Here is a 72,089-nt window from a genome sequence, read left to right as displayed (position 1 = left end):
TGAAACGTTTTCGTTTCATTTTTTCAGAGCAGGTAGTGGTCCATAGGACCACTACCTGCTCTGAAAAAATGTTTTTACTGCCATTCACAAAGGGGAAGGGGTCCCATGGGGAACCCTTCCTGTTTGCCAATGGGTTAGCACCAGTGTGACACTGGTGCTAACTGCAATTGTTTTGCGACCGTATTTGTGGTCACAAAACAATCATACATGGAACTGCGACTCACAATTAGGAAGGGAACACTCCTGCCTAATTGCAACTCGCAATCCCTTTTCGAGATTCAGTAAATAGTTTACCGAATCACATAAATGGGTTTGTACATGTCAAAGTGCATTTTGCACGTTGTAAACGGCCCAATTTGCTGTTTGCGATGTGCAAAATGCTACGCACATGTAGCCCTATGTTTTGTCTTTGCATATTTCATGTCTGTTTTGATTTGTTTGTGAATTATGTTGTTTTACCCGGTTATGGCAGGATTGCTGCTTTTGTGCAGCCTTACTATGCATTAGCACATTTTCAAACCAGCACATTGATGTTGATTTCTTATTGTAGGTCATCATTACTATTTAGGGGTTTTATGGCATTACAACGTAAGCCTTTACCATGCATGCCTTTACCACACAGTCTTTACAATGCACATACCATAACCACACATGCTTTTACCACCAACATATATATATATATAAATCCATTATATGAACCATTGCCACGTGACCCATTACCACACATGCTTTTACCATGCAACCCTTTACAACACAACTTTCTTTATTAAAAATGTAATAAATATGGTTTAAAATATTAAAAATAATAAATTCATTTCCGATAAAATTTTAATGTCAGTTGCCATATTTTTTGACAAATCTTTTCAGCTTTTAAAAATATATACACTGGGCAGCTCCACACAACAAAAGATGACACATCACAACACATCACAAGTCAACACAGTAATTTGAAACTCTATGCAACTTTCTCCAAATTGCTATTACAATGCATCAGAATGAAAAACAGCATAACAGTATGTACATTTCTTTTACACCATTGTAAAAACACACAACAGAAGACAAATAGTTCCAACACAATAAATATTTCTAAAGACTAATAAATATGAAAGCAACACACCATAACATGGCACAGTCGTTTAGTCCAGAGGCTAAACAGTATTTGCATTTAAGAAGTCGTACATTCTTCCATTTTGACAACTGCAGAAACCTTGTCCCCAATCAAGATGGCAGACAAATTCTGAAAAGATCAAAAACACATTACGTGTTCAATACAATGACTTTAGTCATGAGTTACTTCATAAAAAAGGTAGATTTCGAAGGTTTTTTTCTGTAAATTATAGTATACATTAAAAACATAAAAACAAGTGTTAACCATTTTTTAGCTAATGGCACACTGCCTACAGACATGACCACATGCACCAGAGAGATGAGGAGGGACAGTCCAAACAGTGCCATCTACCTATCCAAATAAGTATTACTTACACATCTAATATGCCTAGAACATTCAACGGAAATCAAAGCATCAATCATTTTAAAAATGTGTGCTTAATTTTGAAGCTTGAGGACTCACAGAGCTTTATAAATTAAACATTGATGTAAGTAAAACTATAATCTTATTTTTTAAAATTTGCAATTTAAGAGAATATCTCTGCAAAGCAAACAATGATAACTTTCATAAAAAAACAATACATGCTACAAACTACTCATGATAGGTGCTGGACAGTAGCTAGGGGAAAATTACTATTCTAACTCTGCCAAGTACTTACTTCAGGGAAGGTGCTGGAAAATGACTTGGGGGTGAGGGGGAGCTAAATTTCTTTCATACGTCTGCCAAGTACTTACCTCAAGGAAGGTGATGGACAGTGACTGGGACAAAATTATTATTCGAACTCTACTAAGTACTTACCTCAAGGAAGGTGCTAGACAGTGATTGGGGGAGCAAAATTACTGTTCTAACTGTGCCATGTACTTACCTCATGGATGGTGATGGACAGTGACCGGGGGGACAAAATTACTATTTTAACTCTGCCAAGTACTCACCTTAGGGACGGTGCTGGACAGTGACTGGGAGGCAAAATTGCTATTCTAACTGTGCCATGTACTTACCTCATGCCTGGTGATAGACAAAGACTCAAACATGAAAATTATCATTCTAACTCCACCAAGGTGTTATCTCAGAGAATACTTTTTTTTCTGTTTTTTGCAGATCATTGAAAAATGGAAAACACAGGGCAAGACAGCTTCATCAAATCGAAATGTGGCAATAGACTGTTAATGTATGGCAGCTACATTTATTGTAAGGAGAGATTAACTGAGCGTAGGAGTCATAATAGATGTGTTCAGTATTTTTCATCCCAGTGAAAAGAAAGAGCGGTTACTCGGTGCAACAATAATGAGACCACAGAGCTTAAACTCTCTGCCTCTGCAATTGAGATTAAATTTAGGGAAAGTATTCAATAAGTAAAGACAGTTGAATCCACCTCCAATGAACCTTGTAGCTCAGTTTTGAGGGAGGTAGCCCAGAACATCCCCATGCATGTTGCCAGTACAACATGCCCACAGTCCAAAATGTAAACAGAATGATTCAAAGACAAAAGCAGGTGAGAAATCCCCAAAGACTAAGGGCCTAATTTACAAGGAAATGGAGCAGTCCGGTGCTGCGTCATTTCCAAAACACAGGGATGCGTCATATGTACCAGAATATGGCATATTCCGGTGTTTTCCCCTGAACAACATTAAATCAGCTGCCCAGCATCAGCGCAGCTACCCTTTGGCCATGGTGCAAGAATGCCTGCATTGCGGAGGTGATTGTTTATGTGCTGAAAGACATCTTACTGTACAATAATATTCATTAATAGTGATTTGCTTCTTCTGTGTGTGCTGCATAATGCAGCCCACTTAGAAAGAGCAAAGAGCAAGGAGGAATAAAAGTATTTCTCCTCATTGCGCCACTCAAACGCCACCCCTGGGGAGGCATTTGTTTTTGCCGCTGCCTCAGGTTTACACTTCCTTCTAAATCTGGGGCAGTGTCAAAAAGCAATGGGTGTTGCATGGGTACCCCCATAGAAACACCCATTGCACACCCCTTTCCTGCAGAAAACTGGGCACAGAGCCACCAGAGCGTTGCAAAAAGTGATTCTCTTGTGGCATAAGAGGGTTGTATATGAACCCCTAAATCCTCAGACCAATTGTGACATTTAAATTTCCCCAGAACTAATTGTTTCTTTTAATAACTAACTTTTTTATTTTTGATAATGAGAACCCTCCGAAGTGAATATGAATATTTAGTACAGTACATGACACAGTAACTCTGCAGAAGAGTGACATTTGGATGATGGATGGAACTTTAAATTAACTACTCGTCCATTCACCCAAGCACTAACAAAACTACCATCCTTTTAGCTTATGGTTTACTTCTTAACAAACAATCTTCAACTTAGACTGAAGCTTTAACTGTTGAAAAATGGAAAACGGTGAATAAAAGTCCTAGGAAATAATAATTGACTTTTAATGACAATACCCTAACACAGAAATTCAAGTATTTTCTTTCACTTTTCCCAGGCATATTGGTGAAAACTTAAAAAAAACATCCTCAGCTGAGGATTGCTTGTCAAAACTGCAATATGAACTAAAAAACTAACAGCATTGTGTTTTGTATCTCCTGAGCATGCGGATGACTTCTACACTTCAATTATACAATCAGAATATTTTTCATAAGCTGAGGAAAGATTGGCTACACTTCTAAATTACTTTGAAGATACTTCGATAGGCCATCTAGGCAGGTCAGGTCCCAAACGGAATCCGCAAGTTCCTATTGAATAATGTAGCTGTTACTTGACCTGCTTAAATTGGCTTTTTGGAATATTATTTTTTGGAAACGTAAAACATTTTCTGAGCCCCTCCCTTTATCTGTTTTTTTCTTTCAACTCTTGGTGATATTTTATGAATCCTCCCAACAAGAGTCTCAAATAGTCCAACAATCTAAAGAGATGAACAAAAATCCCAAAATGCCCACCTGCATAAACATTTGTAGAAAAAAAAAAAAATTGCGTTCATTCTTCGACAATCCATAAACAAGGTAATCCAAAACACATAAAAAAAGCTTTTTTATTAAAAAAAATGTAAAAATGTATGCATTTTGCAAAATGAAATCAACTGAGAAATAGAAAACCAATCCGAAAATCCAGAATTTTTCCTTCAAGGAATTGTCTTCTTTCAAAATCGAAGAATGATAAAAAAAAACACAAAACAAATGTAAAAGATGCTTGTTATTCAAACAGGTTTTGCTAAAAAATGTTAAACTTAATTTTTAGCTACTGTTTTAAACCTATGTTGAAAAATAACACAACTGTCCAGACGTGCGCATAAAAACACAACATGTATGGGGATTTAAAGCTGGCTAAAAGTCACATAACATACATTTCTTTATTGTAGAACTCCTGTCTTCTCCACCAGATTATGAGCCACAAATCACCACAGTGGTTCTTCCATGGTGGAAAACCTTTGGTGGTGTGAACCACCATGATTAAATCCCACATCAGGCAGAACACCACACCACACTGGATAGTGTGATTATCCCACACCTGACACACAGCCATACATCTTTTGCAACAAAAACACCATTCAGATACCTAGAATTTAGGAGAAGATAATTGAAATAACACTTTCACACATTAGATGCACATACATATCACACTCAGCACACACCAACATCAGCACAACTAACACAATACACGCATCACAAGCACACACAAATCACGACAACTGTCACACCCTCACAACGCAACTCACAATACCCCCACACACTGTTGACACAAACACTACCATGTCCCCACAAAAACACCCACATTTCTCTGATGAGGAATTGAGGGTCATGGTGGATGAAATTGTCAGTTTAGAGCCACAACTGTTTGGAGCACAGGTCCAACAAACATCGATTGCCAAGAAAATGGAGTTGTTGCAAAGGATAGTTGACAGGGTCAACTCAGTACACAGCCATCCACGCACAAGAGACAGCATCAGAAAGAGGTGGAACGACTTCTGGAGGAAAGTGTGTTCTGTGGCATCATACCACCAGATAGCTGTGCACAAAATTGGTGATGGGCCCCCACCTCCACCCCCTCAGTTCATATCATGGGAGGAGAAGGTCATGGGCATACTGCATACTGAGGGCCTGACTGGAATACCTGGTGGACTGGAGTATGGTAAGTAACCACAACAGTCATGTCACACAACTGTATTGTCGTACATGTTTCCTCACCACCCGCATACTCCCTAATTAACTAAATGTCCCACTGTACATCCCATCTAATCACCTAATGCCCCTCTCCTGCATGGAACCACTCCACCCAGCCCAACTGCCCCACAGCCCCTGGCAATGGCAACTTAACTGCCGGCAAATCAAATCAATACAACTCCCAGAATGCACTAACCCAATATTTTGAAAACCTGGCATGTGCACAGCACATTACATTTCATGCATGTACAACTAAAGTACTAGCTACACCATTTAGATTGAACTAGTGAGGACCACTACATGGCAATGACAGCAATGCAATAGCACACTCACAATCTTAACAAAACAACATACAGCTACAGGTGAGTGACCATTCCTAATGGCCACAGATCAAATATCCCAAATAAGAAATAGACTGACCTAGGTTGGAAAGTTAGATGGCTGAGTCAATGCACATGCACAACATCTAGATACAGGACTATTACCCTTGCAAACTCACATAATGTATTCCTAATAGGACACACGTAGGCATTGTACAGCTTCAATTTGTGACATCTAGTAAGCCTCACTATTCACTAGGTAAAAGAGGTGAACAGTCATGTCATTTATCAGACAAAAACAGAATCCATCTGCAGTGCAATCTGTACCAAACTTGTATGACAGCTCCCAACATGGAGTATGACAATCAAGTCTCAGAGTAGTATGTACAACAAAGGTATACTGTGCAGCATCTGTCAATGTTGTTGCAGGGAATCAAGTAAAACTACTATTTGCATCTCATAAAGAGGAAATCAAACACGCGTTCCAACCTGAACTCTGTGTCTCACTTCCTCCACAGGTAACCCAGACATTGCCACCATGGAGAGGATACCTGAGACTACCAGTCCCCCTCAGGATGAAGGTCCCAGTGAAGACAACACACCTAGATGTCTGGACAATGATGAACAACTTGGCCCATCTGGGACACCTGGTGAATCAACGACTTCCTGCCTCACCATGCCCACATCAACAGCACCCAACTCTGCTACAAGGACATCACAAGCAACCATTCTTCCCCCAGCCTATGTCCTATGGTCTGTTCAATCTATTGTGTGCCCCACAGCACAAGGACCTGAGTCAAACCTTGACATCCCTGACAGTGAAGGCCCTGTTACCACTGGGAGTGGGCACACCATGCCAGAGGCACAGGCAGCTGGGGTAGGGTGTGTGGAAAAGATGCTGTATGCCAGAGGAGGGGGCCTCTAAGGGACTCCACTGACTAGGAAACCATCTCCAAAGTCCTGGGAGCACACCAAAGTTCCCAGGACAGGATGGGCCAATTAATCACCATGTTGGGGGAGAATCATGCAGCAGTGGCAGGCACATAATGCTATCATGGCTACCATTGCAGAAGTGTTGAAGGACATCAATATTACCCTCACTCAACAACCCATCAGGCCTCTCCTAATAGCAAAGAAACACCTGCCCCATCTACATCTTTGGCAGCTAGTGGAATGGAGGCCCTGCCAAGGGAACAACACGCATCAGACACCCCTCCCTCTATAGCTGAGGAACCGCCCCGCAAATGTGGATGTCCACCCAGACATCCAGCTGGAGCAGATGCCAAGACCAAGCTCACTGCCAGGAAGTGAACCTCTTTTGATATGTCACCTTTGTGTACCACTGAGACACCCTGCAGACTGTTCTGAGACATGACTCCATGTTCCCATTGTACAAGGACACTGGAACTGTGTAACTAAACTGGTGTACCTGCTACTCTGATGAATCCATCTACCATGACCTAACTCTTCACCCTACGTTTCATTTAAGCACTTTGATTTTGACCTTTAGTATCTTGATGTGCACAATAAATCACAATTGAACACAACTACTGTATACGTGCCTTTTATAATACATCAACAATTGCCATGCTTGCCAACTTTGGTGAAGTCATGCCCCCTTGCATTGAACAGCCAGTGTAATGATCATCAGATGAAGGCTCCCACAGCATGAGACACATAGCAACAGAAATGTCACAGGACAGATGTCAGAGAGGTTGCAATCCAGGTCAGTACCATAGTATAGTCAGTGTTCTAATCTGCAAATAGAGTATGACAGAGTACTAACAGGATGTAAGGAATGGTGGCTCACAATGCACAAATACAGGTGACAGACATCATGCCCATGGTAACCTACCTACAAAGCAGAGGCACCCAGATTGGACCTCTATATCACCAGGTACAGACTCTTCACATACATATACCATAGCTTCATGATCACATATCCCATGGAACACACATATGACATCACTGAGGACCCAGTACATTAACCATACACTAACATAGGGCCTATACCTATAGGAATTTTACTCACCTTTGTCACTATACAGTTATCTGCACTTGGACAGCAGCATCAGAATACAAACACAGCTAGGTGTCATGGTCATCACAAAGTACTCCACCCACTGTGTAGCCAGAGGCCATGATCCAATCTTCACACATGGGCCACAGACTTCTGTTGACATGTAATACACCATTTCACATCCCACCAACCCCACTGTTAATAGGAAGGGACTAAGAAGTCACAGTCCCACTTGTTTAAAGGGAGTACTAACAAGTTTCCATCCCAGTGTAACTATCTCCATTTTACCAGCTATCTGTCATGTACACCTCTCTTGTCTCTCATCGATTACCACTGGCTACTGACAATGAATACTTCGAGCCATAGGTTGAAGAGCCAAACAGGAAATTGCAATTTTAGTGAGTGGAAGGACTAGAGGATAGGAGAAGGCAAGACGCATAGCTCAATACTGATTAGTCCATTACATAATTATATGTTAGAATCAGATGTAACAATACATGTTTGAGCTGACCCTCAATTACTGTGTACCTTACAATGTATCAGTCTGCTTCCACAACTAACACATAGGCATTGGAGCTCATTACACCCCCACTGATGATTCAAGTCACAAGGTATAATGGCTACCCTCCACATCAAAATGTGCACATTCAACACTTGTAAAGTTTCACTTCACATACCTCTATCTCAGTGGAAGTACTGCTTGATGAGCTCTATCCTAGAGTCAGCTGTTCTTCTTCCTCTGGCTATTCATCACCTGCCATAACATCATTTCCAGTAACTGGTCCAGCTGCCTCACCCTCATCTGCTATCAATGGTATCTGATGTCTCAGGGCTAGATTGTGGAGCATGCAGCAGGCAACAATTATTTGTCATACCTTGTGGGGCGAGTAGAGGAGGGCACCTCCAGATAGGTCCAGGCACCTGAATCTTACCTTCAGGTCCCCGAATGTTTGCTCAATTACATGCCTTGTCCTCCTGTGGGCCTCATTGAAGCGGAGTTCTCCTGGCGTGGCTGGGTACCTCACAGGTGTCAACAGCCAAGGAAGGTTTGGATAGCCAGATTCCCCTGTGAACACAATGGTAGAACAATTCATAAATAGGTGCTGCGACTGGCTATATTGTGATGACAGGTGATATAATACTGAAACACACACTACAATGGATACTTACAAAGCAGCCAGACCCTCTCTGTTTGTAGTCGTGCCATCAGATGTGGGACATTGCTGTTCCGCATTATGTAGGAATAATGCACAGATTTAAGAAACTTGGCTGTGACTTTTGAGATGTACTGGTCTGCCCTACACACCACCTATACGTTGATTGAGCGGTAGTTCTTCCTATTCCCATACACCTGTTCATTGGCCAAGGGAGGGACCAGGGCAACATGGGTACCATCAATGGCTCCTACCATATGAGGAATGTGTCCCATCTCATAAAAGTCTGCCTTCACATAGGCCAAATCTGCTTTTTGGGGAAACCTGATGTAGATGTCCAGGGGTTTCACAATGCACACAATACATCCTTCAAAACCAGACTGAACACTGGCTGAGTCATCCCTGTTGTTAAGGTGACAATGTTCTGAAATGACCCTATGGCCAGGAAGTGTAGCACTGACAATACCTGAAGGATCAGAGTATGCACTAGGGATTGCGAATGTCTGGCATCAGATCTGGCTCCATCTGTGTACACAGAACCATGATGGTACGACAATTCAGGTGATATGTCTGAATGAAATGCCTGTGCTCCATGGTTGCCAGGTCTACTAGTGGATGGTACACTGGTGGTTGTCTCACTCTCCTCACTACAGGATAACTATGTTGAGAGGAGAGAATGTACAATGAGTTATGCAGTATGCACACATCATCAACACATTGTATATTAGCTGACACCTAACTCTTTAGAGGATGCATAGCACTGCTGACATATACAATACAGACCATAGATACACACATATTTCACCCTCACAGCTGCACATTAGCTAACATGTAAATTGGATTTTACATATGAAACATATGTAATTGTACATGTGTGGGAGACTTAACTGTCCTGCACTAATCAACATGTCTTTTTGTAAAGATTGTCACAATATGTTGCACAACCATGATGGCACAACATATGGTTATGGGGGAGTAAGTGACTTATGCAGCTCATTGAGCACATCCATGTGCCTAACATGGCAGGCACCTGACCTACTGTAGTGGACAGTTGAAAGTGACCTAAGTCTGCCGGCAGAAGCCATCATGGTTACAACCGCCATACAACTTGCCATTGGTTAACATTGCTGCCTTTGCCAGACTGGGACCAATGAGCATGACCGCTGGCGGTGACAGCCCTGTACATGGCAGCCATGACCACTATTTTCTGCAGTTTTGCTCACTTGACTCCTGACACTGTTGCCAGCAAGACCTCCACTATGTGATCTACTGTGAACTGCCTCTGGGAGCCATCATACCACGTCCTGCAGGTGATAAGGCCCCTACCTTCACCCCAGAAGAGCTAGATAAGCTAATGGAGGCTGTCCTACCCCTGTATGGACAGTTATATGCGGCACCATAGGAGGGGGTGAGTCAAATGCCCCAGCCATGTGTGATAGGTGCTGTGTGTGACATTGATTTGAGCATGTGAACTGGTGAGGGTGTAGATGCATGTAGATGGCATATTGTGAAGGCATGTGAATAGTAAGGATGGGTATGTGTGCCTACTTGCTGTGACTGATGTGTAGTGACCATGCCTATTGGTATGGTGCATGTGTACATGACTTTCTCGTTTTGTCTGTATCATCCATGCAGGTGAATGCCCATCAGAAGAAGTGCATCCGGTGTGCCATTGCCAAGCAAGTGCTGGCCCTGGAGGTCCACAGCCAGAGGAGCACCCATTGTTGAAAGCGGTGTGAGGGCCTGAGGGGTTGTGCCCAGAAGACTGCTGAGGCCCAGCTGGGGATATCCTCCCAATGAAGGAGGGGTGCCCGTCGGACCCTGACCTCCCTAATGGCCCGCATTTTAGTGGTGGACTAACTTGAGGTGGATGGGCATTTGAGGGCAGCACCTGAGCCACAAGGAGGGAAGTACTGACTGTATCCTTGTACTTGGCTCTGGTTGTATGGTGTTTGCAGTCTCACTGTAGTAGGTGCTACATGTATTTATACTAGTGGTAATACGTAGTACCCACATTACCTGACTATCAGATGGAGATCTGCATAATGGTTTGCTATGTGTACGTTGAGATCACCTGTGTCAAGACATATCTATGACTGCATGTGGAGATGCTGAAATGGCAATGCCACATGTGTGACTCCTTCCAGCCATTTATATGGATGTAAGCTGCCGTATCATCCTACCCATTGAGTATTTCAAGGTCCACCAATCAACATATGTGCTTAAGTAGCTATAAGTTGTCTGGTCACTCCCATCTGTCTTGATCACGGTATTTGCAACTGGGTGCCTGCCATACTTAATACAGGGGCTAATTAACTGTTGTCCTGGGACAGGTATTGACTCCATGTGAGGCAGGCATCTCAATCATTCCACAGATATGGAAAGCATATGACTGTACATATGAGTTTGTAGATGTATCCCCATTGTCTCTTCATCTTCATACTATGGGGTATGTGAAGGTTGTAATGGAAGGCAATTCAAATTTGGGTATCCAAATTTGTATATTTGCCCTTTTCAAGCTTCTCCATGCCACTGACATGTGGGCAAACCACTTTTATACCAATGGCTTTGTTCTAGAGAAGGTAAGTGGCTAGGCAGAGCTACCCTTTGACAATATGCAATGCCCATGTTGTATGTGCCTATGTCATACCAATAACAGTGCAACATATGTTATTAGTTGCCTACATCATGTCTCAATGGTTACTTGGGGGCACATCTTAGAGTGGGACAATCATTGCTACCCTTAGCCTAGCGGATTTGGGTAGTTTGGATAGGAATTGGTTTTGATTGACTTCTTATTTCAAGAAGTAATGATTTAGCTGTACTACTAGTTCAACTATTTCTAATACAGGTATGGGACATGTTGTCAGTCCAATGACAGCTCCGAAGGTCAATGAGTACATCATGTGTACATGTCTTTTCAGTTGGATGTGTGTGTTGTCTGAACCTAGGTACAGCTAATCTTGTGTCAGGAATGGTGTGCACGATGTTGGTTTACTCATCTTGTCATGTCTTGGAACTGTAGCTGAATGCCAGGTGGAATGCTATATGCTCGATAATGTATTCTGAGGCTGACTAATGTTTAGTTGTTCTTACACTGCACTCAGTGATTATCAGTGGATGTCTCATCTGTGCTATGTAGACCACTCTAGCTGCACATGCATGTATGAAGTGATGTGGTGTATCTGTGTTTTTTGTCTGAAGATTTTCTTTTTGGATTTGGTACATGTAGTGAAATGGATATTCTCCAGACATGTATCCTACACATCAGATGTCATGTGTATGGGAGTGCCACTTGTTGTGGTTACATCAATGATCGTATCCATTATGACATATATGGCATACAGGCAGGCAAGTGATTTGAATGTCAGGTGCTGTGTGGTCTGTGAATAGAGTTGTCTTAACTATCATGGGACATTACTTATGGACGTGGACTGGTCAGGTGTAGAATCAGAACATGCATGATATGTTGTGATCAGTCAACTGCTTTTCCTAAAGGTGATAGGAATATGAAAATTTATGACCAGGATTAGGATAGAATTTCAGCTTTTATCCGGGCATGAAGAGCATGCTGACATAGCTTTACAGTTTTTTTTAATGATCCAGCCATTCTACCTTACTTAGATTATGATGTGGGTGAGAGGGATGACATAAAGGGGTGGATAGAAGTAACATGTGGTGACATGATGTAGGATATGTGGGTTCCTACATGAGATAGCCTAGCCAGGAGATGTATACCTACAGTTGTCCATGTTGTAAAGTGTGAATGTGATGACCCTCTCTCTCCCTCACAACCTCTCCCTCCCTTTCTCTCTATTTGTGTGCATCAGCATTAGCAGGCAAAGAAGATGGGGCACAGGTGAGTGGGGATGCCGCTGGCTACAGGACCTGGAGTGCTGATACCACTGACAGTGAGGAACCCAGTGGCCCGGAGGGTGAGGGAAGTGCCACTGGGGAGACAGGATCAACATCATCATCATCGGAATCCTCCTCCAGTGGATGCTCCCTAGCAGTGGCAGACCCTTATGGGCCCTCCCCAGCACCATTTATGTCCACCACCCCCCTTACTACCACTGCCCTCCCTTTAGCTTCCCACCCAGTTGTCTGTGCCCTCTTACCCAGGAGGATGGGCATCTCCTTCACTGCAGGCACCTCTGCCCCTGCCACTGTCAACCCTGCTGCCCTCAGTGAGGAGCTATTGACCTCCTGAGGTTGATCTCTGTGGGTCAGTCAACCATCTTGAATGCCATCCAGGGACTGGCAACTCAAGTCCAACAGAGCAATGCATTCCTGGATGGCATTCATGGTGCATTGGCTGGCCTACAGAGAACCTTTCATGCTCTGGCCTCCACACTGATGGCAGCCAGGCACCCTTTGTATTCCATTCCCACCTCGACAGTCCTCTTCCCAATTCCAAACCCCTCTTCCCCATCCCTACCAAAGTACATAGACAGAAAAGCATGCATCTACTTCAACAGCCAAGGGTATAGCTAACAAACACAAGCACGATAAGACCCACCACCAGCTTGTACACAAACAACACCCACCTGCAGAGACACCAACACTCACTACCTGTACTGACTTCCACACCACCCCCACCTTCAAAGACACAATACCGGACACACCTGCAGACACCACACCAACATTCACAGATCAAGCCACAACTCCTATATTACCCACAGTCACCACAATAGGATACCCGCAGACATCCACCCCACACTCCACATCTGCAGACACTACAACTACAGACACGCCTACATGCAGCACATCCACATTACCTGCAGTCATCAACCCAACTGATAGTCACCCATCCACCATGGCACCTCCTAGCACCTCCTCAGAAGACATGTAAATGCCCACACTCACAGACACTACAGACACCCAGCACACACAGGCATACCTCGCATGCACAAGCACCCAAGTCATGCACCAAAACACCTCTTACAACCACTGCCTCTTCTTCCATGCCCAAACCCTTTTGCCATGAACATCCACATGGGTTGAATACATTTTTCCTCTCAGAGTAATACCTTTTCCCTACTCCTCTCCCACCCCATTTGATTCCCAAACGATCTGTGTCCCTTCCGAATTCCAGCCCTCCTGCCTCCAAACCCTTCCCTTGCTCCCTGCAGGTAGCCATGCCCCTCCCGCCACCGAAAAGTTAACCCCCCAAGAGTTCTCTGCCTCTTCTAAGCCTCGACCGAAGCCCAAACCACCCTCATTCCCCCCTAATCCCTGATGTGGCTGCCTGCCCCCTTGATGCCCCTACCCGAGGAGGTTATATGGCAGTCAGGATTCAAGTAGGGACACTTGGAAGTGCCATATGTGCATTATGCACATATGTTTTTGGACTGGCCTATGGCCATCTTCTTTTGTACATAGTTCTGTATATATATATATATATATATATATATATATATATATATATATATATATATATATTTATTTAGTGACATACATCTAGGCTAAACAGTTGTTGGTCCCAAGGTTACATTTTTATCCTGCCTTTCATTCCTTATGGCTGTTTTGGTCTTGGCAGCTTTAGTTTGTGTGTGAGTATGTTTTGTGTGTGTGATGGTTGTGCTACCAGTTGTGTCTGGGCACCATTATATGGTATTCGCACACATGCATTGATTCAAAGACAATAAACACAGGTCTGTGGATAATCATAAAAAATAATAATTACATACAATTATATATACACCGAAACAAATTTATAGTACATCAGAAATTACAGTAATCAAATATGAATTCCATCACATTGCTATTGTACAAAAAAGTTCATGAAGATTAATCTCATCCAGTTATCCTGATTTCCACAATAATCCTATTCAAAGATACTCCATTAATGAATGTCCTTCACATCATCCCGTTGTCCCATACATGAATGTCCTTCACATCGTCCTGTTGTCCCACTATTAGTGTAATCCTATTCAAAGATATTCCATAAATGAATGTCCTTCACATCATCCCGTTGTCAAAGATATTCCATAAATGAATGTCCTTCACATCATCCCGTTGTCAACACGTGTTTCATCCCGGGAGTACCCATGGATTTCCTCAGGACCTCCTACAACAATATTTACAAATATACTATTGTAGTACATCTTGTAATTATGAGATATTATATAAGTGTCACAATAGGTGTGCTGTGAGAACCCTTAACATTCTCAAACCCCAAAGTGTGTATCTAGATAATTAAAACACATACAGGTGAGCAAACCATTCTCTGTGATTCAAACCACCTTTATAATTAAACAGGTTTCTAAGTGATAGTCAAAGGTAACCGTTACCTCCTACTACTAGAGTAGTGCCCAGTATATCCCTCATGTGAACTCAATCTAAGTATCAGTCCTACCTGTATAAGTTGCTCCTCTTATTTGTATATGAATATATCCTTTAATCTGGACCTATCGTCAGAACAGAATTCAAAAATGAGTTCTCCAATTATCCGCTAATTTCATATTTCTAGAAATCTAGAGATAAGCTCCAATTCACTTCTTACCGCTGTTGCGTGATATAATACCGTCAAGCGAGTACGCTAATTCTTCCGTCTCCCGATATCTAGAAGACGCGGCCCCTCGGCTGCCCGCATTTTATACAGCTATAAGAAACAGAAATCGAAAACGGACGTTCCCGTAAAGGCGTCCGTTTGAATGCCAGCATTAAAGATAGAAAGCGGTCAGCAACCTGAAAGCGTCCATGTATATCTCTAAATAAAAATAAGAGACGGACTCCAGAGTCCCGAAGGTTACCACTATTATGAACGAATAACAACGCTCCACATCGTTCCTATAATAAGGAAAGAGTTATATCTGAGTTTATAAATAGTATATATCCGAACTACACTGTATTATTGATTTTTTCCTTAGCATAAAACTATAATAAATCCTATAATAATTCGTATCTCAATACTTTCCATAAAACCCTGTATTTTATAAACAGATTATAATCAAATATAATTTGAAAACTCAAGTTGGACTCAAAGCAAATACATTCTATTCTGGTTTAACCCACCCACTATCTGATACGTATTGACCTCTAACTATTCATTAGGTGTCTCCCAAGAAGTACTCCATTTCAAAATCTGTATTAAGACCCTGCTCTACAGCTCTTAATCTAAAAATCCAGTATGACTCCTTTCTCCTAAGGGCTAATTCCCTATTTCCACCACGGGGGTTAACTACACACTGGTCAAAGCCAAAGAATTTAAATGTTTTGTATTTATCCTGTGCTTGGCATACCTTCATATGAGACGCTATGGGGTAACGCTCATCCCCTACATTTATTGCCCTCCAGTGTTCGGAGATTCTGACCTTTAACGGACGTATCGTGCTACCTATATATATCTTATCACATTTACATGTGATCATATATACCACAAACTTCGTATTACAATCTATATGTGATTTAATGGCCACTAAGTTACCATTAAAATCCACAAATTCCTTCTTGGGCTGCCACGCCCATTTGCATACCATACAGCAACCACATTTAAAAAAAACTAGATTACGCTTCCCTAACCAATCTAACTGCTTTTTCTCAAACGGGTAGCTGGGGCTCAATATATTATTAAGGGTGTTGCCCCTTCTATAAGCAACATCAGGTCTATTACCGATATACTTCTTGAGTATATCATCCTGAGTTAGTATTGACCAGTATTTCTTCATACTCCTAATCAGTCTCTTAGACTTTTCTGTGTAGTCTAAGATGATCCTAATTTTATGCATTTTATCTCTAACTGGGGTGTCACCCTCATGTGTATCCTGCCCTAATGTCTGTCTGCGTGAGATTTTCCTCACTTTCCGCATCGATTTTCCAATAATGTTTTCAGAATATCCCCTGGCTCGAAATCTCCGTCCCATATTCTTAATTTCCTCAAGGAAGTCACTATTCTTACTACAATTTCTTCTTGCTCTGATCATTTCTCCGAAAGGTATTGCCTCAATCTGATGCTGTGGATGAGCACTGGTGGAATGCAGTATATTATTACAAGACGTCGGTTTACGATATAGTCTACTCTCTATTTTGTTATCATCAACGAACAGTTCCACATCCAAAAATTCCAACCGTGTCTCACTAAAACTGTATGTGAACTTGATATTTACATCATTGCTATTCAAATATGTACAGAATTCTTCCAGTGTACTGACATCCCCTGTCCATAACATAAAACAATCATCGATGTATCGTCCCCAATATAGAATATGGGTGTGCCATTTCGCTGCATTTGGGCCCCATATCCATATTTCCTCGAACCACCCCATAAACAAGTTGGCATACGAAGGGGAGAATTTTGATCCCATGGCTACACCCTGTTTTTGTTTATACCAATCATTTTTAAACAAAAAGTAGTTGTTGTTAAGTATGAACTCTATCATATCAATAATCATCTTCGTATGTTCCATCAAACTAGCAGACCTTTTATACAAGACATGCTTTATTGCTTGAATACCAAATATATGTTGTATACTCGTATATAGTGCCACTACATCTAGGGTGACCATAATCATACCTGCATCCCATTGTATATCCGAAAGTATACTTAGTATGTGTTTCGTGTCTTTAATATAAGAAGGTAAATTATGAACAAAAGATTGTAAGAAAGTATCTACAAATTCCGATAGTCTTTCTGTAGGACCTCCCACACCCGAGACTATTGGTCTTCCAGGTGGAAATACAGATTGTTTATGAATCTTAGGTAGTGTATATATGCAGGGATATTTTGGACGGTAAACCTGAAGATATAAATATTCATCCTCATCCAGTAATTCCCTCTGTCTCCAAATCTTCAGCATATTATTAATATCTCTAGTGATCTTATTAATAGGATTAGAGAATATCTTTTCATAGCAATTGTCATCATTTAATTGTGTATAAATTTCCTGCTCATAATCTTTACGATTCAGAATCACTATGTTACCACCCTTGTCCGCTCTTTTAATAATCACAGTCTCATCCTGTCTCAAAGATTTCAAAGCATTACATTCATCTTTGTTCAAATTTGGTTTATTTATGTATATCCTTTTCATGTCTTCCCTGTTCAGGTCTGCCCACACCATTTTATAAAAAGTTTCTATACTACTGTCCATTGCAAATCTAGGTACCCATGTTGATCTTTGTTTCAGACCACTGGTAACATGTGAGTCCGATGATAGATTCAAATCTTGTAATACAGTGGAAATCGTAGTGGGGTATTCTTCATAATCAGTAATTGTCATTAATGCCACTGTGTCATATATATCCTGAATAGACAAACCACTAAGTACCTGTTTATTATATAAATTATGTTCAGTATCCTTATTACGTAACTCAAAGTACTTTTTTATTTTTAGTTTCCTAACAAATTTATATAAATCTATCTTGGATTTGCATGTGTCTCCAATTAAAGATGGACAGAAACCTAAACCTCTGTTCAGAAGACCAATCATATCTGGAGATAGAGATTTATCTGACAGATTAACCACATTATTCTCCGAATCCTTTATGCATTGTATATTTTCTTGTCCCATGATCTCGTTCTCATTCCTGAGCGAGATTCGCTTTTTTCCTCCTCTATTCCCTCTTCTTGTCTTCCTGTTCTGTTTTTCTTTAGATTTGACTCCCAATTGCCTTGCTTTATTCTCTTCAATTCTTGTAAAAAACCCACTCCTTGGGTGTCTGAACTTATTTGAATACCTCCACCCTCTATATCACTGGTGTCTGTAACCAGACTACTCCTAGAGGAGGATGATGACTCCACTGAGGTACTAGATTCTACTGTCACACTTTTGTGCTTGACTAAATGATCATATTTGTGTGAAAATGTAAATACCCTGCCATTTGCATAGTCCAATTCATCCCTTTTGAACTTCCTGGCTTTCCTCTGTTTAATCTCATCTTGAAATCTCGTAATTATATCATAGAGTATAAGAAAATTCTTCTCTGTGGCTTCCTTAAGGTTTAATTCCTTAATTTCTTTCTCCAATACCTCTATATCTGTTTGTAATTTGCTCACTTTCCTTTCTGCATTTTCTATCAGAATATCCATCAGTTTCATAGAGTTAGATTTCAACTCCTCTTCCCATTTTCTTAATAAATCAACATCTAAATCATCATACGTAGGAAATATATGCGAACGTAGACCCCGTGGTATTCTATCCAACTTCTTGTACTGTTGTAATGTAACAGCGTCCCACCATCTGGACATCTCATTTTTCTTAAGTTTCTCTAACCTAATAAATTTATCCCTTAATCCTTCTTTTTTCTTAGGGTTCCCACCTCCTATAGCCTGTCGCACTGTTATACCTCTGTCTAAGCTTTTAAACAATTCCTCCGCTATCTTAGATCTATCCTCCATTTCTTAAGTATATACAAGTTCAGAATATTACCATTAGAGAAAGGAGCCGCCCACTCAAAACTGATAATCTAAATGTGGGGGTGAAAATACGAGTGATAAGGCGCTCCTGCCTCCAAGGATAAAGCAACAAATAATACTTTAGTGCACGGTGCCAAATATTGGGGTTGCACCCTCCAGTCTCCCCAAAAGAGGTAACCTAATGTTACCCGTAACGAACTATATGGTATTCGCACACATGCATTGATTCAAAGACAATAAACACAGGTCTGTGGATAATCATAAAAAATAATAATTACATACAATTATATATACACCGAAACAAATGTATAGTACATCAGAAATTACAGTAATCAAATATGAATTCCATCACATTGCTATTGTACAAAAAAGTTCATGAAGATTAATCTCATCCAGTTATCCTGATTTCCACAATAATCCTATTCAAAGATAAGGTATCTTTGAATAGGATTATTGTGGAAATCAGGATAACTGGATGAGATTAATCTTCATGAACTTTTTTGTACAATAGCAATGTGATGGAATTCATATTTGATTACTGTAATTTCTGATGTACTATAAATTTGTTTCGGTGTATATATAATTGTATGTAATTATTATTTTTTATGATTATCCACAGACCTGTGTTTATTGTCTTTGAATCAATGCATGTGTGCGAATACCATATAGTTCGTTACGGGTAACATTAGGTTACCTCTTTTGGGGAGACTGGAGGGTGCAACCCCAATATTTGGCACCGTGCACTAAAGTATTATTTGTTGCTTTATCCTTGGAGGCAGGAGCGCCTTATCACTCGTATTTTCACCCCCACATTTAGAGTGTCTGGGCACCATGTTTGGGTGTGTGCATTGCATTTGTCCCGCAGTGATGGCTCTGTATTGTGTGATGAGCATGCATGAGTTTGGGACATGGATTTATGTTGATATTGTGTGTAGTGATTGTGTTGACATTTGTTATTTGGAATGTTGTGTGCCCTTGTGCGGTGGTCCTGTGTGCGAGTGTGTGTGGTGATTGGTATGTCAGATCTGTTGTGAAGTGTGTTTGCAGGGTACGAATATGCATCATTGTATGGATGTGTGATTGTGTGTGTTAGTTCTCTGGTGTTGTTACGTAGTGTTGTATGTATGATTTGTCAAGTGTAGGTGTGTATTGTGGATGCTTAACGGTGCTTTGATGTGTTGCAGTTGTGGTGTAGTTGTGACATTTGGTAGTGTTGTGTGTTATTGTGTTTGACACTGCCAGTGCTGTTTATCTGGGGGTTGGTGTGAGTTTTAGAAGTGTGTCTGTGTTGGTTGTCATTTGTGTACTATATATGTGCTTGTGTGGATGTGGCTGTGCATAGGTGACCGTGTCAGTGTGAGGGTACGTGTGTGTGTTGCCATCATCCCCCACTCAGGATGTGTATGTTGTGTGTGCAAAGGTACATTGTCGCTGGTTCCAGAGTCGTTTGGGTGAGCAGGAGCAGTGGGAAGATGTGTAGCTCAGGCTCCATGGCGGCTCAAGAAAGGTATGTGTTCCTGAAAGTGAGTGTCTCCTTTTATAGAGTTGATTTCCGCCAGGGTTTCCATGGAGGTGCGACCACGGCAGAAAACTTGGCGGTGTGCAGCCTTGTAATATGTCTGGCAGAGAGCATGGTCTCCTTCAGCCTGAAGGTGGCTATCTTCATCTGAGATGGACTGACCTCACTGGTAGTACCGATGGTGGATTGGCTGTATTCTGTTGGGAATGTCGCCATGGTCATAATTTGGCGCTCTTCACTTCCAGCCTGCTGGCAGTACGACCGCCACTGCCAACATGCCAACTCATAATGACCCCCTTGTATGTAAAAAAAAATAAAAATTGTTCTTACCTGACCACAGTTCCTTCTTTCTTCTGATCTTGACTGCAACACTCCAGAAACTGCAGAAACAGACGCTGAACCATTTATGTAAAGCTGCAAAAATAAAACGTTAAAAAAGGACAATTTCTTTCATTGACGTCAATAGGAAACCGAGGAAAATGTTTTAATTTTGAAAATATATATGTTTAACCTAAAGATAAAATAAGTTTTATGTTTGAAAAAACTAAACTATATTTTATTAAATTTTTAATATATATTTAATTACATTTTTTAAATTATGATCCTTTTCTTTACAAATAAACCTGGTGTGTTTCTTAAATTCTAAATAAAATAATTCAAACTGTTCTTTTTATTTATAAAAAAATACACTTGTCATGCTACTTTAAAAAATGTTTATAACCTTCTACATGTCTTTTAATTTTATATTAAAAATCTTTAAATATGATAAATTACGTTTTTGAAACTAATACTCAGATATCTCAGTTGACACATGAGCATTAATACTTCCTCACCCATTATCACTATATCCCTAGCATCCCACTCCTAAAACATTCTTGTGATATTTAAAAAATAATTTGTAATTGTTATTTTAACAATATTTAAATTACTATTAAACGGTTTACAAATGTACTACTCAAGTATCATAGTTGACACCTGAGTATTAATACTCTTCTCCATCCATTACCCCATATCTATGTAATCCTGTATTTCAAACTGCATTGTGAACATTTTAAAAATAATTTGATAAAGGCTTAGAGTGACATATAAATTATGGACAAAGGAAGCAGAGAAATCTCGGTAGTTTCCAAGTTTAGGTGGTGAGCAGCTCCTGTTTAGAGCACCCTACAACACCAATCAGAATCTCAAATTTCTCACCTCAAATGTCTGTTTCCCTAGAAAAGTTTTTAAGCGTAGGTTTAGCACAGTGTTATCCATGCCAACCTCTAAAATGACAAAAGCTGTTTACTGCTCCAGGCAAAGTATTACACCTTTGGCCTGGTAATATACCATCCAAGAAAACCTGGAAACAATAAAAGTAACATCTGACACATTTCACTATTATTATAGTTCTTCAAGGAGGTGTAGCTTTTTAAATACACATGGGAGCACTCAGTATAAGCCAAAACAACACACATGCAGGCTTTGAGTGGTGCATACACTCTGCAAAAAAGCAGAGAAATCTGGGTAGTACCCAAGTTAAGGTAGAGAGCAGCTCCTATATACAGCACCCTACAACGCAACCAATGCTCTAAAATTGCTCACCTCAAAATCTTCTGTTTTGCATATATATATATATATATATATATATATATATATATATATATATATACACACACACACACACACACACTAGAAGATGAAGGATCACGAGAAAACAACAGCCAGCCAGGGCAAAAATCTGGATCCCAAAGGATGCAATGAGTCACAAAAAATGCAATATCCAAGAAAGAAGTGTCTCAAACAGATGATCTCTCCGAAGAACAAAAATATATTTCCCATACAACATTTCAGCTTCTGCCTTCTTCAGGTAGTACAAGATGGTTTGCTCAGTGGCTGCACAGCTGACACTGTTGGATTTTCAAAAAGCATCATAAATGAAGATTCCAATTGGAATGTGTAATCAATGCAGTCCTGAGAACTCTTCAGATATGTAGAAATCAAGTGATATTGTCAGTGATGTTCAGTCCATCTGGATGCACTGATTTTAAACAGCACATCCAGAAGTTTTCTCTGATGTCCAGTAGTTATTCCTTTAAGACATGCTCCACAGGGAAAATCTTCAAATCTGATAGTAAATGGTCCACAAGGGTAAAATAATTGGCTACAGGCTGGTCAAGTTTCTTGTTAATTAGTGCTGATTTGTGGTTCCTGAATCATGCACGGAGGTTATTCACTGTTTGGCGTACATATAATTTTTTACAGCTTTGGCATTGGCACTGAATCACAGAAATAATGCATGTTGAGTGACATGTCAGATGCTATTCTATTCAATAGGTCCTTCTTGTAACAGAGCTAGTTACTGATGATATTTGTAAAAGGTATTCACATGTAATGCACCTTGTAGAATCACAACAATGAACTCCAGCATTTGTTACAGCTTGCTTAAGCTCAGCTCTCACAATAAGCCATCATAATTTTGGAGCTCTGTGGTAGGCAATAACTGGCGGTTTTGGAAAAAGCTCTTGCAATTGTTCACAAGTGGATAGTAAGGGAAAAGTTGTTTGTGTCATATTTCTGTAGTTGGGAGCTGATGGATGATAGTCAGCCACAAATGGGATTCTTTTGTTTGCATTCCAAATAAGTGTTTCCCTGCGTAACTGCAAAGACTTGTCAATTTGTTGCAGAATGATATGCAGAGGATAGCCTTGCTTTTTAAATAATGAAACAAGCTCCTGTAGATGGCCTTTACAAGCGTCTTCATTGCTGCAGATGCATCTTCTTCTGCGTGCTTGGCTGTAGATGATGCTGAGTTTAGTGTGGCATGGGTGACATGAAGTCCAGTTTAGATACAAATGATCATCTGTAAGCTTGTGGTACAGATCAGTTTTTGTTCATGAACGGTGAGTAACACATCCAGAAAAGGGGGATGACTCTTCTGTTTAGTATTGCTGCTGGTGAATTTGATAGTAGAATGGATACTGTTGATAAAAGCTGTAAATTGCTCCAATGTTCTGCATCCTGCATTCCATATTATAAATATGTCATCAATGTATCATAGCCATACCAGTGTTTTGATGCCAGAACTCACAAGTATAAAGTCCTCCAGTTTGCCCACTAAGATATTTGCAGAGGAAGGAGCCATCTGAGTGCCCATGGATGTTCCTTGAATCTGCAGATAGTGTTTACCATTGAAGGTAAAATTGTTGAATTTAAGAATACCTTATGCAAAGTTGGTAAGCACATTTGTTGATGGTTTTCTTTCACAGTTCTTTTATTGAGAGCTTCAGATAATGCCATAAGCCCATCATCATATGGTATATTGGTGCACAATGATGTAACATCAAATGTAGCCAGGAGAGTGTCATCATCAAATATGTTGGTTTGCTTTAATTTTTCAGTAATCTGAAGGAAGTGACTGGTGTCATTAACAAACAATTGAAGTTTCTGGACAATGGACTGAAGGTTCAGGTTGACAAACAAAGATAGCTTCTCAGTGGATGTATTATTGACAGAGATGATGGGGCAGCCAGGAGTGTTCATTTTGTGAATTGTGGGAAGCACATAAAATCTCCCAGGTAAGAGCCACACAAGTCACACCAGCCTGTATTTCCCTACTTTGCTATGTTTTCCCAGGTGCTGGCTGTGCTAGATCCCAAAATCCACAGCTATCCACTTTGTAAAAAAAGGCAATTTTTGATTGGAAAAACGTGATGTATTGATGTTGTTTTTGGGCCATTTCCCATTGCAGGCACACACACGTGAGGTACCATTTTTAAAAGAAGACATGTGGAGTACAGAAGAGTAGAATTTTTGTTATTACTAATTGCTTTTCACAGTGTTTGTGCCTTCTAAATGTAAGCAGATTTGTAAGAAAGAAGACATTTTAAAAAATAACCTCTACATGAAAAATATAGAGATGTACAGTAAACACTGGTCCTAAACTCCATATCTTGTGCCCATTAAGAAATACACAGTTTACTATGACACCTATTTTTCATTCTACATATTATGTTATATGATTTGGTCTAGACTCAGTACACAACACCACTGTACGATGCAGCTCAGTTGTTGTCTGTGGGTACCTCAGGATCTTTGAGATCCTACAGACCCTATATATTGCCACAACTAAAATGGTTAACCAAATGGATTGGTACATTGTTTTGTATATTGGCCATTGCAACAAAAAGTTACAGGGGGAACCATTGTCACAAATGGCTCCTTTTTCCTACTAATTTTCAATATTTCTTTATTTCAACAGCATTTTTTTCAGGAAAGCCTTGAGGGATCTACACATATGTCCCCTTTCTGAATTTGGAATTTTGTCTTCTTTTCAGAAATATTCATGTTTACTGGATCACTCATGGGTTTCATACTGGTTTCCACCACGAGTTAGGAGAAGGATGAAAGCACAGAAATAGGGAAAATGGGCTAACTGTTTGAAAAATGCCAATCTGTCTTTTAAAAAAAGTGTTCTTTTGATTCTCCTCTACATGTTCCTCAAAGCTGTGAAGATGGCGACTTTAGCATAACAGACCATTTGTTGATGCCATTTTTATGAAAAAAGAGATACTTTCATCCAGAGCATTTATTTCCTATAGTTCCTAAGAAACTCAACAATTAGCTATATTTTGGCTATTTTCTCCAGTGGAATCCACAAACCCTGGGTACCGTAGGAATCCCCAGGATATTGAATAAAAGAACACAAATTTGGCATGTATACCTTATGTGGACAAAACATTATTGAGACGTAAGAACAAACTACTGCAAATAGCCAAATAAAATTGATTCTGTACCACTTGATCTTTTCCTTCTTATTGACTGATCTAATTTTGATCAAACTATGTACATATTGTGTAGAAATTCAGTAATATGACCCCTATGTAGATAGAATTTTGGCCTTAAGAGTCTCTGTTAGATATTGTATGGGTGATAGAATGGGGAAGATATGTAAGTGAAATTGGTGTTTTTTTCTTTCTTTATGAGCACCAGTTATTTAAAAGTGTCATTCACACCGACTTATCATGATGGTAGAAAGGATTTGAAACAGAAGGACTGAAACCTCTACTGTACCTCCAGAGAGTTCAACTTTGTCGAGATGACATTTTCTGCTTCTCTCAGTAATGGACTTTGAGGAACAGATCCATGGTCTCTTGAGGTTGTTGCATATTATCTAATGTTTTTGTCATTGTACTTGAGTGTCATGTGTGCATTAGTTTATTAAAATATTGGGTCTGTTTGTGCTTGTTACATGCTTTACATTTTAGGAGCATTACAATAAAATAGGTAACATTGAACATTATCTGACACCATGGTTCCTTTTTTCTGCTATTGTGTACAAGGCACAATCAGTAGGAATCGGGGCCTCATTACAAGGCTGCTGGTTCAAGGACCACCAGCCTCACACTGTCTGTTGGACTGCCACAACTGTGAGGGTCAAACTGCCACATTAGAACCCTGGCGGGTGAACCTGATGGGGTGGCGGAAGTCGGAGTTGTACTCAACCAGGGCGGCACTGACCTCAGCACCGCCTGGCTGATTGCAACTCAGCTTTCTGCCATGGCAGAAAGCCAGTGCTGGGGGCCACACTTGGGCATTACAATGGTGCTGGTTTGCTATGGTAATGGCCTTGGCTCCCTTAAAGGAGGAGAGGCCAATATTGTAGCCCTGTTCCCGCCAGTCGGCCCAGTGGGAATGCGTAATACAATGTTCCCGGTGGTCAGCCCAGCTAGAACATTGTAATATTCTCCGGGGGATGCCACTGGTATGACAGTGGTATCTTCCCCACAAGTTTGGCGGTAAGCTCCTCCGACTGCCAAACTCCTAATGAGGCTCTTTGTCATTTCAAAGCAAAGCATTTTAGTCCTTGTTGGCTTTGCATAGCCCAAGGGGCATTTTTTTGTTGCAATATAGAACCAGATTTAATGCAATGGTTTAGAGAGTGTGATCAAGAAAATGAAGATCCAGAAAGATGAAAACAAACACATTGAATTTAAAGCACCATACACTTTCCACAAATCCCAAGATCTTAGACTTCTTTGAACACTTAGTCAAGGCATGTTTAAAAAGTTAGAGTATAAAGTAAAATGAAAAAAGAGTTAATTTAACAATAAAGGAGATTATGCCATTGAACTACTTAACAATCCAAAACAGAGGTCATTATGACGTTAGCAGATAATGGTTTGGCACAGCTAGACAAAGGCAAAGAATTCTGTAATTAAATGCTTTCCAACAAGTAGAAAGTGTTAAAAGTAGACCCTATGAACAAATAGTTTAGATTTTGGTGCAAAAAGTAGAAAAAGCAAAATAATATTGATAAATCAATGCTAGCACAAACACTAGCACAAACACATTCTTGTGACAGAAATAACCACAGTCTCCATCAGTAGGCATGCTCTTCAAAATACCCCAAAGTCAGTAAGATCCACCACCCAGGCCCATTATTTGATGTATTGGATCTTCAATATCTGTTTAGTGTTATTTTAGTGCTGTCTGGACTGTTTGCAGTCTCTTGGCCAAGTAATCAGGGGCTCCAAGGAGGAGAGCATTACAATAATCAAGTAGGCTAAGTATAACACTCCCAAAAATTAAAGACTTATCATGTACTGGTAACACTAAGAATGCCAAGAAGCAATGCAAAACAGACATGTGCAACTTTATCAACATGCTTCTCAAGGGAAAGATGTACATCAAAAGTAACTCCAATGTTACGAACGGCCTCAGAGGAACACATCTCCACCTCTGTAGGTAGTGGTCAAAAATTTGGGGGTAGAGACAACAGCACTTTATTTGCTTTTCAACATAGGAACACTGTTTTTGTCTCCCATTTAGTTTAAGGGAATTTACATTAATCCATTTTACAATGTTCATTAAACAGGCCTGGAAGGAATTTACTGCATCCTGCTGATTATTATTGAGAGACAGGATCAGCTGCATATCATCACATAACTAATTAAAGAGATGGTGTGCATTGTTATTAAGGAAATCAGTGGCTTCATATAGATGTAAACAATACAGGTCTCAGTGCTGAGCCTTGCGGCACTCCATGTTGAATACATCTAAAGTCCAATCCATAAGGTGGCTTAGCCACCGCCTGGCAGCGATCTCTAAGGTAGGATTTCATCTACTCCAACATGGTGCCACCAACACCCAGAGCCACTAGTCTAGCTAGCAGGGTGTGGTTGAGCTGTATCAAAGACCACTATCAAATAAATCAGAATTAGCACTACAGACTGACCACTGTCTACCCTCCTGCGCATCTCACCCATGGCACTCAATAAAGCTGTCATCACCAGGCCTGAAACGAAATTGTTCCTCCTCTAATAGGAAATGAGCTTCCAGGTATTGAGATAGGATCCTGCTAACATGACGTTCCAGTGTCTTCACCGGAAAAGAAAGGGGCCCTATGGTTACCAAATACTGCCAGGTCTTGCTGATGTCTTTTTCAGTAAAGGCATAACTATGGCCTTTTTCCAAATACAAGACACCAACCCAGATTTCAGGGACTGGTTACAAAGTAATCTCGGTAGTGGCATTAGCTCGTCTACTCACTTTTTCCACTGTCTTCCCAAAAGAAGATCTAACAGGGATCCATACATAGAGGCCATAGCAATACTGAAGAAAAATTCCTCAGAAATTGGGTCAAGCCATTCATTCTGATTTTAGTACTCATGGACAGATCCTGTCTGACACCATTTTTAAGACTAAGGCCCATATTTATACTTTTTTAGCGCAGAAAATTCGCCGGTTTTTGACGCAAAAGTGGCGCAAACTTACAAAATACAATTGTGTTTTGTAAGTTTGCGCCGCTTTTGCGTCAAAAAGTGGTGCAAATGCGGCGCTAAAGAAGAATAAATATGGCCCTAAGCATCTCTGAAACATCATTATCAAATCGTGAAATAACAGCCGTTGTAGTCCTTTCATAGGAGAGTGACTGATCCACATTAGGAGAGCCTTCAATATCCCCACGGATATCCTCTAGGATCTTACTAATCTTTTCTGTCATTTCCTTGGGGAGCTGAACTGGCATACATTGGCTCTCAGAACAAAAGTTGGAAATTAGTTTTATAGTAATCCTTGTTTTAACTTATCTTTTTATCTACCTTTTGCATGCTTGCGCCTTTTTGGCCAGTTCTTTCCTGTTGGAGCGGGCCACCATCTTGGTTGCCGTACTAGTCGTTGTTGGAGGTGGGGCATACAATGAACAGGCTGGCATGACCAGGGCTGTGCTATTGTTTCATTGGGGATCTGAACTGGCTTACGCTTTCTCTGAGAACAAAAGTTTAAAATTATTTTTATTGTAATCCTTGTCTTTACCAACCGTTTTAATCTACGTTTTGTGTGTTTGCACTTTTTTGGACAGTCCTTGCCTGTTAGAGCAGGACCACCATCTTTGCTGCCGCACTAGTTGTTGTTTGGAAAAAGACTATTAAATTAACAGGCTGGCACGACTGTGCAGCACTGTTGTTTCCTTGGGGTGCTGAACTGGCATACACTTGCTTTGTGAACAAAAGTTGGAAATTAATTTTATAGTAATCCTTGTTTTTACCTAGCTTTCCATCAATTTTATGCATGTTTGCACTTTTTTAGACAGTTCTTGCTTGTTAGAGCGGGACTGTCATTTTTGTTGCCCCACTAGTCGTTGTTTGGTAGGGGAACTATAAAACCAAGAGCCCATCTGTGACCATCCATGCTCCAACTACATACATCACCAGCCATTCTGCCGGTGGCATGCCTGAAGCTCAGGAAGTTGCTGGGTTTTCTACACACACCAGAATTAGCTATGCAAGAGATGAATTTGTACATCTTGGCAAACAGTCTCATATTCCTAACACACCTAGTATGACAGACGTAGTGATTAAGTCACTGCCTCACTGTGATTCCTCTGTTATTACTAAGCCCACCTCCTTGAAGTGTGAGCTCCTCAGTGCTAGATCTCTAGTGAAATATTCAGAGGAAATTAATCTGTTACTAGAGTCAGGAATTGGGGATGACTTGTTTACTGCAGAAACATGGATTACCACTGAGGCAGCAGTGGATCTAGGTAAGGCATGCCCTGTGGGATTCAAGGCCTTCCACAAACCCTGCCTAAACAAGAAGATGGGTAGAATGAGCGTTTTATATCATGAAAAGTGGGATTTTTCTCACTCTCTCAATGGACACATTTGAAGGCATAGAAGTGTTAGGCTTCTCAATAAAGACCAGTAGGGGCATGCCTTTGCAGTGGCATTATGTTATAGGCTCCAGATTCTCCAATTTCACATTCCCACTTCTTCACAGAAGTGTTATCTAATATGGCTCTTGCCCACTCTAAATGTTTTTTATCTTAGAAGATTCTAATCTATGGGCAGAGGGTGACTTGTTTCTCCCTGCTAAAGAACCGTGGAGTTGCTGCGAAATTGCTGGACTCCAACAACTGGTACACTGCCTGTCCCATCAAGGGAGGCCATACATTAGACCTTATTTTGTACCCGGAGGGCCTGATATCAGGAAATTAGATTACCCCCCTCTGCTGGACTGACCATGCGTTATTTATTTCATTTGCATATCCAGAAATGGCACTCCTTGAAGAAGGCTGCAACTACTGGAAAATTGGTCAGGGCATGGCATAAACTCATTAAACCTTCCCAGGGATCTGTCTTTGAGCTTTCTGATTAATTTGATCGCAGGATTTTCATAGAATCTAGGACCCATATTTATACTTTTTGACGCAAAACTGCGCCGCACAGTTTTGCGTCAAAAATATTACCGCCGGCTAACGCCATTTTGGTGCGCCGTGCGGGCGTCATATTTATACTTTGACGCACGGCGGCGCAAACAACAGGTGGGAGTCATTATTTTTGACGCACACCACAGAGTCAAGTCGTAAAGGAAAACGACGTTAACGCGGCGGAAATGACTGTGGGTCGATTTACGACACCGCAAACCGGATATGCGCCGTTTTTTTTTTACGCAATAGCGTAAAAAAAAACAGCGAACACAGCCATTTCACCAGAGGAGAGCCAAAATGGATCCCAGATGCCACTACAGACCCCAGGAAGATGACAGCAGACCAGGAACCAGCCAGGATGTCCCGCACAAGAACCAGGAAACTTTTAAGAAGAAAAGAAAGTGTCGCTTTAGTGCAGAGGAGCAGGAAATTCTGGTTAAAGAGGTGACGGAACACCAGCACCAACTGTTTGTCACATCAAAGTTGCCAATCAGTAGGAGAGAGGCTATATGGCAACAAATTGTCGACAAGATTAACAGTGTGGCTGAAGTACGCAGAACAGTCATCGAGTGCAAGAAACGCTGGCATGACTGCAAGTGCAGGACCAAGGAAAAGATGGCCAGGAACAGGAAGGCAGCACTGCAGACTGGAGGTGGGAGTCCAGCACACCAGGAGGCCCTGGACCACATGAAGGAGATGGTCGCAGCCGTCATCCCTGAGGAGATTGTCACAGGGATTCAAGGACAGGACAGCGCAGACTACCACGAGACAACGCACATGCAGGGTAAGTCGCATGAGGAATTACAATGCACTAATGTCAACTACAACCGGGGGGGATTCCGACCACTAAATGCATGGAAGTCATCTAATACATGGAGTGGCATGGGTAAAGGGGCACAGCAGGGGGGCATGGCCCGTTCTGAAAAGACCTGGGGCACACCATTTCACAACTCCAACAACAGTCCCATGGGGGCATGTTGTCATGCCAAGGATGGAGCAATGGGAAAGCCACGCAAGGAGGGAAGGCCACTACGTCAAACTGACATCCCGGCACACGTCAGCCAACATACCCCCTACATTAACTAGGGCCCTATTAACAACCTCTAGCCATACCGACAACTGGAATGTAACTGTGACAACAGGTGCCACTACCACCTCTGCTCTGTGTGCAGCTCAAGTAGCCAATAGCAGTTACCTCCCCATGAATCATACACACCTAAATTAGGGGGTGAGAATGGCAACTGTAACAATCCCCAGAAACAAGACAAAGGCCCCAGTACTCTAAAATGTCAATGCCCATAGTTGTCCCAAACATCAGCCATTGTAAACATCAATAGGAGCTACACAGCACTAAGGACACACCCATGCTGCATATGTCAGGGTCCATCCTGTGCCTGGGTAACAATGCAACATCCCAAATGCCATACTGCTCAGACAACAGCATTGAGGGGGGAACACATGGAACTGGTCACTGAAATACACCTGCACAGTCAGAGTAGGAAATAGGACACTGATGCGATTATCAGGGCAATCCAATGTAACACACATTCCCAAACATCAGCAGGACACATTACCAATGTCGACATCCATATCGGATCATAACATTGCCATGCATAGGATATGCCACATGTCAATTACATTTAAGTGGATGTGAAAGATCAGAGATTGGGGGAGGTCCAGTTTTTAAAAGTGCTGCCAGGGCCATCAGAACACCCACAGCCAGTGAAAGGGCTCACCATGAGAATGGATGTACACGGAGGGTCGAGTAGGAAAAGAAGGTGGCAATTCACTATTTGGCATAAACCAACACCTAGAGGGAATGAGGCTGACAAGTCTGATAACTCAATAACATACATTTGACACACAGGTGGGCCATAGGCCTGGAAGAATGCCCATCTGAAGGACTGGAGAAATTAACACAAAACAAGATCACAAAGTGAATTCATCAAAAGGCAGGCATGTCACATCAAATTTGCCACAACACAGACACACTAATTGTACCCTGTTTCATTGCAGAGGAAGATGGATCTCCTGCTGATATGCCTGTCCCAGATTTCCTTGATGACATGGATGACGAGCCGATAAACATTCCCCAGGAGACTATCCAAAAGGTCCTTGACACCCTCCAGACCCCACTTTCAGTCACAAGGAGGAGCACAGAACAAGCAGCCATCGCAGAGGATCCACCCACCACCCCAATTGTAAGATCTGCCAGCTCCAATTCAGCTGAGGACTCAGACGACACTGGCACCAGCTTTGAGAGAACTGTAGTTGGAGTACAGCGGCAGCTGGCCAAGGAGGTGCGGGTGGGGATGCAAACTATGGCAGCCAGCCTTGAGGGGATGCGTTCGTGCATGATGTCATCTGCAGATCAGGCAGCAGCTATGCAATCCCTAACATCCATACTGCAAGGACTACAAGAAACTGTCAAGGAATTCACCACTGCAGTAAGGGAGTTGGCACAATACCTCGCACCCCAAACCTTCCACTGCATGCACGAATGCAATCATGACTCCCTTAGGGCCGACCTGGCTGCCTACCATCGTGATGTGGCTGCTATTTTCAAGAACCAGCAGGCCCTCCTTGCTGCAGTACTGCCCTTAAGACCTTCACAGGGAGCAGCAACCGGGATGTCTGACTCCACGTCTTCTAACACTGAGGTGTGTGTTGCCCCTTCACAACCAACAACAACAAGGACAAAGCAGGCAACACACACATCAGAAGAAGAAGACATGGAACAGATCACACTCACAAGGAAAAGTACCCAGAAGCACTAGTCCCTGCCACATGGCCCACATTTACCAAGGTCCTGCAAATTGTAACTTGCCAGTCTTGCAACAACTTTACTCGAGCACTGTTCTGCAAACCCCTGTATATCTTGTCACCCAGCCCAGTGATTGTCTCTCTCCTACTCATTGCCAAATCCTGTCCCTCTGCGCTGTCTGAAACATAAACCCCAGCATGTCGAAAGCATTTCCGTAACCCCTTGTGTTGGATCCCAATTTAAAATGTGTTGGAAAATGGGTTATTGGTAGGGCAGGTAGGTACCTACACCTAGCAACAAGCCACTAACCTCCACCTAGGTACAGTTAGGTCTCAGTAAATTAATCCCAGCTCAACCCTTGGTAGCTTGGCAACGAGCGTCAAGGCTTAACTTAGGAGACAAAGTGTAAAGCATTCAAATATCACAAAACAGTAATTAAATAAAACACAGGAAACAGTTTAAAAATCCAAAACCAATTTATAAAAGTAGTTTATATTTTTATCTTTAAAATGACACAAAAACGATTAAAATCGGTTCAGGGGAACCAGAGATATGAATTTTTAAAGAATTATTACTTTTCTAGCGCTTAGAAACAAAAAGCGCCAATCGGGTCATCTGGTTGCACCTCGACCGGGGCAAAGTCAAACTTTCAGGCCGACCGCGATGGAGCCCTGCTCGGCTACAGGTCGCGGGAGGCCTCGGTTAAAAAGTTACCTTCTGACTTAGTCTTTATTTTGAAGTTTTTCTTCACCGGGACGAACCTGCCAGTTGAATCCGACCTCCTGGAGCCCTTGTCCGGATACGCGATGTGGGTTTCCTCGGTGGAGACTTTTACCTTCGGACTTAGTCGTTTTTTCGAGATGAAAATCCTTCGACCGGGGTAAACCTGGATCTTGATCCGACGTCCATGGAGCCCTTCTCGGATACGATGGCTGGGAGGTCCCGGTCAACTTTTTACCTTCGGACTTAGTCTCTTTTTTGGATGTTTTTCTTTACCGGGACGAACCACGAAGTCAGGCCGGGTCGCGGTTGAGGCAAGCCGGCTAGAATTTCCGCGGCGGGTCGGTCCCTCTCTGGAGCTTTTTTCCAAAAATTCTCAAATCTTTTCCAAACTTCTGGGGCTTCACCCAGATGTTCTTTTAAGGTTCTTTTGGGGTCCACAGCTCACCCCAAGGGTCCAGAAGTTCTGTGATGGTCCTTGGGGGGTGCGGACTTCAACTCCCAGAATGCACCTCGCGCAAACTCCTTTTTGGCCACTGGACAGTGGTCAGCTGGTCGCTTTCTTCAGGAGTTGTTGCAGGGGACTCTGGTTAGCAATTTTTCACCTGTAGCAAACAGGGAGTCCCTCCTTGAACCAGTTGAAGCCAGGCAAAGTCCTTCTTGTGGTGAAGCCCAAGTGTGCAGCTGGTGCAGTCCTTCTGAGTGCAGGTTCCAGGTGCAGGCCAGGGGTCCAGCAGGGCAGTCCTTCTTCTCCTTAAGTTCTTTCTTCTTGAAATTTGGTGGGGATCTGAGGCGTGGGTGCAGGTCTGCCAGTTTTATCCTTGCTCCTGGGTGAAAAGCAGGGGGGCCCTGGTTCTCCAATCAGGGACAGGGTCGTCCCCCTGTGATGACCACTTCCTGGGAAGTGTGGCAAAAATCCATCCCAGAAGGCAACAGTCTCTAAAAATCCAACATGGATGAATCTGATTTTTGGAGGTTACATCTGGCTGAGCCCACCCACTGGTGTGGCTAAAAATCATAAACACACCCCTCTCCTGCCCTCTCCTAATCTAATCAAGGGGGCACCTAATTGTCTGGGGTTGCAGGATGTGGGGGTGTTGCTGGGTGCTCCAAATGTCCTTCTCTGCCTTTGAAGACCAGTTTGGTAGCCCTCCCCCCTTCCTGCCTCACCATCTGCTGAGGGGAGATTCTCTCCCCCAAGCACATTCCTTTGTGTGAAGCCAGGCCACTTCACACCTCATCAAGGCAGCCTGGCAGAAGCTGCTGCAGGCTGGCCAATCAGAGCACAGCAGCAAAAACAATGCAGAGCTGAAATTGGCAACTTTTTAGGTAAAGTCTAAACTTTTTACCTGGACAAGTTATATTAAATCCAACAACTGGAAGTTGTGGGATTTATTACAACAATCAATTTGATACCAAATTCTTGGTATGTAACATTTAAGGAGACTTTAAAATTTAAAATAAAGTCTGCCCATTCTAGCCTATGAAGGCCATTTACTTCAATGAGGGAAAAACTAATTTGGCTGTTTTTACCTCACCAGGGCTTATAAATCTATTTTTATAAAGTCCCTGCTTATAGTTACATGGCACCCAGCCCTAGGGGCACATAGGGCACACCTTAGGGGTGACTTATATGTAAAAATAAGGTAGTTTAAGACTTTGGAAGTACCTTTAATTCCAAAGTCGAATTTGCATATAACTTTAATTTAAAAGCAACCAGCAAGGCAGGCTTGCTTTTAAAATGACACTGGGCACCTCAGCAGTGCACCTAGCTGTGCACCACCTATGCTGTGGTCCCTAAACCTACATGCCCTACCATATACTAGGGACTTATAGGTAGGTTAACTTAGCCAATTATAATTAGCCTAATTTGCATATCCATTTTACACAGAGCACAGGCCCTGGGACTGGTTAGCAGTACCCAGGGCACCATCAAAGTCAGGAAAACACCAGCAAAAAGAGGAAAATGGGGGCAAAAAGTTATGGGGCCTCTGCAATCAGCCCTGTTTTCTCACACAATGTCACTATAATGGACTCACAATCATGGACAATGTACAGATAGCACTACAGCACGTTTCAATAAATAGCACTTACACAACAAATCTGTCTCTGTGTAATGTGACATATCAACTGTGAAGTAATTAACTGAAATGTGCCCACTGTCAAATTACGTAGCTTGTCAATACAACTGTCCTGATAATATGTAGTCAGAGAATTCTGCACAGTGCCCATGATTGCATCATACTCTGCCCTTCCTGAGGGACAAATCGGATGAAGTGAGAAACCATACACCACCATGCTGTGTTGGACAGAAGAATGCTTCCTCAGGGGATAACTAAGTCATCAACTAGTGGCCACAAAATGTTGTGAACATGCAAAAATAAGACAATAAACATGGCACACTAATCTAAGTTAACACTAAAAAAACTGCACAAATGAAGGTGTCTGAGTTAACATACAAATAGGTAATCATGCCGAACTGTGTCACAAATGATGTATGAGGGTCATGAAGACAAGAATACAAGATTGCCAATGAGAACTCATCTTATAAGGGTGTGCATGATCATCACACTGCAGTCAGACCTAAAACTGTTTCCCCAATATCAAGTTTGGAAGCATTGTTAGTGACTTTGAAAACACACTTATCAACAGAAACACATTGGGATCCATATTGACTGTGATTGGTGGTTGCAAAAAAGAGTCGACACTTTGCAAGGTAGCTCTGGGCTAGCTGCCAATCGTACAGCTCAGTTGGGTTTTGTTTTTAGCATAGGACACAGATGTTATAGTACCAAATTGATGTACACTGAATCCAAACCCACGATCAAGTACCATTCAACACATACTATTAAGGGTTAACCAAATATTTATTAAATGCTAATCACAGATGATGAAACTGAGGGAAAAATCTTACCTACCCTAATCTACCCTGACTACTCATTACCCAAAACTGTCCCTAACTAACCTAAGCTACACTTACTTATCACATGTAACGAAACGTTCTAAACATCTACCCCCCACCCCCCTTATGAGACGGGACACATGGAGGACAACACATACTAACCTAAACACATACTATACTATCCTATACAAATATATATTTGTTTGTCTTTTTTTTTTAACACACAAGAACCCCAACATAGCCCCCCACCCACCCACCCACCCACACACTTAATAAGTAAAAATATAAAGAATGAGGACCCCCCACCCACTAACACTAACTAAACTAACAGCCTATACTAACCTAACACTAAGCCCCCTAAGCCCACTAACTATAAGAACAAGGAAAGAGGAGGGAGGGGAGGGAATCATGTCCATCAAAAAAGTGTCTGGAGGTTGGCCCTCCGGAGGGTCCTCTTAATGGACTTAACCCACCGGTTAATGTGCTGCACGTCCCGGCTCAGGTGGCTCAACTTGCGCAGCACTTTGTCCATCTTATGTTCCATTCGGTTGAAGGCTGCAGGGTCAACAGAAGGAGCAGTGGCAGTCTGGGTACCGGTGGAGGAGGTCTGTGTGGGTGTGGTGCCAGGCCTAGTGGGTTGTCCTGCACCAGTGACAATGCTGGGGCCAGGATGTCCAGCAGATGTTGGACCAATAGTGGCAGCTGTGGGTGGGGCCACCTGGCTCTGATTGGTGGTTGTGCGGGTGGTGGCTGTGGTGGGCAAAGTAGGCCCACCCTGTGGGAAGGCTCTCCATGACCCGGAGGCCCGTTCATGGCGATATCGCCAGGCCATCCTCCGGAGCCCTGACTCCACCAGCAGGATGTGCTGATATCGCATGGCCCGGCACTGAAATTCACGGACCTGGTCTGGAGTCATGTTAGCAGCTGTGAAGACAAATGCAGATATTCTACATTAGTAACTGCATTGTGTGAAATGGCACAGCAAGTTAATCAGACATTACATCTACTGTACTTGTAACAGCTCATATCACAATACAGAGCATTGAATGTCCCTGAGGAAGTATATGACAGGCCAGACTACAAAGGTCACATCACACAAAGCACATCCATAACCTACAAGATGGGTAATAACTGGCTTTGACTTGCAATCTGAGTTCTGCCAGTTATCATCTAAGAATCATGCTGCATATCCTCCGCCAAGACCTGGGCTACAAATGTCAGTGTACGGAAAGCAAAACTAAAGCCACATAGTCTGCAAGTTGTAACTGGACTTGCCAGAATAGTACCAAGTGCCAAACCTGAGTGTGTATAACAGTATGCAACCAAACCGTCACTTATTCACATGTATGTGTAACATACTGGTAGCATCAGTACTAGGTACCCCATTCACAAACCCATGGCCGTGTTTGAGGGGGGGCGGTGGATACACAAATATAATTTGCCAACAACATGTACACCGAGGAGTGCATAGGAAACTCCACACATGTTTGTCTTTACAGACACACCACAGGTAAGTCTATCTACAATTAGGAGGCAGCAAACCCTAGAGCACTCATAGGGCCACACATGTCAGGAAATGCAGAACTTGGTACACAACATATACTTCCAGTGAGACCTGACTTACATCACACACAGAGTTGCTAGAACACCCATGATCATGAATTACATGCACACCTAGGCCATTGCACTCAGGTTCCACAGACTTGTTGCACTACATGTGGAAGTACATGCTGCTAGGAGGTTCTACCTACTGTTTCAAAATAACGTAGGTAAATAGGGAAGCAGATGTCTATTGGAAAGCTATTTGCTGTACCAATCTTAGAGAATGTGGGTCTGACAGGCTAACTAAATTGGGGCTGACTTCCATTGCGACTCTTGGTGATACAAGTGTCATACACATGACTAACCCCTGTACTCACAGTGGGGCCTACAGGGATGTCCTACAGTCCCTACATGATACGATTGGATACGCATTGGCAAACTCAAAACATGTGAGAACTGCATTCCCACTCATGGAACAAGAGAAAAGCTTGCCCAACGCATCACACCTTGCTATGCGTCTAACTCACACGAGTCCATAACCAGAAAACACAAAACATAACAGACATATCAACACTTACTGGAGTGGTCGGGGTCCTCAAATGTCACCACCTCTTCCACAGTGTAGGGTGCCGGTCCACCTGTAAGGTATGGAAGGAAGAAATGTGCTCAAAATCTGTGCACAGTGCAACAATTTCATAAACATTTACAATGTGTAGGCTGAATAAGGAAATGGCAGCCATTCAGACATGATGGTACTGCATCTGATATATCACGGCCAACTTGTACATAGCATGGGTCTCATGTGACAGTTACACACATATCTGCACACATACATTGGCCCTAACTATCATGTGGTTGCAAACATGCCCCGTAATAGGTGAGCACTAAAAAATATGGAGTGTAATCGTCTCATCATGTGCATCCAAGAGAGACATCCAAAGCCTGGTTACTTGAGGACTGCATTACCAGTCAAACATGCCTTGTGGCCATGACACATTTATTGCACATAGGCCCAATGTACAGAGGGAGGGGCAGGGACTTTTGTAAGCCATCCTGTTGTTACAGTATAGTCAATTGATGTGGCCCAGCTATGGTGATTTGCACCAACCATGGAGATGTGAGGCCATGTGCATACACTTGGACTGCCATCCATATTTGGATTGTGGCTCAACTAATTCCAACAAACATCTTAAGATGTTAGCTGAGGGCACCTTACACCTTTTCACAATGTTTTCAAATCAAGAACTGACATGTATCCAAAAAGTTCAAAGAACACAATAATCCCACACATTCATAGTACTTCTATGAACGCTTTCCTTCCACACTCACCAGACTCACATGAGACATATGTCTGAGCCACTTTGCTTTTATCAATTGACGTGAAGGCAGCACTCATTTTCAGTATCATGTAGTGATTCTAAAGTCAGTCTAGCAATTGCGTCAACATAGTTGTCCTAAATGTTGGTACATCTGTACTTCTCTGTCAATAGTACCCTATATAGACATGATTGGCTCATATTTTGTTAGCTGTTCTGACAAAAAGGCCGCACCAATTTCCTTCATGGAAAATTAACCTGTAAGTTTGCTGAGCACGTGCTACCTGACAACTAGCAATTGTGATCCTTGTCATAGTGCATCAATGATCCCCTTATATTTCCCCAGCATTACACACAGTCAGCAAGTTAGCTGGCAGACATTGTACTAATCCCCTGATGTCACTACAGAGCATTTAATCGTGCACATTAACATAATTCGTACTCACCAACAGTGCCACCAATCATGATTCCAAGGTGGTCCAAGAGATCCTGCTCCCTGGTGATGAGGTCAGCCCACCGGTGCTTCAGCTGGTGGTCACTCCTCTGGCTGGCATACACACACTGCAGGTGATGCAGCACCTTTCCCCACCGGATTCTGCGCCCCTCTGTCGGACACCCCTGTATCACCCTGCCCCCTGCCTGGATCATGAGCTGCAAGAAATGCATCACCAGAAAGATGAACCGCCCCAACTCCTCTTCCCCCATCCTGCCAAGACGTGGCCTACCAGACGTACTTATAAGTGAAATGGAATAGGGGTAAAAGAAATAGAAAGGGGTACAAAGACAGAAAAAAAGTAAACCTAAACACTAAAAGAGCCCAACTATCCCCAAACTAACACTACCCACAACAGACTCCCACAAACAAGAAAAACACAAGGTAAATGGACAAATGTAGACAAAACACAGTAGTACAGTATACACCAACAATATTTATTTCACAAATTGACAATATAGATAGCACACAGGACAAAAACAGCACAAAATCTCAGGACAACACTCTCTACACAGCCACACAGATTAGAAGGATCATAGACTGCAAAGTGAAAGTGAAAGTACACCCACTGTACATGATCTGTAAACAGGATATCCTATGACATTACTTCCTGTATGAAAAGTCCCACCTTTTTCGCGTTATGCGTCATTTTTTGTTTAACAAAACTGTGTTTGCGTAATTTTCTTTTGACGCACAGACGTGAATATTAACCCGCATCCACATAATGATACATGGACTGTACAAATATCTGGATGCGGGCAAAATTTCACTCCTGTGCGTCAAAAAAAATGACACAAATACAGTTTTGGTTGTCAAAAAATGATGCACAATGCTAGGGACGTCAAAATTACAGTGCATTAACTGGTTTGGGGCATTTTTACTTGTTTTTTGCTTATTTTACATTTGGGACACATCAGAGATTGGCTAATTGAAGACAGTATGGTGTTGATGGTGTATGTTCACATGTGTGACATCATACTGCAGCGGAACATGATCCACTACTCCCTTCACAGTATTTTTACAGTTGGCTGACGCAATAGATGGTCATAAGTGTGGCCTACATATATGTGTTGAACAAATTGGGCATGTTTGGCATAAAGAGAGGATAGCAATGTGACGCACATATGTACAATACCTAAATGCCTTTGGCTCAAATTGTGTGCTTTGACAACTAATGTGTTGGTTGACCAAGTGTGTGTGTATCACATGAAGCATAATTGTACATAAGGTTGTATGAATGTGACGTCCATGTGTTCAATCCTTAGATGCAAGTCATATTGGAAATGAGCGAGGGCATGTGTTAGTCATACATGTAACAAAACCCGTAAAGTGTACTTCCAAGTTTTAGGGTGACGTAGACACCACGGGCCAGATGTAGCAAACGTTTGCGACTCGCAAATGGGCCGATTCGCAATTTGCGACAGTGCAAAATCGGAAATGGGATGCAAAAAGCCCATTTCCGACTCGCAAAAAGCGATGGGACTCACATTTTGCGACTCGCAACCAATATGCAATTGCAAGTCGCAAATTGCGACTAGTCGCAAAAAGCCCAGTTTGCATGTCGCATTTACCACTAACTCAGAGCAGGTGGTAACCATTACCAAAGAATAAAAGGAGACCCAGAAGGCATCTGGGTTACTCAAGATGGCGGACATATACCTGATAGCAGTGAGGAGAAGAGTCTAGGCAGCCCAGCAGAGGAGGAGGAGGAGGGGCCACAGACAGGAGAAGATATATAGAACCATGCAGACCCTTTTCCAGCAAACTGAAGAGGAGATCTATGATAAATACCGCCTTAGCAGCGCAGCCATTCTAGAATTAATAGATTTACTAAAACCACAGCTAGAACACAAGACTCTGCGTGGCTGCGCCATCCCTACGCATGTGCAAGTACTATGCGCACTGCACCTCTTGGCCTCAGGGAGCTATCAGGGGGTCATTGCCGTGGCAGGTGGGGTATCCCAAAGTGCAGTGTCAAGGTTCCTCAGGGCCTTCCTAGATGCCTTAGTCACGCACAGGTCTCACTTCATATACTTACCAAGGAATAAGGCAGAAATTAACAGCACCAAGCTGGACTTTTACCGCATTGCCCACTTCCCCCATGTCATTGGATGTGTAGATGGGACACACATTCAAATATGCCCCCCTGCTAATCTGGAACATATTTTCCGCAACAGAAAGTGTACCCACTCACTCAACATACAGGTTGTTTGTGATGCCCATTACGTCATCACGGACATCGTTGCTAAGTTTCCAGGCAGTACCCATGACTCATACATTTTTAGGCATAGTGGGATACATCAACGCCTGGAACGTGGGGAATTTGGAGACGGATACCTCCTAGGTAGAGCCACAGACACTTGCAGACATACACACAGGTCACTGTGCACGACTATCTGGACTTACTAACAGTGTACCTTTGTGCCCAACAGGTGACAGTGCATATGCTCTCAGGCCTTGGATCATGACTCCGTTTTTAACACCAAGTAATGAATCTGAGAGGCAATACAACAGTGCGGATAAGAGGACCAGGAACCTGATAGAGCGGACCTTCGGACTCCTGAAGGCAAGATTCAGATGCCTCCACTGCAGTGGAGGCGCCCTCCAATACACCCCCATTACCGCATTCAAAATTGTGGTCGCATGCGCCATCCTCCACAACATAGCCACCCGACGTGGGCTACCTCTCACCCCTGCAGAGCCAGATCCTGATGAGGAAGAGCAAGAACAACCACATCGCCATCATGGGGATAGGAGTCTAGCTAATCAAGGCAGACTGAGACGGGAACACATTGCAACGCAATATTTTGGACGGTACGTGTCAACTCCCACCATACTCACCCATTAACCAAACACTCCTTTAGTTAAGTGGAAGAAAAATAACTGTTTTAATAATGTAATAAATGAACTATATACAAGATGAATTTGTCCATGGGCAGGGAAATGCCAACCAGTCATGTGGCACATTAACGCCATGTGCCACATTTATTTCTCCGGGCTGTTCTCTAGCTTCTCCTGCCCCTCCTGCCAGCCTGGCTGGTCCCTGCTGCGTCCATGGTGCTCTGCCTCCCACTCCTTAGCACCCTACTGTCAGTAGCAGATACACTGCTCACTGTGGAGCCCTCCTCACTATCTTGGGGTGTTTCCCCGGTGGCCCTCGACATCTCCCGTGTCTCCATTAGTTCTATTATATGTGTGAGACGTCCCAGGCCCCTGGCAACATCCCCAGCAAAATGGCCCATCTCTATTTCCAGGCGAACTGTCCTCCTCGACAGGCCTGTTGTGTTGATGGCTAGCCTGCCGATCGATGTGGCCATCCTGTCCAGTCTTAGCATAATCTGGCGATCTCTGCGCCGCCCAGCCTCTGCCTGGCCCAGCAGTCCGGCCGCCAGTTCCCTGATGGCAGAGGCAATGTCCCCAGTGTTCTGGCACATCAGGTCCATGCGTCTGTTGAGGTGCTGCATGCTTGCATGGTTGTGTCTTACAAAGCGGTGCAGCACCCCACTAATCCTGCCCAATATTGTGTTCTGCAGGCGCTGACCCCGCAGCAGATGTGCCTCACTGCTGGTTGGAGGAAGTATCCGGGATCCAGACGCTCTTGCCCTGCGACACCTGCGCTGTGGTGGCTGCCCTGTGCTCCCACCTGTATCCTCCCTGGCTGTTGCTGTGGCAGCTCCTGGCGTTGTTGTTGCAGCAGGCGTTACCACTGCAGGAATGCTGCTGACTGTGCATGTGGGGGTGCTGGCGGGTCCTGGGGTGTCCTCCTGGGCCTGGGTGCTTGGGGTGTAGGGGGTGTCTTGCTGGAGACCTGTGGGACATGGGGAACACACTGTCAGTGTCTAGTATCAATTGCACAATTCCTAATAAACATTTGCCTATGAACTGCCTATTGGACTACATTTCCCATAATGCATCATTCTGGCTTTTTCTACCCTGAAATGGAGCTATTTTGGTTGTGCATGCACCTGTGTACATGGTGGGTGGGGTATGACATTGATAGGGGTACAGGCATGTCACATGGTACTCACCGGTTCATGTGCTGGGCTCTGAGGTGTCCAGGTCCCCAAATCCACACACTGCCTCCGGCTCAAAGCTTTCCTCAATCATGTCTTCAAGGGGTGTGGGTGGTGGCACAGATGATGGTCCCCCTCCAGTGCCTCTCATCTCCCGGAGCCTTTCTGCCACCCTCTCCTTGGTCCGGGAGCGGAGGTCATACCACCTCTTCCTTATGTCCTCAATTGTCCTGTGGCTCACACCCAGGGAATTAATTTTCTCTTGCATTTCCTGCCAGATTTTCTTTTTGGTGGCCTCAGGAACAGTGTGGGCTGCTCTCCCAAAGAGCTCATCATGGTGCTGACAACATTCTTCGGTCAGCACCTCAAGCTCCCTCTCAGAGAATTTCATTTTCCTTTTTCGGGGGGTTCCCTCCATGGCTGCTGCTGCTTGTTCAGTGTGAAGACTGGCAGTTATAAAAGGGTGTGGTCCTGCCTCCTCCCAGGTGTATTTGTTAACTTCCTGGCTGTGATGTCATCATCATGTGCCAGGAAGTGTTTCCAGAGTGTTCTGGTGTGCTTTCTGGAGTGTTCTGCTGCACCTGCAAGCAATTTTGAGGGTACTCGCAATTTGCGACACCCACTCGCTAATTGCGAGTTCGTTTTTTGCACACTCGCAAACAGTGACCTCGCAATCTGCGGACTCGCACACAGCGTTGCGAGTCCGGCTGCGAGTCGCTAAATCGGACCGGTTATTTTCCTGGCATACCAAATTGCGAGTCGCATTTTGCGAGTCGCATTGACTCGCAAAATGCGACTCGCAATTTTAATTTTTCCTACATCTGGCCCCACATGTGACATATCATGCACCAGATGGATGGCAGACGCTTGTTCATGTCAATGGTCCACATTTTCTACATCCTATGTCCTAGAGTATTGGTAAGAGCTTCCTAGGCACTACTTGGAGAATCCCACAGTGAGTCATACACATTCATTGAGGAAGTGGGCACCATGTTTTTTGCACAGACTGACAAGGGTAATTCTCATATGTATGATGACACCACAGTTGAGGCCATAGAAGTGAGCCCCAACTATCAAGTGGCTGTGGTGGACCAGCATACAAGACAGCACGTGTCCACTTATTTCCAGTGATCAATTGCACATAGGTGTCTTGTTCATGTGTGTGGTCCAATGATGATCCTGTAGATTGTTTGGGGTGTAATTTGTCACAGTTCGGTCCAGGACTCATCATGAGTCAGTGGCAGCTATTCCTGTATCTACTGAGTATCCTTGGTTGATCAATGTGAGTAAAGTAGATGTGGACATGTGAACCAACATGTGGATGGTACCACCCTGTCACTAAATACGTGTAATGAGACAGTCAACAGGGCAACCTTGGTGTGCTGAGTGAGATAATTTCTCAGGTGTCATGTTCCGGCAGGTGTCATTACAACATTTGTACACAGGTTGGCCTCTGCACCTCCCACTGCATCTGGGAACATCATAGCATCTGTGCTGATTATTCTCGCAGCTATTCACCACACACGGCCCATCACTGTTTTGTTCGCACTGTGATGCTGTGTGTGAACTGTCAGGGTCCTGACATTTGTGTATTATTCATGGACATTATCAGAGGTTGCTGGTTGTGTTGAAAGCCCCATACCCAATCCCTGCCTACGGCCCTGGGACGCTGTCACACTTTGTCATTCATGCATAAATGCAACCCAGACAAGGGATGGGCCATGAATTTTGCTTTTCCAAGAGGATGTAACTCAAATGGTACAGTTAAAAGGCAGATGATGCTATACAAAGTATTTGGGTATGCATGGAAGAAGCCCATGCCCAATGCCCCCTGATGAATGAGAGGTTTGCTAACGCAAGTGTGGTACATATGTAGACACAGGGATACTTTATTGTGGCGCACAGACGGTTGCCAGTCAGGCTGACAGAATGCAAGGTGATTCAGGATCCAGTTACTTGACAAGTTACGTAATCAGTGGTCTGACTGAGACTGTTTTGAGGACAAACTAGACAGTTGACATGTCAAACTGTGTACGCCCTGTGTTTTTGAAGGTGACAAATGAACCTAATTGCTGTGTTACACGGCTTAATTAGTATCAAAGCTTGACGGTGTATTTGACATAATGGCAACTCCTATGCTGTTCCAGGCATCATCAGGGGCAGTGCTTTTTGAAATGGGTGGTGTGCATGGAGGTGATCACAGGTGTGGGCTGCATCTGTTTCTCACCAGTCCTGTAGGTGAGACTTGCATTCTAAGGGCCAACATACATTTTCACAAGGGGAAGCAATCTACATGTGCTAACAGGGCTTTGAAACTAGAAGACAGTGTATAAATTGACCTGACGTCCTTGCAGTCAGATGTTCTATGACAATGGCATACCATAGGAAAGGGTGTAGCACACTGGTTTGCTAATGTTGGTCTGTGTGTGTAGAGGAGGGAATATCAGGGTACACATCTTAGTATTCCAGGGACCTCTTCCGACAGGTAGGTTGTAACCAGGTGCATGGGTGTGTCAGGAGTTAGTTAATGGGCTGACATGTACATGGAATGTCATGTGCGCAATGTTTGTCATATGTGTGGAACTTGTGCTGTCTATGTTCTGCTTCTAGGGAACTCTAGTCACAGATAGTCCTTGCAAAGATTGGATGCAGTTGGACTTACTGCTGTCAAAGGTCTGGTCAGGCATTCCTGTTACTGATGCCAAAGCACATTGACTGCCTCATGTATCAGGCTTGTTTTCCCCTTATTGAGTGATGGTGTCTTAGTTGTGTGCCATATGCTGCGTTGGACCTTGATTTCAACATGTGTGTGTGAAATAGTTGTGGTCCTCTGCTATTGGCCTTCAAAGGAGATATGTACATGATATATGTCATTAAGAGTGTGTGTGTATGTGACCATTGTATGTTAGGCATCACATTAGCTCTGGGATGTTCCGTGTCCTACTCAGTATCTCAGCAATGCTCCATGAGGCAACACTCTTATTCTGATAAGTAGAGATAAAGGTGTGCAAAAAGGAATAGCCAGACCATGATATGGTGATTAGAATAGGTGTTTATTTAAATTCATTAACTAAAGTGGTGAAGGTGACCATATTCAAAATAAATTATTTACGATCTGTTGCCGCCTGCGTATACCAGTGGCTGTGTTCTGTAGTTCCCCCTCCTGTTGCAGGCCAGCATCCTCCCTTTCCTCCTCTTCAGGCATGTGTGGCTCTGGTTCCAGGAGGGGAATGTTTCTTTTGATACAAATGTTGTGCAATATTGCACATGTGAGGATGATCCTACAGACCATTTCTGGGGAATATAGGAGGCTACCACCAGTGATGTCGAGGCAGCGGAACCTTGACTTGAGGATGCCAAAGGTCCGCTCGACAATGCTGCCTTTCCCCCTATGGGCGTCGTTGTAGGCACGCTCTGCAGCAGTACTTGGGTTGCCAAATGGTGTCATGATCCATGGCTGGATGCCATACCCCTGATCAGCTGCAAGAGAAAATGATTGGGATCATGTTGATGTAGCTGGCACTATTGAAAAGACCTTTCATGGCAGTAGTTGTCTTGTGTTGTCTGTGACTCTTTTGTGTACTAATGTGGCATCCTATGCTTGTAGGATGTACCATCTGCATTGTGTTGTTTCCTTGGCTGAACGAGTGTTTGTCTGCTAAGCGTTTGTCATCAGTATGTTTTGGGATTTGCAGTACAGTGTGCCCTCCCTAGCATTGTGACTTGTGATACAGGTGTTCGTGTGTCTTCAATGGGGGTGAGATGATAGTTCCATGCACAGTTGAAATTGACAGTGTTGTTAACACGTTCATATCAATGTACCCTGGACATCCCAGACCTTTAAACTTATGCAATGGATTAATGTAAAGGTCATTGGGACACTGACAATTTGCAAGGTGACATTTAGGCAACCACACTGTACAGTAATTTCCGATGTGTGGCAGGTTCAATGGTGACCTAAGAAACATGGCTAGCGGTGTCACGAACTCAGTGTGTTCCTGTTCACATGTTGCTGTTGTGGTGTATGTGTTGTGTGTCCTAGAGGGTTGCTGTGCAGTGTGTATATAAGTAGGTTTTTGTACTTACCAACAAGTAGTCCATTGCCATACCGTTCATCCTGGAAGTGTTCATTGATGGTGCAGTGATGGAAGATGTATGAGTCATGTACACTCCCAGGATATTTAGCCATGATATTTAGCCATGATGTTGGTGATCAATCCCTGGTGATCGACTATGGCCTGCACATTGATGGAATGTGTGTGCTTCCTGTTGCGGTTGAGGTGTTCAGTTGCAGCAGGTGGCACAAGGCGTACATGTGTGCAGTCGATTGCACCAAGGACGTGTGGGAAGCCACTGATGAGGTAGAACCCCTGTTTTGTTTCCTGCTGCTTCTGCAGTGTGTTAGGGAAGCAGATTTGGCGGGGTGTCAGTCGAATGATGGCATCCAGTACTTTGGGCAAAAAGGCGGAGAATGATGGTTGTGATATTCCGCCAACCAGGGCACCAGTTGTTTCGAAAGAGCCACTTGCCAGCATATGAAGTACGGCAACCAGCTTTGTTTCTGTTAGGATGGTGCGGGGTGTTACCAAAGTGGGAGCCAACTGCTGTTCAATGTTGCGCAGCAGCTGCTGAATGGCCTGCCAGTTCAACCGGTACCTCTGGATGATGTCGTGTTCCCTGAGGCCCTGAAGGGTGGTTCTTGGGTGGAATATCCTCTCCTGCCTTCTGCGCTGCCTTTGGGGTCCCTGCTGGTGTTGTTGTAGCTGCTGTTGTTGCTGCTGGGCTATACGTCTGCGTGCACGCTGGATTAGTATCACCTCCATGGCTCCCTGTTGCTGCTCTGCTGCTCTGCTGTTTGTTCTGTCTGTTCTGATTAAATACAGGTGTGTTTGCTCCATTTTAACGCCTGACCCAGGCGTTAATTTGTGACGCAAATCGGGCTATGCGTCATTTTCTGGCTCCGCCTCCTGTCCATGCGTCATTTTTGCCCGAAAGCATAAATACGACGCACGGCCGTTTAAGCCATTTTTTGAACGGGAACACCTACCTTGCATATAATAAACGCAAGGCGGGTTGCCGCATCCCAAAAATTACACACACTGCGGAATTTTGTCGTTTGCGAGCTCGGGCGTCAAAGTTTAAATACGGGGCAACGTTTGCGCTGATTGTGCGTCAAACTTTTTTACGCACAATCGGCGCTGACGGAGTATAAATATGCCCCTAACTTTTTAGTCTTTGATGAAGAAATCACTGCAAGGTTAGATGAAATGAACCCCCTAACTAATCAAAAACTCTGCCTCCAACCATCTGCTCCAAGGTATAGTGAGTCATTAAAAGCAGCAAAGGTAGTATGTAGGCAATTGGAAACTAAATGGCTTTGGCACTATAGAGAAGAAGAGAGGCAAGATTTGAAGACTGAGAATGATGGTTGTGATATTTCGCCAACCAGGGCACCAGTTGTTTCGAAAGAGCCACTTGTCGGCATATGAAGTAGGGCAACCAGCTTTGTTTCTGTTGGGATGGTCAGGGGTGTTACCAAAGTGGGGGCCAACTTCTGTTCAATGTTGCGCAGCAGCTGCTGAATGGCCTGCCAGTTCAACCGGTACCTCTGGATGATGTCGTGTTCCCTGAGGCCCTGAAGGGTGGTTCTTGGGTGGAATATCCTCTCCTGCCTTCTGAGCTGCCTTTGGGGTCCCTGCTGGTTTTGTTGTAGCTGCTGTTGTTGCTGCTGCTGTTGTTGCTGCTGGGCTCTGCGTCTGCGTGCACGCTGGATTAGTATCACCTCCATGGCTCCCTGTTGCTGCTCTGCTGCTCTGCTGTTTGTTCTGTGTGTTCTGATTAAATACAAGTGTGTTTGCCCCATTTTAACGCCTGACCCAGGCGTTAATTTTTGACGCAAATCGGGCTGTGCGTCATTTTATGGCTCCGCCTCCCGGCCGTGCGTCATTTTTGCCCAAAAGCATAAATACGACGCACGGCGTTTAAGCCATTTTTTGGACGGGAACGCCTACCTTGCGTATAATTAACGCAAGGCGGGTTGCCGCATCCAAAAAATTACGCACACTGCGGAATTTTGTCGTTTGCGGGTTCGGGCGTCAAAGTTTAAATACGGGGCAAGTTTGCGCTGATTGTACGTCAACATTTTTGACGCACAATCGGCGCAGACGGAGTATAAATATGCCCCTATCCTTTTAATGTTTGATGAAGAAATGACTGCAAGGTTAGATGAAATGAACCCCCTAACTAATCAAAAACTCTGCCTCCAACCATCTGCTCCAAGGTATAGTGAGTCATTAAAAGCAGCAAAAGTAGTATGTAGGCAATTGGAAACTAAATGGCTTTGGCACTATGGAGAAGAAGAGAGGCAAGATTTGACGACTGCCTTGAATAACCATAAAAGTAGGTTTGCAAAGCAAAGGCTGATTTTTACACAAATTCTATCGTAGCTGCCTCAAATAGTGCAAAAACATTTTTGTGATCTGTCTAACCCTCATTTCGTGAAACAATAAATAATCACCTCGCAGAAACAGCAAATATTGCATGCTGGAAGTAATATGCAATTGAAATTGAGGTGTGTCACCAAAAAGCAGGTGCACTTCAACCTCACAGCAATATGTGACCTGAAGAGATAAAGACCGGACAAGGCCATTTTAGAGCTGACCGCCTTAGGGTGGTCTTCCCCCAAATTTTGCCTACCTCTTTCCATTTTTCTGACCTCGTCATTGCTGGTTCCAGGACTCTACCACTGCTGACCAGTACTAAAGTGCATGTGCTTTCTTCCCTAAACAAGGTAATATTGGTTCATACCCAATTGTCATATTTAATTTACTTTTAAGTCCCTTATAAAGAGGTACATCATATACCCAGGGCCTGTAAATTAAATGCTATCAGTGTGCCTGCAGCAGTGATTGTGCCACCCACACAAGTAGCCTCTCAAACCTGACTCAGGCCTGCCTTTGCAAGGCCCATGTGTGCAGTTTTACTGTCACTTCCACGCAACATTTAAAACCCCTTGCCAAGCCTTAAACTCCTCTTTTACTATACATGTCACCCCTAAGGTAGGCTCTAGGTAGCCATGTAGGTAAAAGGTAGGGCATGTACTCTTCAGTTGTACATGCCCTGGTAGTGAAAAACTCCCAAAGTAGTTTTCAATACTGTGAAGCCTACTCCTCTCATAGGACAGCATTGGGAAATCCTTAATACAATTTTAAGCTATAATTCCTGATAGGAAAGGAGTAGATGCATCGTGGTTTATATCATTAGAATGGTAATGATACATCCTCTTTACTGGTAAAGTTGGATTTAACCTTACTATTTTAGAAATGCCACTTTTAGAAAGAGCTTTGTGTGCCTGCAGCCTGTCTCTAATACACGTCTGGGTTGGGTGACAGACACACTTTGTGCATTCCCTCTAGATAGCCATAAACACAGGAAGGTTAGGTGTTTCTGAGTATTCTTCTGCATTCATCTGCATTCTGATGGCTCTTACTGGGCAGGAAGGGTGGAGGGGAGCTGATACACTGAAAGAAGGAGTGCCTTCCCCCACTCAAAAGGCTGATTACCCCGTACTGATGGCCTGGAGCCAGGGCTGGGATGAAGTGACCTCTGTGCACTTCAAAGACTCTTCTTTGAAGCTCCCCCCACTTCAACGGCACAACTGGGTAAAAGTACTGGGTCTCTGACTCCACCAAATTAGACACTTCTGAACCTACAATTGGACTTAGAAGAACTGCGGTACTGCAACAAGGACTCTTTCTCTGCTGGACTGCTGACCTGGAAGGACTGCTCTTCTTCAGTAATGCTCTGTCCTGCTGCTCTCTGACCCTGCTGAGGGAGAGTTGGACTCTGCCTTTCTCCAAAGGTGATCTCCAAGGGCTTGTCTGGAGTACTCTTGTGGTGTTTTCAGTATGTTACTGTGTGAGTTATTGCACAAATCCTTTACATATTGCCTTCTAAGTTAAACCTGCCTATTCTGGCCACGCTACCAGACTGTGAGTACAAGATAATTTAGGTTATGATATGACTTACCCTGACTAGGTGTTAGGACTCGCACTTACACACAGACGCTTCTTGCTGCACCCTCACAAAATAAACCAGCATGTATGAAGAACGATGAAACATGTCATGAATGTGTTTACAGCACAGCACTTCCCTGTAACTTGTGAGGAAAACTACATTGTATGTTTGTTTATATTAATACAAGCAAGTGCTGTCCCATTTGTGAACTGTGTTTCAAGTGGTTTAAAGAGACATCGAATTCCTTCATATGAATCTACAGAAGTGTTTGATGACTCATCACCAGCATGTGTCTGATGACTCATCACCAGTCTGTAAATAGAACTGTCAAGGTGTTTCCTGTGCGTGGCTTCGAGTCTTCCTTCGCTCGCAGGTGTTCCCGGTTCAGATAGAGTTTCCATGATTCTTTCTGGAGTCGTCATTTCGGAGTGAGGCTTCATCAGAGCTTCCCTCTCTGGAGCAGATTACTTTTGCAGCGGCTGGAGAATTTACGAACAGTATTCCATCGCCCTCAAATAATTGAAAACATTCTGGTAAAAGAAGTCAGTTCGTGAGTAATCCACCTCTCGTTCCCCTGTTTTCAGCCTTCTATAGGTTAGTGATCTTTTGGTGCATTATGAAAAACATTTGTCGATGCTGAGAAACCTGTGATACAAGACCATTTTCCAAAGATAGCTTGAGAATAATTTTTAAAGGCAGAATTAAAGTTAAGTGTTGAACTCCTGAAAGAATCGCTTGATATCTTTGCAAAATTAGATGTTTATTCTGAATATTTTTGGAGCAAGTCTATTGTGTGAAAACGAATAACAAAAGACAAATTAATAAGTTTGATTTTATAACGATTTTGTTGTGAGTTACAAAAGCGCGTTCCATAGTTGAGCATTCAAGAGCTAATAGTTATTGTTATTTTGCTGAAAGACTCTGTGATATTTGTAGTTATTTAGTTTTTGATTTGTTTTGGCCTTAGAAATTCCTGCACCAAACCCTGAGGCAACTTTCTTAGAACAACAGTGGCGCTCCTTTCTGAACCAGTGTTTTTGTTTCTCTTCCCTTCCCAAATCCCTGTTCCCTAACCCATTCCCCCAGAGACAATTCACTCATTCCCTGTTCAGTTCGGATACAAGATAATAGTGTTTAGGGGTGAGGATTTTAGTCTCTTCGCTCCTGTGGAACCTGGAATTCAGGTGAGTGGACAGGGTCTTGTCACTACGATTATGGTTCCTACTTGGACAGGGTGTATACCGCTTCCAACTAAAGACCCACCTTCTAACAGGACACAATAGGCATCATGTTGGCTACTATTTGGGGAGGATTCCAAATAAGTGGGTCCAAAATAGGTATGTAATATTATCTACCTCAAGAAAATGGTTGAGAGTTAGAATTTTTTTTAATGGTTGCACTCAGAACACTGTGGGCTTGTCCACTGAATGTCACAGCTCACCTTTTTGAATATCCTCACAACCATCATGAAAGCTTTATTCCAGGCCACAGATTAGCACATTGTCTTCCATAGTAGCTCTCAGACAGTAAATGCCACCAAAGCAAAATTTATGCCAAGTGTAGGATTCCAAAATGTGCTACCGACAATTACCTGCACTACAATAGCACTGTATGCCCCCCTTAAGCCCAGTAAAAGGCATACTGCAACCGGAATATGCATCACTCCATAAATGTCAAGATTTTAAGTAAAGTAGACCTCTGTGTCACTGATTACTGTACCATATTACCTGGTTCTACATATGACTCTATTATTATAAGGAAGAGCACAGTCCCATACCATGGAGACAGAGCACTTGAACATGATAGAGCTATTTGTTATATACCTGGCATTCTCCTCCTCACCCCTGTCGATGTATACCTTTAACGAATGCTGTCAAGTGCACAATGTAACAGAAGGCAGCAGACTTGAGATTATGCTAAATCTACACAGTGCAGCAGTTATATGACTAACACATTGCATTAGTGATTATATAATTATGTATTTCTGCCATTGCACTCTGCAACCTGTCTAGCATGTCACAAATGCATGCCTCAAGGGAATACTCATTAGCAATATCTATGGGGACCAAAATGTCCTCCTAAGGCATGAATGTATGTAGTATAGCTGCTTGCCTGACCTTTTTCCACAATAACTTTTACATTTGAATTTTTCATTAAACAAATGTTGACAAAGGTTCATGAGCATGTAGACACTTACCATTGCCAACAGTATCCATGTTAGCCACATATCCCCTATAGGTAATGTTGCATACCCCTGAACCAGTGACTCATTACTCTAACTTTAAGAACCTACTATGGTGCTTGAGTACTCATAGAAGTTGCACACATCTGAGAACGGAACACCATCAAGCTGATTTGTGCTCATAAAGGGGAGCACTGTATTGTTGGTGTCCTAGAGTACAAGCCAGACAAAGTTTGACATTTTTCACTCCATTGTACCATACGTAGGTACATAGTTGTAAGACAATGTGTACCTATGCCTGAAAAGGTTGAGGATAGGACAGAATGTATTTATCATGAAGATCCACAAAGGAATATGTTTGCAATACAACAGAAGGCAATGGCAATTAAGTGAGGAGAGAGCGATGATTTACCTGTTCAACAAAATGGCTAATTTGAGAAAATGTCATATCCTGACACTCCGATGATTGCCTAGGGTATCCATCACTGTGGCCATATCCCTTTGGCCTTTTGCCCTCTGCCAGCTGATAGTTAGGTTAAATGGGTGAACCATTTATGAGCATGGCCATGGGAGGTTGACTGGTGTTTCCTTTCCTCTAGTTTGATCAGTTTTCCTAGGTCTCCTATTTCATTTTGGTAAATTATTTTATAAAATAACTCAGCTTTTTTCCTTGTTCCTCTATATAGTCATGGAACTCCTTGGTGACTTGTGATATCTTTATAAGGTAAGGCAGGGACTGCTTTATCTCATATTGATGTGCTCTCCAAATGTTTCTTGCAACTTATACATCAATTTTCTGGCCCCGGTACTAAGAATTCAATCATCTGTACTGCAACCATTCCACAACCCTCTGAACAGTATTTTAACGAGAAGTGCTCAAGCAAACAATCAGTCAAGTGAGATGTTACAGGGACAAATTGCCACACTGGATACACCAGCAAAGGACACTAATAAAACACACCCCTTCACACAACACAATCCTCTGCATCTTCCCTGCTAGACACAAACCCCAAAGTGCATAAAACATTTAACTCTATAGAATAGGCACCTCTTCAACTTTTTTTAACATCCCATACCACAACCTGCCCATACCACAACCTGCCCACATTTCACTCCATTCATGCCCCTTTGAACTACCCCATTTTAGTTACCCACTGTCACTAATTTTTATGATTTTTTTTTACTGTACACCATCATGTCATGCTCCAAAAACCCATGTTTTACAGAGGATGAGTTGAAAGTCATGGTGGATTAAATCATTAGAGTAGAACCACAATGGTTTGGAGCCCAAGTCCAGCACACTCCTCACAGCCAGAAAATGGAAATATGGGAGAGGATAATTGACAGAGTAAGTGATGTAGGCCCCACCTTGTACACAAAAGAAACCATCAGGAAGAGGTGAAACGACCTCAGGGGCAAGGTCTGTTCCTTCGTCTTCAGGCACCAGCTGCAGTCTAAGAAGACTGGTGGTGGCCCTCCCAGTGCCCCATTACATCCCTGTCCCTGGGAGGAGAAGGTCTTGGCCATCCTGCATCCTGAAGGCTTGACAGGGATTCTTGGGGGAGTGGAGTCTGGTAAGTCACAACACTAAAAATGTCACCAAAATGCTATGTCATGCAGGCCACAGCTCACCTTTTCCCTAATTTACTTTTACTCCACTCACCAGCCCAGTTTTCTCTCCTCCAAATACTACTGTACGTGCAATCACAATGGAAGCGTACCCACCTGGATTTATATCTCACGTATAGAGTGCCTAGTACAGGGGGTGACAGGACTGCAAATCCCAGGAGGCACTGTTACTGTAAATCCAACCACCAGCCAAGTGTTCACTGCTACCCTTGTTTGGCAAGTCTCAAATGAAGTGTAATTACTTTGGGGGTCCACATGTGTATGGTGTGTCTACTACAGGGAATGACAGAACTGCAACTCCCAGCAGGCACTGTTCTGTAACTCCAAACTCCAGCACAGTATCCCCTTCTCCAAAAACACTTTTGGTAATCTCTTAAATGAAGTGTACTCACCTGGGCCGGGGGTACACATTTGTGTAGGTTGTGTAGTACAGGGGCTGATGGGACTGCAAAGGCCAGGAAGGCCTTGCGTCTGTGAATCCAACCACCAGCCAGTGTTCACTGCTACAAATACCCTTGTTTGACAAGTCTCAAATGAAGTGTACTCCCCCGGGGGGTTTACATTTATATAGCGAGATGACAGGACTGCAGCTCCCAGCAGCCACTGTTTCTGTAACTCCAAACACCAGCACTGTGTGATCTTGTCCACATACCCTTTTTGGTGATCTCTCAAATGAAGTGTACTCACCTGTGGGGTTCACATGTGTATAGTGTGTGACCTACAGGGACTGACAAGCCTGCAAAGGCCAGGAAGGCCCTGTGTTTGTGAATCCAACCACCAGCCCAGTGTCCACCTGTCCAAATACCCTTGTTTGGTAACTCTAAATTGAAGAGTAATCACCTGGGGGAACAACATCTGTATGGTGTTTGTAGTAGAGAGAGCAACAGGATTGCAAATCCCAGGAGGCACTGTTTCTACAACCCCAAGCACCAGCACAGTGTACCCATGTCCAAATACCCCTGTCAACTCACAAATTAAGTTTACTCTCCTTGGGGGATTACATTGGTCAGGTGTATCAAGTACCTAGATTTTCTTGACTGCAAGTCACAGGAGGCACTCTTACTCTGACTGTAAACACAAGAACAGTGTACATTCAAAGAGCACAGTTTCCCTACTCTCAATGTCAATTTACTCAGATATGTGCATACCTTTTGTATAGTGTGTGTAGTAGATCGAGTGACAGGACTGCTAAGGCCAGGAGCCTATGTAGTTCACACTCCAGACACAAGTACAGGGTCCATATGCGTAAATATCTATATCTGTGAAATCTGAACTGATGTGTACTTACCTAGGAGGATATCATTTGCAAATGGAAGGAAGTAGAGGGAGTGACCGGAAAGCTAAGCCCAACAGGCCATGTCCAACAAACTACAAAACCAAAATCAGTGTTCACTTGCCCAAACTCATCTAGTAGAGAAGTCCTAAATGAACCATACACATATTTGACACTGTAAATTGTCCAGTGTGTACAATGGAGGTTGTGACATGACTTTGACTCCCAGAAGGCACTATTTCTCCAAATATCAAAAAACCACACCAGTGGTCACTTGATCAAGTACCCTTACCTAATAAGTTACATTTGCGGTTCACTCCCCTGGGAGTGAGCATCATTCAGATCATGCCAAACTCTAAGATGTGTCTGGCTACCTAGGTCCATCTTGGCCTACTATGTCAAGATGAAACCATTGAGGACAGGCAAAACAGTTTATCCAGTGTGCTAAGCAATAATCCCAAAGACCTCAAGAGGCAGAAGCAGATTGGTATTGGCAGCACAAACATTAACACTGCTCTAACCACACAACTTCGGTTACATATACTACAATCTCCTCTGGCTGCCTGTATCACATTCAACTAGGCTTTAGCCTGCCCAGAAATCTAACTTGCCTAGCCGCTGTTTGGCCTGTACTGGTGGCAAGTTTACATTCTCAGGCCATCCCCCCAAGGAACAATGTTTTGAACATCTCAGCAACTGTGACAGACAAGGAGAGCAGGCATGCTTCACAAATGTCATGTAAAAAAAAACATTACTGTGTGTACTTGTCAAAATAGGGTTACCTGCTAAACAACTATGAACAAGGTCTCTGTGAAGTGTCACTGTATATGATTGGAGGTAGATGTAACAATATAACCAGCAACATTATGGGGGTCATTACGACCCTGGCGGCCGGCAGTAAGGTGGCGGTAACACCGCCAACAGGCTGGCGGTGTTCCCCCAGCAATTATGACTGTGGCGCAATAGCCACGGCCATACCGCCGGCCCCTCCAACATACCACCATACCACCAACATACCGCCTGGCGGTCATAATCCCCAGGGCAGCGGTGCAAGCACCGCTGCCCTGGGGATTATGAGTCCCCGACCGCCAGCCTGTCCGTGGCAGTAAACACCGCCATGGAACGGATGGCGGTAAGGGGACTTGGGGTGCCCCTGGGGGCCCCTGCACGGCCCCTGCACTTGGCATGGGCAGTGCAGGGGCCCCCAGGCATAGCCCCGTTGCGCATTTCACTGCCCGAATTTCGGGCAGTGAAATGCGCGACGGGTGCTACTGCACCCGCTGCACATCGGCATTGCCGCCGGCTCTATTACGAGCCGGCAGCAATGTTGATGTGACATTTCCGCTGGGCCAGCGGACGGTAACACTGTTACCGTCCGCTGGCCCAACGGAAATGTCATAATAGGGAGCCAGGAATACCGCAGGCAATGGCGGTATTCTGTCTCCCGCAGCCTCGGCGGTCTTTTTGCAAGACCGCCAAGGTTGTAATGACCCCCTATATCTTTCACATCAACAGGTCGTGCTGCCACTAGCCACACAGAGGCCACTGAAGGGACTGCCACTATCCCCCAGGATGAAGCCCTCAGTGATGACAACAATCCTGGACATCTGAACTTGGAGGACGATTCTGGCCCATCTGCGAAAACTGGTCAGATGCCAATAATGAGTCTCACTATGGCCATATCAACACCCCCCAGCCCAGTTGCCTCAACATCATGGGCAACTGTGTGCGCCCCAACCTGTGGCCCTAGAACACTGACAACCAGCTAGTTCACCCCAGTTCAGCATCCTGAATCATACCAAAACATCTCTGACAATGATGGTCCAGGAAGCAATGGGAGAGGGTACCCTATGGCAAGGGCACATGCAGTTGGGGGTAGGGTGAGTGGGAATGATGCTGTGGGCCAAAGTGGTGAGGCCACTGGGGATGCTCCTGTCCAGGACACCATCAGCCACACATTGGGGGTGTATAAGGATTTCCAAGGCATGATGGGCCAGTTACTAACTGAACTCTGTGAAATGAAGCCGCTGCAGAGGGAATTCATACAGGAAGTGTGTGCACAGTGAGAGGCCCACAATACCAACATGGCCTCTCTAACAGGGGTGCTGAGGGACATTAACACCACCCTGAGCAGGAATAAACAGCGAGACTCCACCCCTTTCTTTGGCATGTCTACACGTGGCACCTCAACATCAATGGCAGCCACTGGAAGGGAGGCCCTGTCAGCAGAAGGACCCACCTCAGACACCCCTGCCTCTATAGCAGTCGATCACCCCCCACACAAGCGGGTATGTCCAGCGAAGTATCTAAGAGGTGGGGTTGGCAAGACACCTACAACTGCCAGCAAGTGACCTCTTCCCAAATTACCTCCTTTGTGCGCCACATGTTCATTCTGTTGACTGCTCCTCTACCACCTTCCATTTCAAATGGGAGGAGTACACTGGACTTTAGACTTCCAGTGCTGTGCCATCTACCTCAATAATTTCATCCACCATGTCTGTACTCTTCACCTTTCTGTTCTGTCATGTCCTTTATTTTAATTATATTTACACATTTACAACAAATACCACCTATAACAAAGTTTGTGCCTGCTTGATTCAGTTTCAATTTTTGCTATGTAGATATGTAAGACCAGGTGATGTAAATGATGAAGACACAAGATACTAGTGCAAGGAGGGATGTATTACAGATACATTGTCCTGCTAAGGATTACAACCAACACACACAAACACACTGGTACGAGTGTCTGGTCACAACAAACATTTTAATCCACTGTACAGCACATAGGCTGTCAAAATGTCTGTACTGTCATAGCCAAAAATGGGTGACTCAAATTGTGTCAAGGGACACAGACTAAGGTACAGCTCCCCAGACTACGGAAGGAATGGCTTTGTCAGACATTGTCCTTTAGAATAGGCAACCAGAAAAGTGGATGTTGACACCAGCTTGAGCATTTTCATATATCATATCAAAGCAACACAACATCATATACACAAAGGTACAGACAACAGTCCCTGATCACAGGCACATCATAATCTAATGAACATGCATCTGGTAGTATGAAACAAACATATTTCGGTCTTGTGGCACAGGCACTGTTACCTGCACTGATGAAACACATCCACAATTACATACAAGTCATACAAGAAGAGTGTTTAGCCTATTTGAAGGGTGAATGCCTTGCTTGCTTTTGATGACAACATATTTCCTGGCCACGTGATCACACACATGATGCAATCGGCCCACCACAGCACACTAAACAAGTCAAATGTGCACTTCTGACCTTCCACCCAAACACTGTCCAAGCTGCTTTGGTACAGGTTTCATACACCCCCAGTCTGTGACCTTCATTACCTGGAACAATCCATGTCCACTTCCTATGTCAGAACAGCATCAGATATCTGCCAATGTCACAACTTTGAAATGCCCACATGAGGATGTCATGGTCAAGGTACCTGTACAAAGATAAAACAAGAAGGCTAGGCTTGAAAACATTCCTATTACACAATTCATATGGCAAACATCTGGGAAGGAAATTGCATTGCAATGAGACTGACACTAATGATGTAGCTATATCAAGGTGGGGAGATGTCAAACCCTTCATGTGCCCTCTGGCTGAATATTGCAGAGCATTAGCTCCCTAGTTCTTGTAAAAACACTCTATGACACACATTCTAACAACTACAGTTCATTACGTCACATGACATACTTACAGTCAAGAAAAGTAGGTATTGCTGAGATCTTCAAACAAGTCAGCTCCTTCCTCTTCATCACTGCCATCCTCACTTGGGATTTCAGGAGGCACACCCAGTGGCACTGCAAGGTGCCCGTCCTCTGGGATGTACAGGATATTCCTCCACAGGGCAATATTGTGGATCATGCAGCATGCCACAGTGATCTGACACACTTTTCCAGGTGAGTAGAGGAGGAGTCCACCAGTCCGGTCAAGACACCTAAATCTGGCCTTCAGGAGCCAAAAAACCCACTCCACTCTTTGTTCTTCCAGGTGCCTCATTGAAGCAGACTTCCCCTGGCGTAGTTGGATTCTTTAGTTGAGTTAACAACCAAGGACTGTTTGGGTATGCATAGTCTTTGTCAGGAATCCCCAAGGTACTTCCTGCGTTATCTTTCAGCATCCTCAGGGATGAGGGTTAAATCATATCTCTGTTCTTGGTTAAACCTTCATGTTTCTAAGTAAACATAATGTGCTGTGTTACACAATTGGTTTTATCAATGCTTCTTTTACCAATGCGTGTTTGCTAATGTGAGCAGGTGTAGACATGTGATTCTAATTGGGTGTGGTGTAGATATGTGCTTCTAATTGGGTTTGGTGACTCATCCACATGTGGAAACTCAACTGCTTTCCTCATTGGCTATAAATAGCAGAGTGAAACATGCCTCCCTGCTTGGCTTTGTTTTGCTTCCTAATCTCAGCATCTGATTTGGCACTCCAGCCCCTGCTGTCATCCTCGCATTCAGGACATTTGAGGCAATTCTTTTCTTTGTTCCTGTACCAGTTGACACCAGGCATTTCTCCAGCACTCCGGAAAAGACTGCAGCTAAGTGATTAGTATTCTCCAGGGAGTTTGTTCTTTGAGCACCACGCTTTCCTAGAACAGATGTTGTATTTCAGACCTTGTATTTTGGCAGAGTGCTTATCTTGAAGAGACAAATGCTTTTCTGAACATTCTACATTATTATTGTAGTTACTTGCCTAAATGTGCTTCAGGAAATCTGCTTGAGCTCAATTACTACAAAAAGTGACAGTGCAATTTTAAAAGAGCATTTACGTGACGTTTCTTTCTCTAATAGCATAACTCTTGGATTTAAAATTGTGTCATTCATGTCTGTGTTTCAGGTTTGAGGAATCTGCTTTTGAAGGGTTTTTCACACACACAGTGAAACCAAACCAAACTGTGCCACCCTAACTGTTTAAACCCAGAGTGGACATTTGTATTTCTTGAATTGTTTTTGTTCCTTTTAGTTTAACCCTATGCATGCAGGAAAGTTATCTGTGATATAATTAATGCCCTTATTTGTCTTTCTTGTGCATGATAAGTGCAACCACAGTTCTAATTGTAGTGTACAACAGTGAATCTCTGTGGAGCCAGCCCTAGTGTTGCAGTACTTATTGTTATGGTACTCAGTTTAGGTTTTTGGTAATGCAGTGTTAGTAATTGTTCCAACACTTATTATTATCCAAGAAATGTGCTGGAGCATCCCAGTGTTCTTCTACCGCTCTGTGCCCATATCAGAAAGAGAGATTCAGTTTCAAAGAAGTTGAGTCCACTAACTCTATTATCACTCTGTCAACAACGACATGCCCCCCCCCCCCCGGAAGATACAGGGTGCTTGGCTTGGCTGGCAAGATGTGGCAGTGTTTTGTCTCTTTCTCTTCCACTCCCCTCTTCCTTTTGGGACACCTGCTGGGGTTTCTGTGTCCACCAGGAAGTGCCGAGAGGTGTTCATGGAGGTCGGGGGCATACCATCGCCCCTGCAGACATCTTGCTTTTCAGGTGAGTGGCCCTGTTTCGACAGTCTTCTGTTAAGAAATAGGACATATGTGCAAAAATGAGTCCCTCTTATCAGAATTGTGGCACCAGACATGGCACACACACAAACAGGACAGATGTGACTTACTAACCAGCCAGGCCCAATCTGGGTACAGCTGTGACATCAGCTGGGGGATAGTGCTGTACTACATAATGAATGAATCATGGACTATACCTGGATACCGGCACATACCTGTGAAATGTATAGATCTGACGAACAGACAACTTGCACAGGAATGGAAGTTCTTTCTGTTGTGATAGACTTGTTAATTGGTATGCAGTGAGACCAAGCCAACATGTGTGCCATCAATAGCCCCCACCACATGTGGGAGGTGTGCAAAACCATAAAAGCCAGGCTTCACAGAGGCTAAATCCTGATGTCAGGGAAACTGGATGTAGCTGTCCAGGTGTTTCAACATTGCTGAGAGGACATCCTTCAAAACCAGACTGAACATAGGTTAGGACATGCCAGTTGACAGGGCCAGTATATGTTGGAAGAATCCTGCAGCTAGGAAGTGCAATACTGGCATGACTTGTGCAATGGTTGGTATGCTGGTTGGATAACTAATAGCTGGCATCAGATCTGGCTTCAACTGACAAAATGATTCCACTATTGTTTGCCTATTAAGGTGGTAGTTCATAATAATGTGGCATTCCTCCATGGTCTGAAGGTCTGGCAGTGGACGGTAGACAGGTGATTGATGCATCCTCCCTCTCCTACGGTACCTATATATGACAAGAAATTAGTTCTAACATTAGTCACTGTGTCCCCGGCTACATACATGATGCATGTCAATGATAACATGTGACAAGTCATTTTAGAAGGGTAAGACATGGCAACCAGTACACATCACAGATGCTAATAACACAAGAGTCACATGTGACTCCCATGCTTTGTCACTCATGTGTCCACAACCTTTATCTGGACGAAACTCAAATAAGGGCATCACAAATGCTCCTTAAAATGTGGCTGGATATCTCAACCACAGAATTGACCCTTGATGGGGGTGACCTGTGTCCCACTGTAAAATGCCATCTGTGCCTTGCAACATACTACAATGGTGTCTGAGTAGTAGGACCTACATGACAAGACAGGATAAGCATGTTTGTGTGCTCAAAACATTTTCCAAGGTGTGACACAGTTTTTGAAGCCCAATACTGCATTTCATGCCTTTAAAATGGTGTTTGCCTGATCTACTCTACTGGCCAATACGATCCACCTGTGACCCTCAGCGGAAGTCGTCATGACGGTAGGCAGTTGAAATCGCGGCGGACACAGCCATAGGCTACCATTATTGCCAGTGGCGGTCATGGACCAATAACTGTATACGCTGGTGGTGATGACCACGTTCATGGCAGACGTGACCGTAATGTTTTGCAGAATCACTCACTTCACTCCTGTCCTGGCCATCAAGACCCCTACTGCCGAGCTGCTGTGTACCACCTCTGAGAGCAACCATGTCACATTCAGCAGGTGATAGGTCCCTTTCCTTCTCTCCAGAAGAACTAGAGAGGTTACTGGATGATGTCCTACCCCTGTATGGACAAGTCTGTGGTGCACCAGAAGAGCAGGTAAGTTCTTCATGGGCACAGTTTTCTCTGTGCTTCACTATAATTTCCCTCCTCAAAGCCTAGAATGTGGCCATGTGTGCATGTTGACCACTCATGTGCCTGTAGGTGCAGTCTGTGTGGCATCAATGGGAGGGTCAATGTGCAGGTATTGGTGGCTAGTGCCAAATGTTGAGTTCATTCATATTGTGTGTGACTTTGGGGTTCCTAGATCCTCCTTGTGTTGGATATACATAGCTAGGTCAAGAGACATTACTGCCATCTACTGACCTCTCTTTCCCCATGATTGTTCTATATCTCTGATGACATGTATGTGCACGACAGCATGAGCTGAGTGTGCATGTTGTATGACTGTGTTGTGAGCAATGTGTATATTGCCACATTGATTCCTAAACACATCTTCCCTTGCTGGACTGTTATTTGGACGGCATATCATGACTCTTTCTGCCCTTCAGCTTGCCACAACCCCCCACATGCCAAATTGCTGTTGAATACATGATGTACTGTCATACATGGAAGTGATGGGAATGTAGTGTCATATAGGTTCTGTCTGCTCAGCCTGCAGAGACCATGGCCTGTCACATGTATCATGTATCTCCCAGTATGGGTCATAGTCTAGGATGGGGTGGAGTCACTGTGGCTATACAACTGTGCCGCTGTGTGCACTCCCTGTACTAAAGGAGATCCTGTCATTTGGGCAATATGATGCTCTGATGTAAAATCCTGCCCAGAATGCCTCACTCCTTTGATTAGATTAGAAATGGGCCCAGAGGTGAGTCACTGATCTAGTCCACATGTGCATCATTGTCAATGTGTGCCTTTGACTCATGACAGGTGCCTTACTCCCACAACCCTGTTGTTGCCTTCACACAGGTCATATTTGTTCTGTGCAGGCTTATTGCATAAGTGGCATTCCCACAGTGCAACTAGTGTGTTGATTCTTGGGAGGCCATGATATGTGACTCAGTAGCTTGGTCACATAGCAGAAACTACACAATGCATGCCTTTGTTTGTTGGATGCCATCTCTGTAGGATGGATGCATGTGTCCAAAAGCGTGTTCTGTGCTACAGGGTCATAACCCAGAATGACACCCCCTGAAGTGGCATGAGTCTGCATTTGTAAGGTCACATGTTCACACTTGGACAGGGTAGATACTTTCTGAACCCACCATGTCCATCTCTTCATTGTTACCCATGACTGATGTTTGAGTTTGTACTCTGGCAGTAGCCTGTGGGGACTGTATGCAGACAGTGATTCTCACAGAGTGTGGCTGTGTTGGTCCATTCATGCCTGAGAAGTTTACCCTTCAGAAGCCACAGAGGTGTGACGTGCAATATAGTGGCTCACATCTCAGTCAGGGTGCTAGAACATGTCTCACATGATGTTAGTAAGCTCGCTTAGTCATTGTAGGGACACAGCAGGGTGGTGAGTTGATCTCCAGATTGGGAAATGTATGTCTGTAGTCATGGACCTCTACTTATCTGCTTGTATGCATCACACTTGGGGTGTATTGACAAATAGGAAAGTTCAAGTTTGCTGTTACTGTCTTTTGTATCCATGCAGGTCAACAACACCCATCAAAGAAAGGCAAAATGGAGAGCCATCGCCAAGAAGGTGCAGACTCTGGGGATCAGTGATTGTGTAACTATATCATGTGTTGTATACTGATGTGCCTTTACTATTGTCCCAGGGACCTTGGACAGAACTGGGTGGAATCCACAAACCTGTATGGACGAAACATGGCTGTGTACATTGATCAATCAAGTTATGTTTATTGTTGTGGTGGGTGTCATTTCTATGCAACAGACCACAATTCCTAAATGTTAACGGCCAAAGGGAAGTAGGTGATGGATCAGTGTCCTCTGCCATGTGTCTGGGTAAATGTGTATGTAGGCATCTGCCACCCAGACACTGGTTTTCTTCAGCATATGATGGGTGCTGGTGCCTCACTGCAGTCTGTAATGTGAAGGTATCCAACATACAAGTGACAGGGCTTACATTGTTCTTTGGATGTATCTATAGATCACTACTTTCCCTTGGTAAGTGGAGAATATCCATTGACATAATTTATGTGCCATCACTGTTGCCAAAAATCCTTGTGCCTACATGTCAGCATGCGTCTCTTTTTCTTTAGAAAACATTTGTAAGCTGCAGTTTCATGCATGGTCTACCTATGCCGATGGGATGATGTCTGTATTTCTCCACATATATGTGCATGGCAAACTGTTTGTGGAATAGTACATCAACAACGGGAATACATTTCAAGTTGTGCCACAGACAGGAGTGTGCCACAATTGTTTATTGACTGACACATACCCTCACATTTCATAGCATGTCATTTGGCATGTACAACTACAGTAGCAATGAGTGACACAACATGTAGGCCTAGAGTTTAGAGCCACTATGTGATTATTTACACCCATGATGTGGCATCAAGTAAAAAACTGTACTGCACATGTGTAATGGGTAAGGTTTGTGCCTTGACCCATGGTATGTATCATGGAGTGATTTGCAGTTATGCTGAAATTGTGTTTGGGTACGGGCATTCATCCATTGACAGACATCTGGGTTTGCATAACCACAAAAGGGACAGTGATGTAGCTTCCCATTGGGTAAGATGTTCAGGGTCTTCTACAAGTCCTTGTAAATTTCTGACTTCTACTGAGACACTCAGAGTATGCCCTTGTAAGGGGTCCCAGACATTAGTGGTGATTACTCTAGGGCTTGCTGATTCATTGTGTTCATTGTATTGTATATTTGGGGACATCTCTCCCTGACATATTGCACATGATGTCCACAGTGTTCAATTCCATGCCACATGTGTGGCCTATCTGATCAATATTTATACAACCTCCATGACCCTAATGGGGCAAATATCACTTGATGAAGTGTGCATTGTTGATATATTTCCAGTGTGAAATGGGTATTTCAAGGTTACCTTCACAAGGATATTGTACTATTGTCATCAACATGGCATGCTTTTGTATCATCATTTCTTATTGTTGGGTCATCATGAATGTGACAAATAGATGGGTGCATGACTTTGCGTGGGATCTGTGGAAACACATTTTGCATTGGCCTACTATTGTATGCCAAGAGAAGACGGAGGTCTGCTCCATGGGGCAAAGTTTTCAGGGTGATGGTGTCTCCTAATGGTTGAATGGTTATTGTGATTGCCCATCTTAAGACATGCAATTGTAGTTGTCTGAGATCCTGATTTTTCTGTGGTCAACTGTTGACAGTTCTTCTGGCATGCATGCATATGTAAGAGCCACTTAGGTGGAGTTTGTTGCTGGGTCCTACTTGATATCATGGTAATATTTGCTAATCAGAACTGTTGCTCAAGTGTGATGATGGACATGTGATGACACTATTTTTCTTTGTATTTGCAGGATCAGCACCGGCAAGCAAATGAGATGAGGCACAGCCAAGTGGGGAAGCATCTGGCCACGGGACCTCAGTTCATGATACCACCAACACAGAGGGACCCTGTGGTCTGCAGGGTGAGAGGAGTGTCATGGGGCAGACCACAACATTATCATCATCAGATTCTTCCTCCAGTGGACACTACCTAGTGGTGATGCATCCCTCTGTACCATCCTTGTCCACCACTGACATTCAATCACCGTCCTCCCTGCTGCTCCCCACCAAGTTGGCTATGCTCGCTCACCCAAGAGGGTAGGAGTCTCCTTTACTGTGGGCACCTCGGCCCCAGCCCCTTTTACCCCTGCTGCCCTGAGTGAGGAGGCTATTGACCTCCTGGGAAATAGCTCTGTAGGTCAGTCAGCCATTGTGAATGCCATCCAGGGATCGGCAACTCAGCTACAACAGATGAATGCCTTCCTGGAAGGCATTCATGGTGCAATGGCTGGCCTACAGATATCTTTTCAGGCCCTAGCCTCCTCACTGAAGGCAGCTAGTTGCCCCCAACCTTTCATCCCCATCAACCTCCCTCTTCCCAGACCAAATCCCCCCTTCCACTACCTAGCCAAAGCACACAGATGGATCCGCATGCATCCACATCAACACAGAAGTGGAGCACACACAAACACAGGCACCACCAAAGACACCAGCCTGCAAGCAAACAACAGCAACCTCAAAGGCACAACTACAATCACAACGTCCATAGACACCCCCACCATTCCCAGCATCACACATACAACATCCAGCATGCCCACAGGTACCACACCAACACTCACTGACACACCCATCATACCCATCATACCTGCAGACACCACCCCAGCAGACCCCAGACATCCACCCCAAGCTCCACACCCGCAGACTCGGCAACAACAGACACACAGACATCCACCACATCCAACATAATCACAGTCACAACCCCAACAAACACACACACACATCCACTACTCCATCCCTTAGCACTTCCACCTCCCAGACCCCCAAGACACACAAAGGCTCACACTTACCCACCCAAAAGACACCCACCACACACACGCATACATCCCACAAGCACGTACCCATGATATCCACATCAACACAGCAGACAATGACCTCACTCAACCTCCAAATCCCAACCCCCTTCTGATGACTATCCCTGTGTCCCTAAGAAAGTGTTTTTCTTTGACCTGGACACTTTCCCTGTTCCTTCCACCCCTGTCCCAAACCCAAGAGGCCCCCACCCAGCTCCCAGCCCCTCCCTTTCACCTCCAAGACCTCCTCTGCCCCCCTGCAAGCACCCATACCTCTCCCCAGAAAGAAGACCAATCCCCCAAAAAAGAAAACCCCCCTCCCAAGTCCAAGTCCAATACCCCCTCCCAAATCCGTCCCCCCAGGGTGATCACCGAGGTGCCTGCCTGCCCACTTCAATCAATCAATCAATCAAAAATAATGTTTAGAGAGCGCACTACTTACCCGTGAGGGTCTCAAGGTGCTTCAGAAAGGGGGGTTTGGGGGGTGGAGGGTTACTGTTCGAATAGCCAGGTCTTGAGGCCCTTTCAAAAGAGCAGGAGGTCTTTGGTTTTGCGGACGTTTGTGGGTAGGGAGTTCCAGGTTTTGGGGGCGAGGTCAGAGAATGCCCTGCCTCCAGTGGTGGTTCGTTGGATGCGGAGAACTGTGGCTAGTGGAGGTTCCCTGACAGTTAGGAGTCAAGTGTGGGCATAACACTGTGCTATTGTGGACGGATATTTTGACTGGCCAATGGCCTTGACATTTTTAAATCCCTGATTAAATAAAAACAAAGAGTTGTTTTGTTTGGGGTATACATTTGTCCTGCAATTCCTTTTCTACCGTTATGTTATTCCTGAGTGACTTGTGCTGTCTGCCTACAGCCATGTGTGTTTCAGCCAGCTTGCTGATCCATTTACTGTTGTTTGCAGTATCTGACATTGTAGGCAGAAAAAGGTGTTGCCCAAAAAAATTGTATATGTTGAGTGTATGGATATGTTTTGGAGGCGGGCAGGAGGAGGCGGCAGCGGGATTCCCTTGAGGGCAGGAGCCCTTTAAAGCATTTCATAGCGCTCCCGCCCCGCGGGACGTGCTCTTTTGGAGGCGGGCAGGAGGAGGCGGCAGCGGGATTCCCTTGAGGGCCGGAGCCCTTTAAAGCATTTCATAGCGCTCCCGCCCCGCGGGACGCGCTGTTTTGGAGGCGGGCAGGATGAGGCGGCAGCGGGATTCCCTTGAGGACAGGAGCCCTTTAAAGCATTTCATAGTGCTCCCACCCCGTGGGACGTGCGCCCGGGCCAAGGGCGGGCCCGTCCTTCGCCCGTCATCGACCGGAAGAGGCTGGGCTGGGCCCCCCCTCTAACATCTACTCCTCCCGCCTGCAGTAACTTCATCTGGGAGCTGTGTCAGGTACTGTGTGAGTCCATTTAATTTTAATGAGGAAGAGAAAGATTAATGTACAAAAGGGGGAAGGCGGGCCCACCTCCCTTCAGTCCTCCATTACTAGTTATTTATCTTCGGTGATGGGGGCCATCGAATCTGAACTTGAACACGTAGAAGAAAGGATTGGGGCTGTCCAAAGTATTGTACAACACCCCCATTTGGATCCTATCGTCCACATATCCACTTTTCCAAGAACTGGTCCTTCATTACCGATCCCGCATTCGAATACTAGAATTGGGTGAAGATATACCTCCTACCACTGATCGAATTAATTCTCCTCCTTTATTAGTTATTCCTCCTCTCGAAAGCTCTTGTTCTCAGGCCGATTCTCCCACCTTGAAGAAGAGGAGAGCCGGGAAAAAGCCCAAAAATAAAAAAAATGCCTTGGGCTCCAAAAAGAGACTACCATCCCTCCTGGCTCAAAGTGATAAAGCCTCAATCTCCTAGGTTTCCTCCCCTGAACGTCCTTTGAGCAAGGATGGTCCTGAAGACTTTTCTAGCATTATTGACTTGACACTCAAATCCTTTTGCGCAACTTTAGAGGCGAAACTTATCACTTTGATCACTAGGAAGCTTGATTGCTTTTGTAACAACGTGACCAGTTTTCTATCTAATTTTTTAAAACCAGCCCATTTAGTACGGGTATACATCGTAGCCCAGAATCAGCCTATCAACCCACCCCTTCTTCTACCTTGGTACCCCAAGGAGTAAGTAATCCTCTGCTTGATCCACAAGCCGTTTCTGGTCAAGAAATTTTAGTTGACAATCCAGCATTAGGGCTGACAAGGGAAGTTTACTCCTCTAGGATGCGAGTCAACGGTCCAAATAAATTCACTAACCACGCAGACTCTTTACATTTACCACCTGACTGCAATCCGTATGTTTTGGTTCTTTCAAATGTTCCTCCTTTGGAGTGTTCTAAACAAGAAGATACTCACTCCCTAATTAGAAAAGCTGGTCACTGGTTGAATTCTAATTATAAACCTAATTTCTCTCACAATGATAAGATTCTTATGGCACGTAGAGTGAGGAGGGTTGGATATGCAAAGGAAATGGAGGAGGGAGATTATGTTGTTTTAAATTTTGCTAATCCCTGTTCAGTTGACTATTTTTTGTCCAACTTGGATCATTGCAGTATGTCAAGTAACAGGATTCAAATACATCCCCTGAGTCATTTCTACGACCCTGTGCTCTTATCAAATCGCATTGTTACTAATCCAAGTATTCATAGTCCAGACCCAGAAAGGTTTCATTTACAGGTAAATGTACCCTCTAGCAATCGGTTTTCGACTCTGAACCACCTTGACGAGAACGATTGACTAATGGCTTTGGTCCACCCCTGTTCTTCTATCATGGAGAGACCGAAAGCTGTGAATGTCCATGTTGAATGTACCAGGGTCACAGAAATGCCTGTAATGGATTTGCCAGTTCCGATAAATACTAAAATGTTAATGTTATGTCCTGTGTCCAGACCACTAACCCTGCTTAGTTGGAATATAGCAGGGCTGCGACCTAAAATTGACAACTCGGATAGAAGAGTTTTATTTCCTCCTATGACATAATTTGCTTACAGGAGACTTGGTCTAAAGACACGTTCCTTCTGAACGGCTTTACCTCTCTGTGTCAGCCAGCACTAACCTCCCAAATGGGGAGAACACGCGGCGGCCTTCTAGTTCTCGTCTCTTTACATCTTCCGCTTCTAAATCTGTCCTTAATCTGGTCTTCCCCTTATTTCATGGTTGTTTTAGTTTCTATTAGCGGACAAAAGGACATCCTAATTTTAAATTTTTACAATCATATTCCTCGGGCCTTCTTATGGGTCATTTGGAGGAGGTAAAGGACCTCATAGACTCATCTCATGTTTTGCAGAATAGTGACCTAATCATTCTATGGGTGGGCGATTTCAATACTCCTCTGTGTAGCAAGGAACACATGGATCTGTGTGCCTTCCCTGTTGAGGGCAGAGAATCATTAATTCA

Source organism: Pleurodeles waltl, chromosome 12, assembly GCF_031143425.1.
Source record: "Pleurodeles waltl isolate 20211129_DDA chromosome 12, aPleWal1.hap1.20221129, whole genome shotgun sequence".
Taxonomy (NCBI): domain Eukaryota; kingdom Metazoa; phylum Chordata; class Amphibia; order Caudata; family Salamandridae; genus Pleurodeles; species Pleurodeles waltl.
Note: the sequence above shows the minus strand (reverse complement) of the source record.